Here is a 72089-nt window from a genome sequence, read left to right on the forward strand (position 1 = left end):
GGATCTAGATCAGATAAACCAGCAATTGTCCAGGATCTCACATGTCACAATGCTTGGTTATCATAATGCTGATCCGTCCCCATGTATAATACCCAAGGTCTTGGTATCCCAGGCAACAGCTGAGCCATTGATGCAGGAGAATACTCACCCCAGAGTTCGCAACAACAAAATGTAAAAAAGCTCCTACAGAACCAACATCAAAACTGAAATACACTCAAATAGACAAATAAAAAAAGGGCTGCCCCATCACTTAGAAACTCCATGTCAAACAGAAAACTGAACCCCATATAAATGGCTTGGTCCTGCATCATGATAGATTGTGAGCGGGTAGGGTGCCAACCAAAATAATTAGAGGTGGAGCAACTCCCCTATGTAGAAATGATACACAGTTCGGAGCTTTTTCTTTTCTTTTCTTCTTAAAGATGTGGAAGGTGGAGAAGTAGACAGAATTGTATAAAATTACACAAGGAGTGGGAAAAGCAGAGAGCTAAACTATGGAACTCACTACCACAATATTTCATTGAGGGTAAGACCATCAGTGACTACTACCAGTTGCAACTAGTAGGGTGTGTGTGAGGTTCTGAATTGTACTCCTCTTTCCCCAGCAGTTTCCCCAGTTGCTGTTGGATAGCGAGAGTGGGAGGGGACAGGAAGTCAGGAGCTGGCCCTTGTGTGGGCCCAGTATCAGGAATATCTGATTGGCTCCACTGTTGTGCCTGCACCATGCTGAGCTCTGGGCTGCCTTGATCCTTCCCCTCCCAACTTTGGTAACCAGCAGTGACTCGCAGTGTTGGGAAAAGAGGAGAGCAGCATAGCTCCTCCAGCCAGTGTTTACTGCTACTCGTGATGGCTTTATTGCCTCCAGCATCTGAATACAAGCTGTTGGAAATCATGACTAGGAGAATGGTGTTGACTCAGGGCCTGCTTGTGGGCTTCCCACAGGCATCTTGCTTAGCCATTGTGAGAACAGAACACCGCACTGTGAGGGCTTTCGGGCTATCAGCAGAGTTCCTTTTTATGTCCTTGTTCTGTAAGCGAGCAGTCTCCTTAAAATTTATAATATTTATCACGCCCTGGGCTCGCTTCCTTTTGCCTCCTCTTGCCTCCTAATTCTGAGCCTCCCTGAAGTGAAGAAACCTTCTCCTCAAAGAGGACACGGAGAACTTCCAAACGCAGAAAGCTTAGTGGTGAGTGCTTTGACAGCCATTTATAGTTATTATCCAGTCGCCAGACTTGTTAGTCAGAGAGCTGGATTTAACATGCTTGTGCCTTGGCACCACTCGTCCTCTTATTAGCAAGAAGCAACATCAGCACTGCGGTTCAGAGCTCTATCCAGTACCCAGAAATGCAGTGCTAGTATCTTTGAATCAGAAATATTTATTCAGGTGTGTGGAAGACAGGAGCCTAAAAATTTGCTGCCTCTGGCAGTGGGGGATAGAGCATAGCCCTTGTGGCTAGAAGCTGTGGATCAGGCTCTTCTACCACTCCAGGAATGAGCAGGGTGGCAGGGGCAAGTATAATGATGCTCAACTGGTATCTAAGAATTTCTAATGCAACACCTTACCCTGCTGAGCTTTCACTGCCTCCATTTCTGGACAGCTCCCAAGCTACTTTCATCCCTGATTTACTGGACAGCTCCCTGACGAGATGTGCACACATTACATTTACTCTGGCTCCAGGGCACTCCCACTAGTGGTGTTGGAAGCCGCACACATGATGTTAACAACAATCCATAAGTATCCTCAAGAAATACTGCTGTTTGGTGCATTTTCACTCTAGCCAGCTTCCATCAGCTTGGAAAAAGCTGAGGTGTGTACATTTGAGACAGTCGTTGCACATGCTCAGACAAGAGAGAGCATGCACACATATGACAGCTTCATCTGAATAGGAGTCAGCACGGGGAAACAAGTCAGATCATGCAGATCAGATGAACACATCCCCACTTGGTCTTTGGTTTGTACATCAACATAAAAAAAATCACTGGCCTTGCAGCTGCTAACAAATGTATACTTAGCCTGAGTGATGTTGGTAATGGGACTGCTACAAGGCAGTATGTGTGACCCAAAATTACATGGATGTGATCTCATCTTCCATGTCTTTTCTTCCTGCTCCCTTTGCATTTCTCATGTGCATCCTAAGGCTCATATAAGGTTCAGTCAGGGTGTAAAGATGAGGGAACACAGTCCCACACTTAAAGAGATTTAGCACATCAGAGAGGTAGGTGGGGGGGGGGGTTGTTTTGCAATGACCGGAAAAGGAAACACCAATAGGCAGAAACTGAAATCTTAGGCCTGTAATAAATGTATAACTACTTAGATGAAGCTTGAAAGTTGTGCACAAGTCTCCTTTATCAAAACGTGTACCACTGAAATATATCACCAGGCTTCCAAAAGGTGTTTCTTTCTCCCTTGGACCAAAATAGCAATAACCGCTTGTCTGCCATCATTTACAGGTCAGAGGAGGTTGGATCATATTGAATAAACTACACCGGTGTAAGTGGTTTGCTTCATCTCCTTTTAAATATTCATTATAGGCAAATGTATTGATTTTAAACACTGTTCATTCTTCCCCAAGACACAAAAAATAGGAAAGGGGGAGTGCTCTCTCTCTCTCTCTCTCTCTCTCTCTCTCTCTCTCGTTTTGAAATGAAAACTGTAACAAAGTGTGACATTTTTTGAAATGTTTAATCACTGGTTCAGAGCAAAAAAAAAATGTAGATGTTTCCATTTTGACATGCCTGGTTCAAAGCTCCATTGATGTTTTGGACATTTCACAATTCATTCTGATTTAGAATAGAAAGTAATTAAGAAACATCAATGTTTCCTTTCAAATGAAAACCAATTTCTTGTCAGGATGTGGAATGTCACGTTAAGCCATCATGTTCAGAGATGGGGGGCGGGGGAAATGGTCTGGAATAGCAGGCATGGCAGATGCGGGGAGACCTTTCGCATACTTTTAGGAATACAATACACTTTTTTTGCAAGTGACTATAACCGTGAGTATCACTTATCTCTGAGGAACATTACAGTGGTACCTCAGCTTAAGTACTTAATTCGTTCCGGAGGTCCGTTCTTAACCTGAAACTGTTCTTAACCTGAAGCACCACTTTAGCTAACGGGGCCTCCTGCTGCTGCCACGCCGCCGGAGCACAATTTCTGTTCTCATCCTGAAGCGAAGTTCTTAACCTGAAGCACTATTTCTGGGTTAGCAGAGTCTGTAACCTGAAACGTATGTAACCTGAAGCGTATGTAACACGAGGTACCACTGTATCTGAAAATATGTTGGGTAATCCAAATATTCAGGGCAGGGAGAGGGAACTGTTTTCTCACAAAGGGTTCTGTTTCCACTTGCGTCAACGTTCTGCAGGTCACATGCCCAGTGGTCAAGGCAAAATGGAGAAAGCAATGTAATTAGTGTCACCTTTGTGAAGTAGTCTAGTTTCTACACACACTCAAATACCTTTCTCATCTTCCATCCCAGCAACCAATAGACAATGTCAGAGTTAAAGGACATGTTCAAGCCAGGCAAAAACACTGAAGGAGGGCAGGAACTAGGGCTGATGTGGAGTGTGGCCTGCAGAGAGTGGGTGTGGCTGAGGAGTAGGCGTGGCCTGGGGAGAGTTCCAGGGGCCAGATAAAGAGGTCTGAAGGGTTACATTCCCCCTCCCCCATGGCCTAAGGTTTCCCATCTCTGAGTTGGGGATGATATATGAATAGTATTAGATGTATACCTCTCATAAAACTCTGTTTGACATCTGATGTCATATGACCTCATAGGAAGTCCCACCCCATGATGGTTGCATTCAACTACTAATATGATGGGTGGCCAGACAGGCATGGACTTTCCACATCCTCTAAGACTGCATAAGATTTCAGTACCAAAGGAGTGTTAGATGACATGTAGAAGCATGAATCCAATAACGAGGGGACCTGTAATGGGTGTGTGTGGATCTGAACTTATTTCCATGAACTTATTTATCACTGTAGATCATGTCATTAATAATAAGGTTAGCATAACTCTAATATGACAGGAGCCTCGCATCCTGAAAGGCATTCAGGCATATCCTGAGTTCAGCTACACCAGACCTAAAGATTAACACATGCAAATTTAAGGATATTGTCTCCCAGGTGGGAGACATCCACACAATGGTTCAGTTGACCTCCATAGCTCAGTGGTAGAGCATTTGCTTTATGTGCTAAGGGTCCCAAGTTTGATCCCTGGCATCTCCAGGTAGGCCTGGGAATTCCCCTGTCTAAAACCTTGGAGAGCCACTTCCAGTCAGTGCAGGGTCCATACTGAGCTAGATGGAACTAGGTTTTGACTCACTAGATGGCAAAATCCTATTTCAGGTACAATGCCAAGGGGGCCACATTTGGAGAATAAACGTACAGTGGTACCTCGGGTTACATACGCTTCAGGTTACTGACTCCGCTAACCCAGAAATAGTGCTTCAGGGTAAGTACTTTGCTTCAGGATGAGAACAGAAATTGTGCTCTGGTGGCGCGGTGGCAGCAGGAGGCCCCATTAGCTAAAGTGGTGCTTCAGGTTAAGAACAGTATCAGGTTAAGAACGGACCTCCAGAACAAATTAAGTACTTAACCCAAGATTCCACTGTATTGTGTTTTATCATATTTTGAGGAAAGATAAAACATTTGGGGAGGTTTGCAATGCAGCGTCTGAGTTGAAGACTGAAAGAACACAGAAAAATATAATTAATATACACCTTCAGGACAAAATTCTCCATTTGAATTGCAAACACCCGCTCAACCTACAGATGTTTTCAAAGGGGAGAAAGGGAGGAAATACAAAATAGACCTTAATTTCCAATATGTGTTGGATATTGAAAAAGTTGAATAAAAGCATACCACGAACCATGGTCAGAGATGATGGGAACTGTAGTCCAACAAAATCTGGAGGGCTGCAGGTTCTCTGCCTCTGGTTTAGAGAGTACTGGTAACTGCTTAGTGAGATCTGCAAGATCATTTTTTTCTGCTTTTCTCTTTCCTCTGCACCTGTTAAAGTTCCCTCTTCCCAGTTTTCTTTTGCATCTAGTCATCCCATCTATACCATGAACATCAGAAACTGTGTTTATCAGAGCAATCCTAGCTATGGCAAACCAGTGCAATTTAAGACAGCATAATTTGGGCCAGATTAAGTTGCCCCTATTCCAAACCCCATTCAGTAAGAATTTGTCTTAAACCACCCTTTGAGCTGGCTAAGTTCTGCTGAGTTGCTACGGAGCTGAAAGGGAACTGGAATCAGTGTCTATCCTTGCCTTGCTCTCACCCCAAACACCTTTTTTGGAGTGAAGCTATGCCTGCAAAAGTTCTGCTGCTGTAAATTCTGCTATCTGAGCCAGAAGAGTTCCAACCATAGGAGCCTCCTACTAGGGGCTGACGTGCCTTCACACCCCCCCCCCAATAAAATATTTGAGGGGGCTGCTCCTCCCCCCCCCAAGTTGATGGGCATTGCCATTCAAATGGTGTGTGTGCACATTTTATTCAAGTTGGCACCCCTGGCTCCAAGTGACCTGAGGGATTTACAACAGCCTAAATCCAGCTCATGGGATGCAGGTGGCACTGTGATCTAAATCACTGAGCCTTGAGCTTGCCAATCAAAAGGCCAGCGGTTCGAATCCCCGTGACAGGTTGAGCTCCCGTTGCTCGGTCCCTGCTCCTGCCAACCTAGCAGTTTGAAAGCACGTCAAAGTGCAAGTAGATAAATAGGTACTGCTCCGGCAGGAAGGGTAAACGGCATTTCCGTGCATTTCACTCCGGCAGGAAGGGTAAACAGCATTTCCAAAAACTGTGGAGTGGACAAAGGCCGCCTCCCTTGGCCTATAAAGCGAGATGAGCACCGCAACCCCAGAGTCGTTTGTGACTGGACTTAACTGTCAGGGGTCCCTTTACCTTTACCTTTAAATCCAGCTCAGCTTGTTCCAGCATAGGCACAGTGTAGCCCTGGCTCAGCCAAGAAAGTCAAAGATTCTCCGAACCTAAATTGTCTTAACCTGGCAGATCTTGGGTTTGGATCATACCGTAAATGTCTGAAACGATCGCCTCTCCTTCTTAAGCTCTCCCTTTCATAACATCCCATATCTAACTACAGTACATGTGTTCAAAACACAGAGAGGGAAGAGAGAGTTATGAAAGGAATTCTGGAAATAAAAGAGGAATTGAGAGAAGATAGCTTAGGAGTGAGGGAGGATACATTATCTCCTGGCTGTGGATACTAGAAAGTGTAAAGTATTCATCTCACATGATTAAAAGTGGGTCAGCACAAGATTTAACTCATTTCTTACTTAGCATGCATGTCTATTTTGGCAGCAATAATTAGTCTGAGCAAGCGGAAGAGCAGAAAGCCGTGTGGCAGCTGATTTGGCCCACAGATGCTTCTCAGTGCATGGTGAACGTGAGCCTGCAGGCATCTGAAACCCTGCACTTTCATCACCCTAGGACTAGAAGGTGAGAAACTGCTTAACAATTTGAATTAGAGGTAAAAGAGTCTAATAAAAAAAGCAGTTTACAAGGTATCTGGGCAGCAATCAATAAAGTCACCTACTGCTTAAAGGGAAATTACATTCAATCACTAATCTAAGCCTGTGAAGTCTCTTAACAAAGGAAATTGCGGGGGAAGAATGCAAAGTAAAGGCCACACTTCTGTAAGCATGAAGGAGGGGAGGACTCACGGAGGCAAGTGTTCCCTTCTGAGCATCCACACAGGTCTCTCTTGTGTGATAAGGGCCTAGAGAGGCAGGAAGTTCAACTGCAGAGAACCCCCTCTTAACTGCTGGCTATTTTTTTCGCTTTTTTCTAAAGAGAATTCTGGTACTTGGAGACTTAGGGAAGATAAAGAGGGGGGAAAGAATGTATTTTGAGAAGAAAATGGGTAAAACAAAGAATGTGTCAAGAATTATTTCAGGAAACAGGAAACTGTGTATATGCCAAATTCAGTGTATGGTGGGATTGCCATATTTCAAAAAGTGAAAATCCGGACACAAAAGTTGTTAGGCCCTTTTTTGCTCAAAGTTGTTGAGCTTTTTAAGGATTTAAGGAAAATCACCAAAACCGACACTGCCAACATGGGTTGCCATATGTCTGGGTTTTCCCCAAATATTTTAGCGATTTCCACCCGAACACTGCTTCCAATTGCAGTATTCCGGCTATGTCCAGGAAATTCCAGACGTATGGCAACCCTATGTTACAGACTTCTATACAAGGTGATGAATGCACAGCTTCTTTTCACATCAGTTTCTTAAGCTAATTGTATAGGTGTTACAGATGAGGTCTTAATCCTCAGGTTCTTAAACAAGATGGTAAAGGTAAAGGTACCCCTGACCATTAGGTCCAGTCGTGGACGACTCTGGGGTTGCACGCTCATCTCGCTCTATAGGCCCGAGGGAGCCAGCATTTGTCCGCAGACAGCAGGTCACGTGGCCAGCATGACAAACCCGCTTCTGGTGAACCAAAGCAGCGCACAGAAACGCTGTTTACCTTCCCGCTGGAGCGGTACCTTTTATCTACTTGCACTTTGACGTGCTTTCGAACTGCTAGGTTGGCAGGAGCAGGGACCGAACAACGGGAGCTCACCCCGTTGTGGGGATTTGAACCGCCAACCTTCTGATCGGCAAGCCCTAGGCTCTGTGGTTTAGACCACAGCGCCACCCGTGTCCCTAAGCAAGATGGTACTTTCTGTCAATTACCCAACCTTCTATAAATCACACTCCTCTAGGGGAGGCCCAACATCCAAGAGACTGCGATCTACTATAAAATCACTGGCAGTGAATACCCATTGGATTGACCATAGTTGTTGAGCATTTCTGGGGGAGACAGACCCAAAGGTGTTGAGCTTTTTGGGAGGAGGAACACGCAATTGACTGGGATCGACTAGGAACGCCCCCGCGATTGACCGATAGATCATGATCAACCTGTTGGATATCCCTGGTAGGGGTTTATCACACACCTACAACTGGTTTGGGATTCTTCTCTTTCTCTTTGGCTGTCCCCAAAATGGTGCCCTTCTCCCTGCCAGGGAAGAAGAGGCGAGGCTCTGCATCAGGAACTAGGGGGGAAGAATCGGGATCTACTCCCCTTGTGGATCCTGCCACCTGAGGTGGTTGGTCAAGATGGGCCATTGGCCTGATCCAGCAAGTTCTTCAGGTGTTCTAATAAGTGATAAAATAAATAAACAAGATTTATGGTCATGAACTCTTGCACTCTCCCAGCTCATCCAGCCACATGAAGTTAAATGATACAGCTTTCTTCAGTGAAATTAAATAAATAAGAAACGTTGGGTTGCATCCCATGCAGTGCAAGCATGAAAGGGTGGGGAGAATCCCCTGTTCTTCCTCCTTCTTGCTGCACCTACCCCCAAAAAATCTCTCCTCAGGATCAGCGTCAGGCAGCAGAGGAACCAACCCACACGGCAGGTTGCCAGGAACGGATAAGTCCTTACCACCTGCTTTTTATTCAATATTTGCAGAGAGAGGCTTGAGAATGCAGCCCCTTGGAATAATGGTGTTGTCCCGAGTAAATCTCCATCTCCCTTTTCTTCCACTTCTTCATTCATCAACAGCACCACCACCCTTATGGTTGTTGCTGCTTAGGGCCACCTGTCTCCAGCTCTTTGCTCTCCTACTTTTAAGGTTCACCAGGTTCTGTGAGATGGTGGGTCTGGAATGCTTTCTAGTGATAACATGTCAGCCAGCTGCTCTGCCTCTGCCTCCTCCTCCTCCTCCTCTTCTCCCATTATTTCCCAACTCCACCCCCCCCCCATCTTCCTCTGAGTTGTGACCTCCCTCAAACTCCTGTTGTAATTCTGAACTGTCTTCTTCTCTGGAAGGGTCAGGCTGGAGAGGCGTTCTCCACCATTCCTCCTCTGCCTAGTCCATGACAATCTGCATGCTGTCTCTGCTTGATTCTCCCTCTGCAGCCCCTGACCCCACATTTCAGACATATCCAGGGGCTTGAGAGGGTGCCGTCGGGAGGCAGCGACAGGGGGTTTCTGTTATGTGAGCACTGCACTGGTGCAAGCCTGTAAGTTTCATTATATAGCATATCAAAAACGAATGGCAAACATGCCAGTGTCCATTTTTAAAATGTGCTGGATGGTGCTAAACTAAGGCTTGTTTAGTGAATCTCCAATCCGGACAGGCACCACTAAAAATAATGTATCTGAATAAATGTCTAACGTCTTTAAGAGTTTGGAGTTGTGCTCAGAGTTAATGTGACCTTTACAATATTCCATCAATTGGTCATTTATTTGCCTCTTCACCACCACCACCCTCCTGAGGTTGTAAACAGGGGAGCAGCAAAATAGCCAAAATAAATGCACCAGGTTGCATAAGCCTAAAGCAGAATTTAGAGGGATTTATGAGACATAAGATTCCACCGTCTCATTCTTCTCATAAAAAAATTATAAAGAGAACACAGAATGTGGCATAAAAATCAATTTGCTCTCATGGAAAAGACCGTTCATTAGGACGAGAGAAAAATATATCCTTCACTCCCACTCATTAAAACTTGAAGGTGATCAGTCAATCAATCAATCAATCAATCAATCAATCAATCAATCACCTTTATCACAGTTTACAAAGCTTCAAGTCAAAGGTGCTCCCTGCAGCAAATATATGAAAATGCATGAACGCCAAAACAGAGATAGATTTAATTCACTTTCAGTTAAATGTTTTTTGGCTTCTGCCTTCCTTTGTAACACAGTTGGGGTTCCATATGAATGCTCTGAGTCAAGGCAATGGTTTCAAGAGCAGTCAGGGTGGGGAAAAGTTACAACGAGTTGCCCTGAACTCACCAGAAAGGAGACAAAGCTGGATTTATTTTCTGGTCATTAAAAAGCTGGATTTAATCCAAAATGGTGCTCAGAAACTAATACAAGAAGTGATGTTGAAACAGTGGCCATGCTGCTATCGAATTCAATTTATATGAAAGTTGACATTTGCCAGTCCAACAAAGTCAAAGGAGGAAACTCCTCCCTCCAAAAATAAAAAAATTAAAGAAATGGAATTGGTAAATAAATAAGCAAAAGCTGAAAGAGAAAGTCAAGAGGGGCAAATTTCTCCAGAACACTTGGGAGTTACTCAAAACCACTATGATACACACTCAGCTAGAATGTATAGCACAGGTCAAGAAAAGTACCACCCCATCAAAGATGTCACCAATTTATAAGAATTAGGGAAGCATTTGGACTTCCAAAAATGGAAGGATTGCAGTGTCTGCTCAGAAGTAAGCCCTACTGAGTTCAATGAGGCATTGTCCAAGATAAGCATGTACAGTAGGGATGGGAAACCTCAGGCTGAGGGGCCAGATGTGGACCCCAGCCCTCTCTATTTGGCCCTTGAAACTTTCCCCAAGTGATACCTCTCAATGATCTTCCTTTGCATCCTAAGAGTTCTTGCCTGGCTGGAATGTGCCTGTGAACTCTAGGTAATGCCTCTTGCTTTTTGGAATGAAGGGTAAACAGGGATATGGGTGTGCATATGTGTCTGTGTAGAAACTAACCTACTGTACAAAGGTAAATTTAACATTTCTTGTTCCATCTGCTTTTGTCTCTGGCCCCACCCATCATTATCATGTGACCCTCAGAAAGTTGCCCACAAGGGAAGGTGGCGCACAGGCTGATAAAAGTTCCCCACCACCGCCGTGTAGGATTGCAGCCTTACTTTCTCACCTGCTGTTTGGTTGACACCGTGACTTCAACCTCTACAATTCAAATGAGCAAAGTCTGGCCTTCGTCCCTGATGGCAGCCCACAACAGATCGCTCAGGAAGCGTTTTCAAAATATCCTCTTTTTTCGGAGCACACACACATATATTGTTCATCAAGTCGAGCTGAACAGATGTGGTTCATTTTGGAGATGACATCTGGTGCTGTCAGAACGTGTAACTGGTGCTGATTTGTAATGTGAGCTGAATATGCGGATCTTATTTATGAGAGATGATAGCCCTTACTTATAGCCTACTTGCCTTGATCATTGTACAGCATATGTAATCCAGGAACTTTACAGCTCCGCGTGTGCTCGGAATAGAAAAAGGATGGAAAGGAAACAAAAAGAGAGATATGAGTTTTAGATGACGTAAACTGTGGGCACAGACAAGCAGAAATAAGCACTCCTATATGGCTTATTCAGGGAACTTGGCTTCGCTTCTGAACAGTTTGCATACTGTCTCCATAACTCACTCTTTAGGGACATAGGGACAAGTGCATTCTCTTTTATAAAGCAGAATGGATACTTCTGTTTCCTCCCCACTTTGACTCCTTTCTCAGGGCTGATCCTCAGGAGCAAACTAGACATGACAATAAAGAGGAGATTAAATACATTTAACATGTCTTGTTTTTAGAACTAGCAGCTGCAGAAGGCTTCACTAGGAGCCATGAAGGGGGTTAATCCTTTCTCCCACCACTGTCCTGATGAAGATCATATCCAAAGCCTGTGAGACACAGGAGGAAATACCCATTGACACCAATGGAAGCATCCCAACATGCAAAGGTGATAGGACCAGTACATGGGTGTGATTTCCATTGTGAATACAGCAGATAAAAGTTTAAACCTGCTCCCCCATCCACTGTCATCCCAATCTTGCACACACACACAGTGGGGTATTTATAGCATAGTTACCAAGTCGCATTAAATGCATTCACACATTTGACGGAAAATCTGGTTTGGCCCTGAGCTTTTGTGCTCAGATACAGATACCCAAGCAGAAAATGCATAGGATCCCCTTTTGAAATATGAAGGACACAGATGTGTCAAATCTAAAGCACCTTTCATATGTTTCAAAGCAGGGAGTCAATACTTTCTCAGTCATTATTTTGGAGTATTTTAAAGAGACGTGTGCCAAATTGTTCCTCAAGAAACTAAACTAAACTAAACTAGGCTCTGTCCTGTAAGCATCTGTAAAAAGTAGGTTAAAGTAGGTTATGAAAGGTTAGCTATACAAAGTAGGTTAAAAAGACCAAGCTGCAGCTATTTTTTTACACAAATAGTTCAAAATTCGGCACGTATTTCCATGTCCCAAAGACCACTGTGAAGTTGACACTCCCCTAAATGTGATTGTCAGCATTCATTGGTGTGTGTAGTATCTGACAAATGGGAGCATATTCTATTTTTGGGCATTTGTGAAATTCCTCTGGGATTGGTCAACATTCACTTAATGTTGGACTTTCACCCTGGTTTATGGAATCATTTAATCAGAAGGGCTCTCGTAAGCCATCCAGTTCAACTCCCTGCTTCATAAAAAGACATCCAGAGTGACCACATCACCACCAGAAGGCTCCAGATACATATTCATAACATTCAGAGGAGGGTTGCAGAATCATAAATGTAGAGAAGAAAACTTTAAATAAAGAAGCCATGGGCACGCCTCTCTCCCCACCCCCCACCCCCATGTCTTTTGCACCGAATGAAATCACAAATTCAAACCTTAAAGTCCTTGCAGTTGTTTTGTTCCACAGTTTGTGATCTCGTCTCTTCTAGCACTCACCTGTACTTTAGTCCAATTAAGCTCTAATTAAAAGGAGAAACTATGCTTCTTAATGGGGGCATTGGAGGGTTTTCGGCAGGCGAAGTGCTTTTGCACTCAGCGCCTCCCTGCCGGAGCGAGAGCCAGGTACTGGGATGAACTGTGAGTGAAGCCCGTTTCCCCCCTCCCTGGGAGGAATTTGCAAGGATGATTACCCTCAATCATCCTTGTTTTTCCTTCGCCAATGATCTCCCGCTGTCATGGGTGCTGCCTCCATTAAGGCAGAGAGGAACCGGACGCCCCATCAAGTTCAATACTATTGGCTCTGAATTTTAGCACTGACCTTTCTAAGGCCAGATATGGCAAAAAAATAATAATTAATAAATACTGCCATTTCTCACAGAAATGTGTGTCAAAATATGTACTAGCAACGTGTGTGTGTGTGTGTGTGTGTGTTTAACAAAAGAAGAGGTCTTTTATTTGAAGGAGAAGCAGCAGAGTATAATGCTACTGACCTTTCTTTGGACTTAATAGGATTTTTTCAGAGCAGGATGAGATTTTTGCTGTTGGCACTAATAAAGACAAGGCTATAGGCTGTCTGTTTGCTTTGTTGTTAGAGTGGAGTGGAAACTGGGCAGAATTCGTTTTGGAGAACGAGATTTGCTTTAACAGCAGTTATACAAAAATTTGTAAGGGGCATGTTTTGTTGAACAGTTCCATTTATAGCAACATTCAAGCACAATGTTTGAGAGGCCTCATATCAGAGATTACATCCCAATGCATTTTGCATATGCCCCCCCCCCCCATTTAAGTATGGGTGCTGAAATCCATCAGATGGTTGATGGTCTAATAGAATATTATGGATTGTGTCCAGCTCTATGTTTTACTTAGACCCATTGAAATTAATGGACCTATTTAATCATGCCCATTAATTTCAATGGGTCTACTTGGAGTAGGCCTAAAATGGAATACTAACATGTCATGGACACATGTATCCCAGTTTCATTGTGATATCCTGGAGCTTAAAGCATAATGTTGTGTTTTATATTTTTCCCAGCCTCCATAAAAACGGGTGTGGTTGCCAAGTTGGGATTACACGGCCTCTTTCATCCTGATATTCATTCATATCTCATTGGTACTCCATGTTTTGCATTTTCCTCCTCCCTGTGAAAACAGGTATGGAGATCAAGCTGGTTCTGGAATTTATAAATGGAGAATTGTGTGCCAAAAATGTCAGATAAGATGGGGTGGGCACTGAGTCAGGCCAGGGTTTCAGCACCTAGGAGAGTTCCAGTGCAATAACTCACTCCAACAAAAGCTAGAGGCTGACAGAGCTTACAACTCCCTCAGTCCAGACTGCCCCTCGTGTCTTAGGAGTATGGCTTCTTAAAAGAACAGCCACCCCTGCTTAGCCTCTCATCTGGCTCCCTCTCTAAACCACTGTACAGCTGCTGTGGAGCAGAATCCCAGTACAAACTGATCTGATCCACAATCCTGGCTTTTGTCTTTCCCAAATATTCTGACACAGTTCTTGCCTTAAGGGGGGGAAAGCAATATACATTTAAAATGTGTATTTTAAGATAAAATACATTTAAGAGTGCATAACTGGAAAGTAAAAACATTTTAAAATGCATATCAAATATGTATTTAAATGAAAAAAAAATGTGTGCATTTTTTTAATATAAATAAATAAATCACAGATTGAGGCAGAAATCGAACAGCCTTCTTTGTGAATACATGCAAAAGTAACACGGGCCAGATATATAGACTGATTCAACCATTGCTAAAACCTGTCACAAAGGGAAGTGGATTCAGGACAGCCTAGGGAGAGTAATTTATGTGTGATGAGCCAATCCCAAGCATGGTCCCTCACAACAGCTGATGTGTTAGAAAGGTCCCCAAAAACATGACTGAGGCTTTGAGCAGCCACACTATGGTGTGATAAATGCAGACTCATGGTTACGCAAATCCATCTGGGGCAAGCTGCAATTGGATGATCACTGCTTCCAGCATAGACTTTTATTGCGCTAGCCATAGGCCATGGCATCATTCAGAAAAATAACAAAAGGAAAAATAGCAATAACCATAAAAGTCATCAGGCACCACACATACAATATAAACCACGGTCACAACTACTAAGATTGTTTGTTGCATAAAATAGAATAGCAGAAGATTCTCTAGTAAAATGTTCCAAATTAAATATCTGAATCCCCTTTGCAGTTGACTGCTATTTTATCTAGTTCTTTTCCCCTGATATTCTTAGCTGCCAACGCATAGAGTGCTACTTTATAAGTTACAAAGTCATCAGTATCGCTCAACATGGAAGTGAGAGCTGAACCATAAAGAAGGCTGATCGCTGAAGAATTGATGCTTTTGAATTCTGGTGCTGGAGGAGACTCTTGAGAGTCCCATGGACTGCAAGAAGATCAAACCTTTCCATTCTGAAGGAAATCAGCCCTGAGTGCTCAATGGAAGGACAGATCCTGAAGCTGAGGCTCCAATATTTTGGCCACCTCATGAGAAGAGAAGAGTCCCTGGAAAAGACCCTGATGTTTGGAAAGATTGAGGGCACAAGGAGAAGGGGACGACAAAGGACGAGATGGTTGGACAGTGTTCTCAAAGCTACCAACATGAGTTTGACCAAACTGCGGGAAGCAGTGGAAGACAGGAGGGCCTGGCGTGCTCTGGTCCATGGGGTCACGAAGAGTCGGACACGACTAAACGACTAAACAACAAAACAACAACAACAACATCGCTCAACAGCCATTTCACCCTTTCCACCCTATTCAAGTGAGTTCCATTTGGAAACAGGAATTTTCTGTCTTGGTCTCTTGGGTCTATATATAACGGGCACTGCAATAAATAGTGGCACAGGTCCTCCACATGGGGTTGCCCACACAGTCGAAGTCGCTCTTCATAATGTACTTTGCCATAGTGTCCATCCAACACCGCCGAGGGCATTGATTGGAATCGTAATTCTGTGAAAGTGATTCTAAGCATGGCAATGCTGGCCATATGAAAGGGGCACAACACAGAAAATAGCACTACCAATCCTGTGCATATGTGTGCATTGGTATGAGACATGGCTGGATGTCCAGGGTTAACTCTGATGGTGTGAAGGCATAAGTCTTTATTAGGATTGCCACCTGTAGCACCCTCTTGATCATGTCCAATGCTGCACTGGTAATGGGAATGTTGGAAACAGGAAGCAAAGTAGTAGGTGATGATGATGTTTTCCTGGAAGCCAGAGATACTGGCATTGGGACAATGTGCATCATGCACCCATCCCATGCATAATAATAATTAGTCACTACATCTACAGCAAATGGTTACTAGTTGATTCCAGCAGCAGCAGTTGCAGTAAGTGCATCTAACAGGACAGCGCAGCACAGCATCTATTTAAAAGTTATATACTTCTTCCCGTGCCTATAAATCACCTGTAACAAGGCTGATGGCAGTCACACCATTCAGATGCAATAATTGATATGATTATCATTCTAGCAGCCTTAACTACATTGGAAAGAACTGGTAAATTAAGTAAATTAGACGTTAAAAGCCAAAGGTCATGCTGTGAATTTGAGATAAGAGTTCCTACAGCAAGAAGAAGTACCTTGTGCAGCTCAAGATTGAACTCTAGTGGTTATATTTAAACACTGCACACAGCTTTGGGCACCTTTGCAAAACAAAAGATGTTATTTAGAATCTATTCCAGTTGCTTGGGAAGAAATAAAGCTATTGTCAGTCTCCAGGTAAAATGCACTGAAGTGGTTAGCAGTAGCACATCAAAGAGATACATTAAAAACGTGGCAAAGGGTGTCTGCAAAATAAGAGCTCCAACATAAAAGGGGAGACTTGAAACCCTTGGAAATATTTTTTTTCCCAGAGAGAGAGAAGTTAAAAGTGCATGCCCTTAGAAAGCATAGTCTCCATTTTGTTCAGGTAATCTTGAATTTTCTTATTGTTTCCATGTACTCAAAAACAATATTTTCCCCATGCATCAAATTGCATTAAAAGCATGTTTTGCGTCCTTGAACGTTATTAGTCCAATTCACAGGTTTTTATTGCAGCTGAAGCCTATAGGTGCCTGTTGCAGCCTTGGAACATCCTCTCCTACTCACCAAATATATGATCTGTATTGTCAATGGTGACAGAACTGATCATCTGTTGGAGGAGAGAGAAGGCACCTGAGCTAAGGCTGTGAGCCTATGCACAATTAACTGTGGACCTGTTGGTCATCATAGGATTTATTCCAAGTAAATATGCATAGAAATAGGCTGTAGGTTTACAGACTTCTTTCTATCCCTTCTCTGCTTTGCCAGGTGACTGGCCTTGATGAATTTGGCAAGAAATCATTTGCTTGGTAATATATTAGTGTTCTGGACTATATTGAACTCAGATCCCTTAGCAACATCATTTTATTCAGGCAGTGAAACAGATCTGTCGCCAGAAATGTATTTCCATTTGTGGCCCACTCTCATTTGGGCATCTGCATTGACAAAACACATTCTGGTGATGGTGTTTGTGCTGTAGCTAAGGGGGTACAGCATTTGCCACATCCCATCCCCTTCATTTCCAGGTAGGGTTAAGAAATGACTCCTGTCTGAAGTCCTGGAGAGCCACAGCCACTTGAAAATACTGTGTTGGGTGGACCAGTGGCCCTTCTAGGTATTAAATATACCAAGAAAAAAGCACACCAAGAACTCAGGCCAATGTAAGTTTCAATAGTGGGAGTGGTCCCTACTCGCAAATCAAGAGTCAATAGTAACAAAAACTAATCCATTCAAAAGTATGTATTCTGACAAGGATTAGAAACTCAAATAGAGATTACAAACTTGTCGTGGAGGTCTTAGTTTCAATAATTGTTTCAATCAATGATTGAAACTAAGACCTCCATGACGAATCTGGACTAACATGAACTTATCTCTACTCATAAACTCTTATCTCTAATTCTGTAATGAATTATTGTGTTATACATATTTTTATGAGTTTGAGTTTGTAATCTCTGTCAGAGTTTGTAATCTCTATTTGAGTTTGTAATCCTTGTCAGAATACATACTTTTGAATGGATTAGTTTTTGTTACTATTGACTATTGATTTGTGAGTAGGGACCACTCCCACTATTGAAACTTACATTGGCCTGAGTTCTTGGTGTGCTTCCTTCTAGATATTAGGCAGTTTTCCTATGCCCCTTCCTCCCCACCTCAGATTACCATGGACACAATAGTCAGGAAGGTCATCCATAGGAGTGACAGCTCCATATTGGGGGAAAGGGACTTGGAGAAGATGCTTTCAGAAGACACTTTCCTCCTTTCATCAGTGGCCTACTTGTTCTTCCTCGGCCTCTGGTCCCAGTCCCACTACTTCCCAGAGAAGGAAGGCAGGCAATTGGCAGCTGCTGTTCCTTCACCTAATTCCATTGCTTGTTGGTCCCTCTAGGAGAACTGAGAAAAGCAACACAGAAGGCTGTGTATGTGTGAATCTGTAGTTACAGAAAGCTGCAACTCAAGGGAAAGCAATTTCAGTGTAGCAAACATTTCAGAGTTGTAAAGATCCCTGGGCTGGTCACCTCTCCTAGTTTTTGGATAATAAGATAAATTTTGAAAAGTGTACCTTCCTCTGAGGGTAATCCTTTCAACCCAATGCAGCTGGAGAGGGGAAGTGGGGGCTCACGCTGGAATTAATTTATCAGGCCCAAGTCATTGAGTGAAAATGTATCATCTTTATTAGCTTCTTGGGTGAGTTGCAAAGGCTCATTCATCTTAAGTGTATCAACTTGCTGGCTCCTTTGTCAGATAGAATAATGACAGACATTATAAAGAACACAACCTGTCAAGAAGGAATATATTTGCTCGTAAGCCAGACTGCATAAATATACACATCCTCACTTTTACTGGGATGGAGAAGGTGCTAAGGGAGGGACACAAAGGCTCTTCCTGTCAGGAGAGAGGAAGAAAAATGTGTGCCCACGATCCATGTGTAACATTTGGCAATGAGGCATGGAGCCATTGTAATAAAAATAAAAGATCAGCTGACTGATGAAGGAATTGCATCTGTTTGGGAGGTGGGGCCCACAAATGTAAATGGCTTAGGTAGAGATGGGTGAATCTATCAATTTTAGTTTCTCTCAGTTTCTCTTTTTTTAAAAAAAAAAACAATTTTAAGTTCAACTCTCCACATTTTCATATCAGTTTGTTACTTTTTTAAAAAAAAGTCCCTGTGAAAATTCGTCAGCATTTTAGTACAAATTTCTCCTAAGAGATACATGTCCGTATGGAATCATCCTGTGTGTGAACCCGCAATCTTATACATCAAAAAGGTGTTTGCAAATAAAATAAATGAATGGGGACAGTTCTGGGGAAAACCTGGAAATGCATGTGTGGGTCATGTACATAGAGTATAAGACAAAAGAAAAAGAAACTTCTATGAAAAGACCACTAGTACAGTACTTGTGTTTGCATGAGAGTAGGCGGCACTGAGGGACGCGGGTGGCGCTGTGGGTTAAACCACAGAGCCTAGGACTTGCCGATCAGAGGGTTGGCGGTTCGAATCACCGCGACAGGGTGAGCTCCTGTTGCTCGGTCCCTGCTTCTGCCAACCTAGCAGTTCGAAAGCACGTCAATGTGCAAGTAGATAAATAGGTACTGCTCCGGCGGGAAGGTAAATGGCGTTTCCGTGTGCTGCTCTGGTTTGCCAGAAGTGGGTTAGTCATGCTGGCCACATGACCCAGAAGCTGTACGCCGGTTCCCTCGGCCAATAAAGCGAGATGAGCGCCACAACCCCAGAGTCGGCCACGACTGGACCTAACGGTCAGGGGTCCCTTTACCTTTACCTAGGTGGCACTGAACATGCATCGGATCAGGCCTTGGGCTGCATTTTGTTTGTGCTTATTTGCTACTTAGGAGACATTTTGGCACTTGCTAGAATTGTCCACTTTTTCATTCCTCATGCCAGAGAGGTAAGGATTTAAGAGGCTGTTAGTGTGAAGATGAGTTCAACTTTGTACGCTCTGCTTTTGTGACACTCCGTGTGAGAATTTCTCTTACCTCAGCCCTGTATTAATGATGCTGGATTGTGGTGCTGAATATACTTTACACATCATTATTCTTGCAGCGGGCAAGCAGGCCTGAGTAGCCTTTGAGCAAAGCATATTTCGGACCCCAGTGCAAACTGTTACCCTGTGGCCTTGGTTCAAAGCCCTCTGCATAGTGCTCTCAGCAGCAGAAGAAAAAAGGCTTAATCCCTTAACAAACCTTAATACATGTTGAAGTACAACCCAGGACAACATTATTGACATTCTAAGCGTTGTTAGAAATGATGGCACATCCCATTTTGACACTCTGTTTTAAAGAATGGGGGAGAACTTTGAATGCCCATGTTTCTTATTATCAAGAATGAAAATAGTAAGAAGAAGAAGTAACCTGAGAAGTCGAAAACAGAATGTCACTGTCATATGCTGCATCGAAGTCTGCAAGCTTGCTTCATTATATATTGTAGTTGGGAAACAAAAGCTTTCTGGTTTTGAACCAAATCAATTGCCCCAAATAAGCTTCTACTTATCTTTGTTCAATTTTTCCATTTTACTGTATGGTAGTGCTGCCATAAGTCCAGACATTACCGGTATTTCCAAGGCGGAATTAATGTCCGGGGGGAATTTCCAAAAGGTGGTGCTTTGTCCTGGATCTTAGTCAACTCATTCAAAAGATTGTGAGGGTTTTTTGGCGTTTTTGTAAACAAAAAACAAACAAACAAAAAACCTCAACAACTTTGGGGTTTGCTCAACAACTTTCAAGGTGTCCTGGTTTTCACTTTTTGAAATATGGCAACCCTACTGTATGGTTTAGAGCATGGGTAGGAAAACTAAGGCCTGGGGGCCGGATGCGGCCCAATCACCTTCTAAATCCGGCCCATGGATGGTCTGGGAATCAGCATGTTTTTACATGAGTAGAATGTGTCTTTTTATAATAATAATAATAATAATAATTTATTATTTATACCCCGCCCATCTGGCTGAGTTTCCCCAGCCACTCTGGGCGGCTCCCAATCAGTGTTAAAAACAATACAGCATTACATATTAAAAACTTCCCTGAACAGGGCTGCCTTAAGATGTCTTCTGAATGTCAGGTAATTCTTTATCTCTTTGACATCTGATGGGAGGGCATTCCACAGGTCGGGCGCCACTACCGAGAAGGCCCTCTGCCTGGTTCCCTGTAGCCTCACTTCTCGCAATGAGGGAACCGCCAGAAGGCCCTCGGCGCTGGATCTCAGTGTCCGGGCTGAACGATGGGGGTGGAGATGCTCCTTCAGGTATACAGGACCGAGGCCGTTTAGGGCTTTAAAGGTCAGCACCAACACTTTGAATCGTGCTCGGAAACGTACTGGGAGCCAGTGCAGATCTCTTTTTATTTAAAATGCATCTCTGGGTTACTTGTGGGGCCTGCCTAGGGCATAGGAATTCGTTCATTATTATTTTTTCAAAATATAGTCCGGCCACTCACAAGGTCTGAGGGACAGTGGACCAGCCCCCTACTGAAAAAGTTTGCTGACCCCTGGTTTAGAGAGTTATAGATGTTCAATGGAAAGAAAGCAGAGGGTAAAGAATGAGCTGTGAGTGGAGGAAGGCTCTTTCCCCATCTTTTGGACTCTGCGAGAAACTTAACAAACAGAGCTGTTCCACCAGGCCTTTGGCCAAGGCACAGTCTGACCCCCTTCTTTGGCAATCTTCACAGAACTCTAGCCCAATGGTTGCCATTAATTTGATTTTGAATTGATTTTAAAATGAATTGATTTTAGACCGTTGTGTTACTTTTATTGTTGTTAGCCGCTCTGAGCCCAGGTTTGGCTGGGGAGGGCGGGATATAAATAAAAATTTATTATTATTATTATTATTATTATTATTATTATTATTACTGCCTGCAAAACCATTTTCAGTTTTTCAGATAACCTTCTCTGGGCCACATGCCAATGGTGGGCAGGGCTGGAGAGAAAGTGGGTGGAGCAACAGATGTAAATTTTGTTTTTATACAGAAGGCCACTTTCTAACACACACACACACACACACACACACACACACACTTCTCTATCCTCTGTCCAGACAAGAAGCAGAAAGAAGCACAAAGTTCAACAGCACCTTTCAGAAAGACAAACATACTCAGGGAGAGTGTGCAGCAAGGCTGGGGAAAGGTGTGAACTGGGGAAAGTCAGTGTGGCTGGGGGTGTAGCCTTCAGGGCCAGAGAAAGAAGTCTAACAGACCACATGTGGCCCCCGAGGCTGAGAGACTCTCCACCCTGTTCCAGACCATGCCTGCAGGTAGAATAGTCAGGTGAGAAAAATCCGCGTTCCTTCCCACATCTGCAATTATTTGTATAAACATTTGTATATGTTCCTCTGGCTTTCCATTCTGTCATATACTCTGCTATGGGCAATTGTTCCCGTATCCCTCAATATTTGGAATCAGACTGTTTGGCAGTCCAGAGGACTGCAGTTCGACCGAGAGGGAGCTTGTATGAGGTTCCACCTGCAATCCAGGTCACAAAGTTTTATTTCGCCTCCCAATTTGCTTCTAATGCTGTTTGGGATGTTCCGGGCAAAAGGATCTGGCCTGCCAAAAAGAGGCTTATGTTGAAAGAAGAGTAAGACTGTACTGGTGTGTGCTTTTGTTTGCTTGCTAATCAGTTTTTTTGGTCTCCATCCAGCCACAGGAATGCACCCGGTTGAAAAGAGGAACCTCTGTTGTTTTGAAAACTAGATATGGTGGCTGCCTACATTATCTCAACAGGAAGGCTTTGTTTAAATATCCTGTTCCTTAAGTTATCAGCTGTCCTCATAAGCATAGCTAGCCTTTCAGTCAAGTTTGTCCTAGTGCTGCAGCACATGGGTATAGAAGGGGGCAGGGAAATGTGTGTATCTGAAGATTTATGTGCTGCTGCTTCTTCAGAAGCTGCTCAAGAAAAGAGTAGATGCCAGTATGTTTGGGGTCAGTTAACTGCAGCATTTACACAAATAACTGCATGGATTGGTGACTGAGATCTGTTGTTCTGGTTAGCTGGAAAACACATCTTGCATAAAATGTGAAATCCCACCATAATGTACAAAATGTGCTAGGAAGGGAGTCCCATTTAACTCAATGGGACTGACTTCCTAGTATCTGATGCATGCTAAGAACTTTTCTCTTTTTTATGTAAGCATACCCAATGCATGTACTTCATTGTGTGCACTTGTTTTTGTTGTTTTGTTTTCAATCTGTTGGGTTTTTAAATATGTTGATAATGTCATGATGTCTCTTTTCAAAGTCTATGGTTATTTTTAAAGAATATTTTATGCCATTTTATGAAAACCACTTAGGAAGTGATTTAAAAAAAAGTAAAAAGTGGCATATAAATCTTAATTAATAAACAGGATCGCAGCTTAAAGCTTTCACCAGACTAAAACGTATATACCAATTAATAAAGGGAGATGACAACAGATTCACGGTTTGTCGGCCAGCACTGAGGGGTCTTCAAGAATTGTACTGTATAGGTTACATAAATATATCTGGTCCTTTATTAGCTTATGTTGCCAGTTGTAGAGTGAGGGGCTACCTGGCCATCTTCTGTGCAGTTTTAATCTCTGCTAATTGGCAGGTGAAGCTTCTTGCAGCATTGGGATAAACATTAACACATCCTAACATCAGCAGACTGAGCTTCTGTTCCAAATACAGGCACAGGCACTGACACAAAACTTTATACCCTTTACTTCTTCCCTCATCAAATGGTAAGAATAAGTGTCAGTGGTTGCATGCAAAGCTAGCAAATGATTGCCTTTCAGGTTTGATAAGTCTGTTCATCTTTTGCCAGTGGGCGGTGTTAGGAGATCCGGGGTGTGAATCCTGTCTGAAGTCTGAACGTGGGCTAGGGCCATGTCACAGCCCCTACGGTGACCCCTCGGGGTGTCTCTATTTGATGTAAGTCATAGGGTGCCCCCATTGGCGGTTTACCCTTAAGTGGACTCTCTGCAGATGGGCAGGAGTCAAGATATAGCCTGGCTTCACCCCGATGCCTAAGCCAAACCACTCACATCTGTATCCAATAAAGCCTATTTGAACCCATAAACCAAAATACAACGTGTCCCTGTGCTTTATTGTTCTCCTGGGAATTTTGTTGCTTAGGTGCCTTGGCACGCAACTATTGTCCTTCCAAGAAGAACCTCAGGCAATAAAAACTGAAGGTTTAGTTGAGAAATCAGTGTCAACATGCCTTTTAATGTGCCTGATTCTCTCACAGTACTAATGAAGTTACTTAAAAGTCTTTTTTTTTTACTCTGATGTTATTGAAATTTGATTAAAATAACCATAGTTTTTGCTAATTAATGTGTAGACTATGTCTTCACTTTTTAAAAAAGCCCCCTTCCCTCAGGAACTTCAGGAAGGAATCTTCAGAGAGGAACACCCCCTGGACAGAAAAAAAAACTCTTCACAGTGGAAGCATCTTCTGGGGAAGAAACTCCTGCTGGTTCCTGTGGATTTTGGGATCATGTGGAGTTTGCATTTTTATATTAACATTCTTCAAAGGATTCCTCTCTGAGTGCTTCTCAGAGAAGGAAGCACACTGTGTCAAAACAGGTCCACTTTCTTTCTTTAAAATGTTCAGGTAGTTCTGCCAGATAAAGCAGCGCATGTTCATCTTGGCAACTATATCTGGTATCCATCAGCTTCAGGCAAAGTAAATTTTGCCTGAGGTTTGGAGCTCCTGGATTTTAATTCTCTGCAAAGGACCATCCACGTTCTCTACCCCAAAATTCCCTTGACTCAATCGCTAATGTCCCTAGTTTCGCTCTCGTAGATTTGAGCCTGACTTGGGGTCTAACTCACATGTTATATGTCAGGGAAGCTGAACTATCAGCTTGCTGGCCTCATCAATCTCCACAAGCATTTTGGGGGGTGAGATGCCCTTTAATTTTGGCTGTGGCAGCAAATAAATGTACACATATTACATTGATGTATAAGTTTCAGTACCCAATTCTGCAAAGTGGTCTCTTTATTTCCCCCTGGGGTTAGGTGAGAAAAAGAAAAAACTCAGACAATTTTATCAGAAAAATGTCTTCTTGCGCTCAGCTTCACTGGAAACCTTTATAATAATAAAATTCAGTGGCAGTAAAATAATGCCTTTATTTGTAACAAACCAAGCTCATGATTTTTGACATTACTTGGAAGCCTTCCTGATAATGAATGGCCAGGTTGTTTAAAAAAAGAGAGGAATTGAATCTGTGTTTCTGGGGAAATATCTGGTGTGGAGCTCTGTGTGCAGTTTGTGTCAGTCATAAAATGACAACAGAGGAAATGGTTGCTGAATGATCAGGTTAGGACTATGTCTTGTGCAAAAGTCTTAGGACAGGTTTTAGAGGCATTCTGGGACAATGCATGAATTGGGGTTTGTACAGTCTATCTGGAAGTTGTCTAAATCTAACCAGAATTTACAGGCCAGACAACAACAACAACAACAAAACTTTGGTAAGCTTTATATTAGCAGTGAATTACTGTTTATGTTAGTAAACATGAAACTGAACTGTGTAGTGCAACCTAGTCATTTGAACTGTATGTTGTTCTTATGCACGTTCATAATGTTAAGACCTCATAGGCCTAGATCCAGAAAACTCTCCTGTTGGAAAAAGTGATGAGCAACCATCACATGACTGGGTCCGAATGTCAAATGGGTGTTTCTCAACAAGAGTAGTCAGTGGCAACACTTAGCTCTCTTGGTCTCTCTCTTCACTTCTTTTGTTCTGTGCACCAGATCGCCACCAGAAGAGGCCAGCTGTGTACACCCCCAGCTATACAGCAGGCACTGTGAATTATAAGCTATGAAAGAGTAATGAAAATACGAGCATCCCTTATACCAAGTCAAACCGTGGATCCTTCTAAGAGAGCACTGTCCACTCTGGCTAGCAGTAGCTCTTAGGAAGAGGCCATTTTAAAAGAGGATTAGACAAATTCATGGAGGACAAGGCTACCCCGGTGGGTATTTTCTACCTCCACAGTCAGAGGCAGTATTTTGAACACCAGTTGTTGGAAACGGCAAGAGGGGACAATTCTGTTGCCTTTGGGTTTTCCCATATTGCAACTGATGATGAGCTGGCCTGATCCAGCAGGCTCTTATGTTCTTTCTCAGGCCTGGTACTCAGTACCTTTTTTTCTAGAGATGCTTGGGATATTCTGCACACAAAGCATGTACTTTACTGCTGATCTGTGGCTCTTCTCTGTTAGAGGCCATGGAGAAGGAATGCTGACTCTCCAATGTAGAGGATCCACTGTGGGTGAGCAATTTCCCCAATGCCATGCAACTTTTCCTACAAAATGTTCCCTGGTTCTTCCATTTTGGGGCCATTTTGAGTGAGGGGCACAGGCACGAAGCTACGACATAGGCAGTTGTCTGGGACTAAACAAGGAGGAAAGTATTCGCTGCCTAAGTGGCTGGGAAGGCTCTAAGCTTATACAGATTTGAAATAGTGTAATAATGAGCACTACGTAGCATTTGCTGTGTGCTCGTAGGAAACTGGGCTTGTTATTTGCTTCTAGGCTTTGGGAGTCAGCGGGGGGCAGGGAGGCAATAGTGTGTGAAGGCCATCTATAAATGCTGTACATCTGAAGTCACTTTAAGAAATACGAAAGAGCTATTTCCCATTCAGAAAATCAGGTGATGCAGATTTAGGCTTCACTTGTGATGTTTGCCCCATTTTTTAGTGCTTCCTCTTCACTTCCCAGAGGGACTGCTTCGGGGCCACCGTTCATCTCTTCTGCTCCCGTGGCATTTCCTTCTGCAGTTACTGTCCTTACGGGTCCATCGTCCTTCTTTTGCGCTTCAATCTTTTTCCTTGCTTTCTCCTCTTTTGCAAGCATTCTGTAGTTGTAGTAATTCATAATGAAGAGGAATAGCCCAGCCAGCACCATCACTGCCCCACACTTGATGAACATGTATTTGTAGTCCCCAAACATGTCAATGAGAGTTCCTGCGAAGGGAGAAAGAAAAAGGGCTGTCAATCAACCAAAAAGGAACCTTAACAGGATTAATCATTACTTTCAGCCTATTCAGCTGGATAAATAATCAATCAAGCGTGTATTAAGTAGTAACTCCGGCCCAAAAAAACAAAGAGATCAAAGGTTGACTAACTGTACAGTTTCACAGAGGGGAGCACTAAGCCTTGTAAGTACTACACAACGATGTTTCTATGACCCAACAGGGCTCTGAACCCAGGTTGCCAAAGGTTCAGAACCAAACTGGCCCCTGAGATCATCCTCTGAGGCCCTTCTTCGTGTGCCTCCCCCATTAGAGGTACTGAGGGCGGCAACACAAGAATAGGGCTTTTCTGCAGTGGCCCCCATGTGCAAGTGTGTGGGTTTCCTCCCTCCCTCAACTAAGGGTTTAGTTAAAAGGCAGTGCCAGAGTTTTAAGGGAGGTTAGAGTTTAGTATGGCAGGAGTTAAGGAACAGAGTTACTTAGCAGTGGGTTGGAGAAAGAGTCAAAAAGCAGGATGCCAATGTCTGTTTTGAATCCAATGTTGTGGCTACAGGAGAAACCAGAACTACTTGTAATGCAATGCTGGAGATCCCTTCATTAGATTCAGGTTGTGTTTATGTGTAAATATATCATAAAGACACCACAGCCTCCTCTGTGCTTCATTGTCTAAAACAGTCAACCTTCTTATACCTACGGCCCACCAATGCATCTTTCTTGATGGTAAAATTTCCTTACCGCCCACCAGTGCTTGATGGAAGGAACATTCAGCTTGTGCTGTAGAACCCCCTACCGCCCAGTAGCGGAGCTTCATGCTCCGGCACCGGGGGGTGGAGAGCAGGCAGGGGCAGGGCTGATGCGCGTCCTGGGGGCATGGCGCCCAGCACGGGCGGGGGGGCAGCCATAATGGCACCCCACCGGGACTGCACTGCTGGGAGCGGTGCGCTCCCTCTGCACTCCTCTTCCTCCGCCAGTGCTACCGCCCACCTAGAATCCTGAAACGCCCACTATGGGCAGTAGGGACCAGCTTGACAACCCCTGGTCTAAAAGGAAACACAGGCCCTGGGTTAAAGCGCACCTGCAACCCCTGGAATTTTGCACCTCTCGGACATCAGGGTAGCGTGTAACAATACTTTCTTTTGCCTGTCCTAAATTTTCCATTCCGGCTTCACTGGATGACCATGGGTTTCAGTATTACGAGAGAGTGAGGAAAATGTCTCTCTATCCACTTTCTCCACAACTTGCATAATTTTATATACTTCTATCATGTCCCCTCTTGTTTGCTGTCTGCCCCCCACCTAGCCGGAGGCTAATTGCAGTAATTCTCACTTTCTGCTAATCAGAATGACCTAGAGGTCTGCTAAATACATTTCACCAAGCGCTTTAATGAGGAGAGTACTGGAGAATTCAGCAGTAGAAGAGTCTCACCCTGTTCCCCCCTTTGAGAGTAAGGCAATGTCATAAAGCACACTAGGAACAATTTACTTAGTTCATTAAAGCAAAACGCAGTGGTAGGTTATTAAATGCCAAAGAACTAATCAATGTGCTGCTTATTAAAATGGAGGAAACAATGCTGCAAAACTCATATTGCAAACTATTACACAGCAGTTTCTGGCCTCATTACCAAGGTTTAGCAATTAGCTTAATCTGCTTCATAAAATTGTATATAACTTGGGAAATGGCTGCTTTAAAACGAAATCCAAGTTATCCTGAATGGAATAAAGTTTCCCCTCAAAAGGAAGGTAATGTGCAGGTGTTCTTCCATGCAAAGGACAAAAAGGGAAGAAGTGAATTGCTCATCAAGGTAATAAAACAAAACAAAAAAGGGGCCTGCATTTTTGTAAATCTTTTGAATTACACTATCGGAGGTCCATTTGCCTGGCAATGCTTTTGGGGTAGCATAAGTTACAATATTACCCACTAAGCAGTTGCATTTTAATGGTTATATCTTCTAACCCACCAACCATCTAGGTAGGAAATGGTCCAAAGCCATTTCAGTCCCACTGTAATCCATAGGGATAAAGTAAATTTAAATGCAAGTGGAGCTGTTCTGTTAATTTGTGAATGCAAACCACAGAATCCAACACAAACCCTGTGCAGTGAGAGGATGGCACTGATCCTATATATTACTGAGCCTACCATATTTGGTCATTTATGTCCTTGTTGAAATACTCTCTTTAGTCCAGCACTGAGACAAAAAAAAAGTTTAGAGGCAACTTTTATCCTATAACTATGCAAAGATTTATATCTAGCTAAATTATCCCAAGGTCTGCAAAAGACTGCTGCTCTCATAAGTGTGTAGAATACTGTAGCAGTTCCCCAAAACATTTACTAAGATCAACCACTTGCAATTTACTACCACCCTGGTACATCACATCCATTTCTCTTCCATCTTAGTTCAATTCCATTCTCTTTTCATCTTAGCGCAACTTGCACTGGTGCTGCAGTAAGTACCCAGTGGGAAAGTGCTGGGTTAGATCAGCCCCTCCCTCTTGCCAGGCCTTGGTAATGCATACCAGACCAGCCCCCTCATTGATTAGAATGGATTTATTATGGGCTGACTTTGCATCTTACAGCAATGGAACCAAGCAGGAGAGCTGGCTGTTGCAACAACTCAAATTTCATTCATGAGAAGCGGCACCATTTATGTCAGGGTGTAATTAAACAGTAGAGCTGAATGCCACCTAGATGCAGTCCTATGAGGCAGATAAATAAATCTTAGCACTAATCAATGTGCTGCAGTTAAAATGCCAGCAAATACTACGTACTTGGTGTGCACGTGCCAAGTTAATATCACAAGTAACCACCAAAAGCTTATCCACAAGGCTGTTCCCTAGGGGTACCACCATTTTGGAATTATAGCTCTAGCAAGTTATCTGGGAACATGGCCTCATACAATAGTTGCAGAACACAACAAGTGTTAGCAGGAATGGCACCTACTAATGAAATGATGCTCGCATTGTAATAAAACTGAAACCCACTGTCACTGCATCTGTGGATGGTTAAAGGGATTTTATTCTGAAAGTTACATGAATATTGCATCTAATTTCCCCCTTTCAAAAGTTTTGTCATATTGACACAACTCCTGCAGAGCTTTCTCGTAGAGAGCAGATTTTGCTATCAGAGGGTTTCTGTTGTTGTTTGAAGTTAATAAGCTTTTGATTGAACAGTTATACCTCTGAAGAACAAAAAGCAAGGATTATACAATAAAAACATGTGTGGATTCCAGCACTTGCAACCAGCTCCTCCACCCACCCACCCCCAGCTCTGGAAGGTTTCGTATTTGTTTAGAACTGTTTACTGAAGAGAGGCCTGTGTAGCTTCCTGTGTAATTGACCATATAAACCCCTGTTGCCCAACCTGAATTCTTGGTATGGCAGAGGGAGGGAAACGTGGCTAGAATTCACATGTCTGCTCAGAAAGAAGTGCTACTAAATTTAAAAGGTCTTAATTCCTAAAAGCAAACATATAAAGATGACAACCATGTGTCACTCTTCAAATTCTAATCTAAGTATTATCCACTTAGTTTGCCAGCAGAGGAACCTAAGGTCTTGCAAGGTTACATCTCAGCAGTGGAGTTACATCTTAGCTTGCAAATACCTTACATTTAAGCAGCAGAGATTTCACTATGTTCATCTGAATTTGTTTGAAGAAGAAACTTTGATTTGGCACTTCAGCTCCGCAAGACCCATTTCAATTAGTTTGTAGGGGAACTGAACTTTCTAGCTGTGCTGCGTTTTCAACCAGGGGACAGAGCTCGTGGTGGCCAGCCATCTTATATCTGTTGCCATTCAAGCTGCAATCTTACCTGGGAGCATGTCCCATTGAAACTGCATTGCTGGAAAACTCAAGGAAAGAGGGTTTGGTCCAGCAAAAGGAAGAAATGGTGGGTCAACATTCGAAGTGGTGGAGCACACCTTAAAACATGATTTCCCCTACTCAAAGTCAAAACAGAACAATGAGCGGAAGTATAGAAATATCCTTACCCCCAATAGGTGGCCCAAGTAAGATGGTGCAGCATTCCACTATAGTGACGAGTCCAACAGCACTTGTGAATCGGCTGGCACCAACCAGGTCCATGAGAGTTTCAAACAGCATTGCACAAACCATACCGAAGGCCAGCCCGTAGAAGATGGAATACACTACCAGGCCTGTATAGCCTGTTGCTAATGGGCACAGCAGATGGCATGTGCCATTAAAAGCAATGGAGAAGCTGAAGAAATACTGAATCTTTGGCCTGACCCACTTGCTGTTGGCAATGAGCCCCGTAGCTGGCCTAGCTATCATATCGACTATTGCCAGAATTGAAAGGAGGAAAGCTGCTGAATATTCATCAATCCCAAGGTGCTTTGCGTAAGGAGCCAAAAAAACAATAGGGGCAAAAAAGCCCAGAAACATCAGCACATTCCCTACCAAATAGATCAGGAAGCCCCTGTGCTTGAAAAGAGATAAATCAAGGAATTTGTTAAAGTTTTCGCAACAGTCTTTCTCCTCCTTCTCTTCGTCTCCAGGGTCAGCCATTTCAGCTATGCCCATATCAAGCTGTTCTTTAGCTAAAGTCTCTTTTGCTTGTTTATTTGTTTGCCTCTCAGAGGGGCCAGCTGGTGCGCCAATGGGCCTGAAGAGGGCTCCAGCCACACAGCAGTTCAGTAGTATCGCCCCAAGAATGAAAAAGCTCCCCCTCCACCCAAAGTTGTCGAAAAGGAGCTGGTTCAAGGGAGCAAGCGTACAAAGCATGACAGGGCTTCCTGCCATGGCGAGGCCGTTGGCTATTGGACGTCTCTTCAGGAAGTACTTTCCAATGATGATCACAGAAGGCTGGAGGTTGAGGGCAAGGCCAAGTCCTGTAACAGAGACAGAGATAGAATTAATTCAGAAGGCAAAATGTACTCCAGCACAGCAGGGACTGACCATGTGCCTCATAGGGGTAGCCATGTTGTCCTTTCAGCATCAAAGACAACAAAGGAGCCTCATGCCCCCTTGCGACTAGATTTATTGTAGCATGATGAATGAGGTATTGTTCTCAGTGGGGAAGTGTATACCTACACACACAAGCTAGAGAGGGAAATGATAAACTCTGGGGTCAAATGGTAATGAAATGCAAAAAGAGCTGTCTGTGACAATTCGATTAAAGCTTAAATGTATGCAGAAGAAGCACAAATGATCATTCACACCAGCAGTAATTACTGATAATACAATCAAGCTAGAGCAGCCATGTTAATTAACATCTGTAATAGGATAGGAAATCGTACTTCTGGATATGTTCTAATCCAGCAGTCCTGTGCTGGAATCTAGCTTTTTAATTCCTTGGTTGCAGAAGAAGAGCTTAAGGTGATATGAGCTTTTGCAGACAACCGTCTTCTTCATCAAAAGATGAAGTGAAATGAGAAAGAAAAGCTAGGAAACCTTTAAAATTTCAGCTCCTGAGGAGACTGTGGTCACTAGACCAGCCATTCTCAGCCTTGGGTCCTCAGATGTTGTTGGACTACAACTCCCATCATCCCTGACCACTGGTTCTGCTAGCTAGGGCTGATGAGAGTTGTAGTCCAACCACATCTGTGGACCCAAGACTGAAAAAGTTGCACAAGATTGTGTATCTTTCTTAGTTTTATATAAGTTGAACTCTCTTGCCATCCCCCAAAGAATCCTGGAAATGGTAGTTCGCTGTGCATGCTGAAACTTCTTTCTCAGAAACAAAACAAACAATTGTCCACTCAGCATGAGATCTGAAATCTGGATTCTAAGCTTTTTCTTTGTTTTTTAAAAAAGCTTGGTAGGAGTAAAAAGATTTCCTGTATGCCAATGAATTCTCCAACTACTCTCAAGATTCCATCCACAAACTAGATTCAGAGCAAGCCTATGCACAGAATAATGTTGAAGGAAAATCTCTTCAAGAAAACTCGTAATTGTGCAATCATGGCAGCAGCAAAAGATACCACATATGCCATATATGCAGATGGAAATTTTACAGTGGAATGTTTGTGTTTTATAAGTACACAAAGTACAGTGGTGCCTCGCAAGACAAAAAGAATCCGTTCCGTGAGTCTCTTCGTCTTGCGGTTTTTTCATCTTGCGAAGCAAGCCCATTAGCGGCTTAGCAGATTAGTGCTATTAGCGGCTTAGCGGATCAGCTGATAAGCGGCTTAGCGGATCAGCTGATAAGCGGCTTAGCGGATCAGATGATAAGCGGCTTAGCGGCTTAGCGGATCAGCTGATAAGCGGCTTAGCGGCTTAGCGGATCAGCTGATAAGCGGCTTAGCGGATCAACTGATTAGCGGCTTAGCGGATCAACTGATTAGCGGCTTAGCGGCTTAGAAAAAGGGGGGGAAAGGGGAAAAAACCCGCAGGAACTCACAAGACATTTTCGTCTTGCGAAGCAGGCCCATAGGAAATTCGTTTTGCGAAGCACCTCCAAAACGGAAAACCCTTTCGTCTAGCGGGTTTTCCGTTTTGCGAGGCATTTGTCTTGCGGGGCACCACTGTATTTCCTTGCGCTGTTAGAAACTATGACTCATGTGTGAGTTGAAGGGGATCAACAGCCATCTTTGTTTCCTTCAACCTGTCCATAATTTTTTTTTATTTTAAAATTAAAGCCAGGCTGATAAGTTGAGTATAGGAAAGAAAAAAGACCCTCAAAATTCAGATGCAGTAAAAGAATTTAGTATACCAAGTAATGTAATGTGTTATGTTTAAACTCTAAAGAGCCAGTGTAGTGGTTAAGAACAGTGGACTCGTAATCTGGTGAACCAGGTTCACGTCCCCGCTCCTCCACATGCAGCTGCTGGGTGACCTTGGGCCAGTCACACTTCTCTGAAGTCTCTCAGCCTCATTCACCTCACAGAGTGTTTGTTGTGGGGGAGGAAGGGAAAGGAGATTGTTAGCTGCTTTGAGACTCCTTAGGGTAGTGATAAAGCGGGGCATCAAATCCAGACTCCTCTTCCTCCTCCTCCTCCTCTAAACAGATAATTTTCCTCTTGGTCAGTCGGAAGGCAGAACAAGGAATAGGGATTCAGCCTGTGTTGAATAGGGTAGCACTATCCATGAAGACACACCCTAGCAGTTTGGCTGTGCTCCTGGACTCAGCCCCAAGCATGGATGTCTGCAGCAGCCAGAAGTGCATTTTCAGGGTTAAAACCAGTGTGCCAGCTGCACCCATTCCTTCAGATGTCCGATTTAGCAATAGTGGCACACGCCTTAATTACATCCCATTTGGATTGCTGTAACGAGCTCTTTGAAAAGTGCTCAGAAACTGCAACTGGTTCAAAGAGCTGCAGCCAGGTTGCCAACTAGGGCTGGCTATAGCGAGCATATGTTACAGCAGTTCCATTGGCTACCAGTCTATTCGAAGCGCTGGTGATGACCTATAAAGCCTATAAGGCCCAAGGTATCTAAAAGACCGTATTCCCTCATACAAACCTGCCCAGGTTCTGAGATCCACAGGAGAGGCTCTTCTCTCGGTCCCACCACGCTCACATTTGTTTATTTGGAGTACAATTCCCATTACCCCATTCCAGCATGGCTATGCTGGCTGAGGGTGGCAGGAGCTGTAGTCCCAAAACGTCCAGAGAAGGAGGAGGAGGAGGAGGAGTTTGGATTTGATATCCCACTTTATCACTACCCAAAGGAGTCTCAAAGCAGCTAACAATCTCCTTTCCCTTCCTCCCCCACAACAAACACTCTGTGAGGTGAGTGGGGCTGAGAGATTTCAGAGAAGTGTGACTTCTCACCCAGCAGCTGCATGTGGAGGAGCGGAGACGCGAACCCGGTTCACCAGATTATGAGTCTACCACTTTTCACCACTACACCACACAGCTGTTCCTTCAAGCAGATTATAACCCTTCTCATAACAAGTACATTCCACTCATGCAGACAGGGGAACCAAACCCGGTTCACCAGATTACGAGTCTACCCCTCTTAACCACTCCACCCCACTGGCTCTCAGAGGGCACCACATTGGTGAGGGCTGATTTAAATATCCTCATTAGACATCTGCAGTGTGCATTATTCTAAGGAAAGTAAAGAAAGGTTTTGTTATTACCTGTGATAAGCCCAGCGCATAAGTACAGTTGAAAAATGCTTGTGCAGAAGGATGCAGAAACCATCCCTATGCCACATAGCAAGCCTCCCAATATGACCACCGGTCGGCTACCATAGCGGTTCACCAAAATGCTGCTGATGGGACCTAAAAAATAAATAAAATCAAAGTAGGAAAATGAATCCCCAAATCAAACATTTATGGGGGGGAATACACTTTCAAAGGTAAACTGGTTAAAATCGTTCAAAGTATTCAATAATGCTCAGGTTATTAGCAAGAGCATGGCTGCATGGTGCTTTTTGGCAGGGGCATAGTATGATCATTCATGACATTCAACCGCTATACATCAGATGCCTCGTGGTCTCCCCCCATATGTAAACCAGAAGGACAAGCTATGTGGGTGAAAATATGCTATCAGTGCAAGGTTCTTCCATGTCATGTTGCACTCATATATCCTAGCCCTTTCGTTGTTGCCCCTCCATGAAGAACAAACCATACCTGAAAAAACTCTATAGTCATGCCCAGGTTCTTCCATAGGTTCCTGACAGAAAGCACGATGTCCCCCCCCCCCCCAGTTTTTGGGTAACACCATATCACCCGGGAATTTAATGCAAGGCATTTTTTAAAAAAGCATCCTTCAGTGAACATGATCTCGCAACAACTGTAGCAAAGTGACATGAGAGCTACCACAACGAAATAGGAAGGCAAAGTTGTTTTGTGAAAATGAAAACATGATTTCGAACACGGCTGTGTTAACCTGCTGCAACGAAAAACAGGGACGATCCTTGTGGAACTTACAAGGTCTAACGAAAGGAGTCTGGCATAAGATCAGAACCTACTTCACCAAATGCTCACAGCCTATTATCGCAGTTGGCAGATTACCTATAGCTATGGAGAAAGAGAGAAAATAGAAAGAGAGAAGCCAAAGGGCCATGGAATGCAGGAGGTCCCGTAGGTCTGTGACTTTCCATGCAAGGTTCAAGTGTAAATTAGTGAGATACAGTGGCCATGCACAACAGCAATAATTGGCACAGCTAGGAATATCACCAATTGCAGAAGTTGCAAACACTTACTCAGCTTACACTGTATACATTTCAGCTTTGAACAGAAATGTCATTTCACATAATCTGCCAACTGAAATAGCGCATTTCATTCATTTGATGAAGCATGGCTCAAGTTGCTGGAAGATTATTCCACAAGTGCATCTATTAATCTCAAAAAGTGTCACAAGACGCTTTGCTGTTTATGATGCCTAACTGCCACTTTAGATAGCAGAGAGAGAGAGATCAAAAGAGTGGTTCATATCATCATAGCTGTGTGCAGGTTTAGGCCCTGATTCCATACTCCTTAATCAAAAAAAAAAAATTGGGAGCGGCGGTCGTCCTTCATGCTAAGTGTCTTCTTTTCTTACTGTTAAACGGAAAGGGGGGGATTCATATATTTCTGTTTCTTAATTAGGAGAGTTAGGTGAAAATGAAGCTAGGAGAAACAGCTGGCAAGGATCTGGCACACTCATAAAGCTGCCATGTGCTTGTCTTGACCTTGCCGCAGAAGTGGCAGAAGCGTTGACAGATTCCCCTGAAAAGTTTTAGAGTTGAGGAAGTAGCCTCTGAGGTCTAGTCAACAGCTGCTGAAGGTTTTATCAATACGGCCTACAGCTTTCAAAAACTGGGCGGGGGGGCAGAGGGAGAAATGCCATCTGAGAACAATCAGTGGCATCAAGCAGCCTGCTGTCTGGTTCTTTCTAATTGTGGGGGGCAAAGGGAATACTCTGGCTCCTCATCACACCCCAAATCCACTAAGAACACTTGTTTGCATGCCTTCAACTGGGTGTGGGGTTTTTAGTGCTGGGTATTCTGCAGACAGAAATAACCAAATGCACTGGCCTTCTTTTCAGGTCCCAGACTAAGTCAGCGAGACAACCGACTACTACACTCCTTCCTCTCAATGACCTTTTGAATTCTATGTATTCTATTAATCATCTGTCACAGGAGAAAAGGAATGAAAAAGTGAAGGGAAGCAAGGAAGCAAGAACAAACAAAAACCCTGGCATGTTTTTTTCCCTCTTCTTCTTCTAGTGCTGGAATTAAATGCAGGACTCAGTTTGATCCAGGGATTACCTGGAAGAGCCATAGCTCAGTTGCAAAGCACATGATCTGTATGCAAAAGGTCCCAGATTTAGTCCTTAGCATATCCAAGGAGAGGGCCAGGGAAATACTCCTGTCAGGAGCCTGGAAGGGAGGAGGGAGGACTGATGCTTGTTGGTGTAAAAAGTATTGTGCTAAAATAACCGATGATGTGATTTGGGAAAAGACAGCTTCATACGTTCATAGCATCTGAAGCAATAATAATGGGAAGTCATTCTGTGCACAAGAATACATTTCCCACGCCACTGAGTAAACACAATCCATCTTCCAACACTTGAGATTAGCATTTCTTAGCATGGGTGTATGGCTTCCAGGCAGGTACTGTATATGCTTGGCACAGAAACTATTCCTTGCTCAGGTGCAATAATGTCAGCTGTTCAGTCCTGTATTGTGATCCTTTGTTCACTCACCTGAATCTATGCAGTTTCCCCTGCTGAAAATGCAACAGCAGCACCAACCTGTACAGGGTATATAGGCAAAGTGCTACTGAGGCTTTGGGAGGAATCTATTCTACCTATTATTAAAAGGTTCCTTCTTGTGACTTCTACCATGGGACACAGAAACATGCTAATTACTAAATTACTTATTAAAGTTACAGATAGGTAGCCGTGTTGGTCTGCCATAGTCAAAACAAAATAAAAAAATTCCTTCCAGTAGTCCGACTTCTGTTTCAGTGTATCTGAAGAAGTGTGCATGCACACGAAAGCTCATACCAAGAACTAACTTAGTTGGTCTTTAAGGTGCTACTGGAAGGAATTTTTTTATTTTGTTTTTACTTATTAAAACCACTTTGAGGGTTGTGGTTGTTGTTTTTGTAAAATCAACTGGTACAGTGGTACCTCGGGTTACACACACTTCCGGTTACAGACTTCGCTAACCCAGAAATAGTACCTCGGGTTGAGAACTTTGCTTCAAGAGGAGAACAGAAATTGCACTCTGGTGGTGTGGCGGCAGCGGGAGGCCCCATTAGCTAAAGTGGTACCTCAGATTAAGAACAGTTTCAGGTTAAGAACAGGCCTCCTGAACAAATTAAGTTCTTAACCTGAGGTATCACTGTATATAACTTTTATGAAAGAAAATAAATAAAATAATTAAGGGGCAATGGTGAGATCAATTTGTCAGTAACGCATCAGCCATGATGAAAACTGAGTTAATATTGCCAGAAATCACTAAGAATACATTGTGAGGGGTCATTGTCAAATGAGATTTACTGCTGAGTAGGTGCTGAAGAAGGATCCTGGTTGTGGATCGTTGCTAGATTATTAAAGGATTTTTTTAAGGATGATTTATAGGATGAATTTTATATAGATAACTATGTACAGATATGATAGATTATTTTGTCCCTGGTGATGGGCATTTCCCTCTGTTCCACTTCATGGTGGGAAAGAAATGCCTCTGTACTAAAAGAGCCCTACTATGGATGCAAGCTACAACTCAGTGGAATTAGTGCTGATTTGACCTACTGAGAAAGGTTTACAGCTGTATTCTGCAAACAAGTGAGCATGAAGAGCCTGGACTTAAAACAGTATAACCCTGTTTACCGATTGGGGAATTGTAGCTATAGCCTTCCTGCTTCAACCGCTGCATCATTAATGGACATTCATTTAGCACTGGAACCTAGCAAAGTGCTTTTTTTGGTGCAATACTCCTTTATTCATCATTGGAAGAGTCTGGTTAAGGCTTCTTTGCAGGATCAGACATACGGGAGTAGCAACCTCTTAATTCGACATGACCTCTCATTTGTTTACACATTGAAGGGTGAGTTAACGTCTTAAAAGAAAGAGAATCCTTTTCAAGAGCCCTTCAAAATGCTCTTGGCTCAACTCTGCTGGACCCCAGCATGAGTGATTATATAAATAATACCAGTGCATCATTTCTGGTAGACAAGAGGCAGAAAGAGTGCAGATTTGCCTGCAAAGGCAACTGACCTATGAACAACTCATGAGTGGTTGGAAAGGCTTGTTTCTATTGACAAACGTTGCTGATTCAGAATAGTAGGTTTTGTAAAGAATCGCTAAGGTAGGTGACTATTATTCCCATCTAACAGATAATGAGCAGAGGCTAAGAAGTAGGGCATCGCCCAGTGCATTGTGTGTTATGCAAAACCCATGATTCTGTGGTCAAGGCAGCCCGCAGATCATCTGCACACCTTTTGCAGTAAGTCACTACAATTATTTTTGGTGTATTTTCAAATGAATGAATAGCACCAGCATTGACAAGTTAATGAGATACTGCCATTTCTTTGTCACTGACATGGAGTTTGCTAATAACTGTGCCAGAAATAAAAGCTCTGGCGGGGGGGGGGGTGTCCTCCCCAAAATGTGAAAGGAAATGTTCCATGTTTTGAGTTTAGCAACTAGTTTGGGGTGCAAATTTCTCTGGATGGGTGACTGAGATGACTAAAGGTTCTTTTACTTACTATAATGCCAACTCCAGCCTGCCACCACCACCCCTTTAATATAGAGGAAGGGGTGGGAATTGAAGCAGATGAACAACCTTGTTATCAACTGGAAAATATGAGCTCGTCTTTCAATGTCCAGAATTTGTTCTGGAACATATGAAGCGGCCTTAGATCATGTCAGACTAATTGTCTGCTTGTCCAAAATGTCAAGCAGCCTGCTGTCTGCTAGCCACCACTTGCTAACTGGGCCCTTTAAACTGCCAAAAATTGGACTTGAGTTCTTCTGCATGCAAAATATACACTCCCGCTAACATTTGTTTATAAGGGCGTTTATAAACCACCAACTCATAATGAAAATATTGTGGCAGCGTACACCAGAAATACAATAAAAACATCATGGAATGATAAAACACAGGCATGAATGGCTTGTACAACTAGTATAAGGTCTGGAAGGTGCAATCTCATTATAGCACTTCTATGAGATCACTCAGGTTCCTGCATTTTTACACCACTTGTTTTAAATAGTGCCCATGATGTTAAAAGCAGTCCACCTCCAGACATGAGTGCAGCCAAGGGGGAGGCAGGGGGCAGCTGCCCCCCTAAAAATCAACACATATCAATACCAATCTGAGGTTCTGCCCCCCTAAAAAAAATCCTGGCTATGCCCATGCCTCCAGATTGTTTCTGTCAGTCTCCACCCTTAACTGAACAGATGTGTCTTGCCTTAAAGAAATCAGGATCTCCTCTGAATCCAGTAACAGCATGCTAGGTAAAAATTAGTGGGATAAAGTTAATTAATAGTGAGAGGTGCAAGCTCTGATGGAGCTTGCACATTTGTGCACAAACTGATCTCCTGCTTCAAATGCAAGAGCACATGAGCAGTCTTCAATAAATTCTTAACTCCAAAATTGTCACCACTGTTCTCATTCTCTGAGCTTAACCTCAGAAGCTCTGCTTAACTCACTGCCTGAAGGCAACGAAAAGATCCCATGGGGAGGTGGGCTGGTTCAGGTGCAGGGGACTGGAGGCGGGGTTTAAATAATAATGTAGAATATCAAGTGCTATTTATTTGTGGAGGCAGAATTAACAGCCTCAAAGCAGCTGCGTATCTTACTATAGAATAGAGAATATTGTTGTTGTTGTTTAGTCGTTTAGTCGTGTCCGACTCTTCGTGACCCCATGGACCAGAGAACGCCAGGCACTCCTGTCCTCCACTGCCCCCCGCAGCTTGGTCAGACTCATGCTGGTAACCTCGAAAACACTATCCAACCATCTCGTCCTCTGTCGCCCCCTTCTCCTTGTGCCCTCTATCTTTCCCAACATCAGGGTCTTCTCCAGGGAGTCTTCTCTTCTCATGAGGTGGCCAAAGTACTGGAGCCTCAGCTTCACAATCTGTCCTTCCAGTGAGCACTCAGGGCTGATTTCCTTCAGAATGGAGAGGTTTGATCTTCTTGCAGGTTTGATCTTCTTGCAGTCCATGGGACTCTCAAGAGTCTCCTCCAGCACCATAGAGAATATACAATATTAAAAAAAGTTTTAAAAACACACATTCTCCTATGTTGTGTGTCTTGGGGCCAGATGATTTCCAGTGGAGTCAAAATCAGTCACAATATTTTTGTGCTAGACCTCAACAGGCTAAAGTTCAACAGCAGTCAAGTTCATGGTCTATACACCTGCTATGGGCCAAGCCCATACTACTAAAGCAGACCAAGTATTAGCACAACCCAAACCAGCATGATGAGAACCACAAGCACTAAGCAAGCAGGGACACAGCAGTGAACACCATCCCTAGTGCCAACCCTACTTAGAAGACAGTTGTGTGATCTGGTCTATGAGCGGCTCAGGTGTGGGGAGCAAGAAGCCTGAGAGGAAGGAAGGGTTTCGAGGAAGAAGGTGCAGAACTGTGGAAAGAAGGGAAAAAGTACATGAACAGAGTCAGACTCCACATGCTTGGGTCAGTTCCTGTTTTTTGCTGTGCTCCTTAATAATAAAGAGATACAATTTGGAGCTTTTCCCACTGGGCTTCTTAAAGAGAGTGTGGGAAACACCCCCTAGCTACGGCCCTGCCTTGTTGCAAAGAGTTAACCTTCTTCTCCATTGCTAGTTCATATTATATTTTAAGTCTATCACAGCTCTGTTATATTCCTGTCCAGCGACCTTCATAGCCACAGTGAAAGGCAAAATTATGGTTTGTAGTGCAGCGTCAAAACACAGGAACATTTCACCTGAATTGATAGTGCTATTGTTAATCATAACGGTGTTAAGTAAGAAACTTACCTAAATCTGTGTGACTTAATTTTTTAAAAAAAGGATTCCAGACACTACTGTCGCAAACCAAAACTTGGATTTGCATACAAAAGCAAAGGAAATGCAGTATTATAATAAAGCAAAAACAAAGAAACAACTATTATGTTTAAACATTTGTCTTTTAAAATTAAGGGTGCAATCCAACTTTTGCTTACAAAATTTCCTGTTAAAATCCCTAGACTTTTCAAGTACTTGACTTGGGATTGAATTGTGTACTTAATGTGTGTTTGTATGTGTGTTTTAAAAATATGTTTTCAGCTTTCAAATACGAATAAATGTACATATCAATTATAAGGGAATTAGGAATGCCCATATAATATTTTTTTTGTACAGCAGCAGAAATGTATACCTGGAGTGGTAAAATTCCAAATATGCATTAAAGAAAACAAATGTGTCAATTTGATCTGCAAATATTCACTGTTTTACCTTTAATGTCAGTGGAACTTGAAGCAGATCTCTGAATGCTAAGCTGAATCCTCAGACACATCTTTCAATGGGCTAAAGAATGAGGTGCATTATTTTAATGCTTTATTTATGCCCCAGTTAGAATGGGCTTTCTGTACCTGCCACTGTAATTTATAGTAGCAGCTGAATAATAAAGCATAGTTATGAAGTTTTGGATGAAAATGCTCAAGGTCAACTGTCAGCTTCCAGCTTCCTAGGTGGAGCAGAGTGACCTACAGCCCAGTGTCTAAGAATATGTTCCTTGCTTGAGACTGAAAACTCCAAAATTAAGTTTGCTTGGTTGACAGTGAAATCCTGAAAATGTCTGCTCAAAAGTAAACCTGATTTAGTTCATACAATCATAGAATTGTGAAGTTGGAAGGGACTATAAGGTTCATCTGGTCCAGGTAAGTATGTGCAGGATTGCAACTAGTAAGTATGTACAGGATTACAGAAGCTAGTTGTTTTTCCTTTACAGAACATTGTTCGCAAAGACGTTCCTTTGTTAGGGCAGAAGTATATGTTACAAGAAACACAGCAGCCCTGTGACTGAGCTTTATTAAGCCTGCAGGGGAATCTTTGTGAATCTGGAAGAAGAATTCATTTTTTACCATAGAGATTTGATACAGACTTAAGGAGAGCCTGTTGGATCAGGCCAGAGGCCCATCTAGTCCAGCATCCTGTTCTCACATGCAGGAGCCAAGCACAAGAGCACTCTACCTCTCTATGGTTTCCAGAAATTAGTATTCAGAAGGTAACTGACTACAACAATGGAGGCAAAGTATAGCCATCAGTAGGCACTGGTAGCCTTATCCTCCATGAATGTCTCCAATGCTCTTCTAGATCCATCAAGTTCATGGTCATCCTGTGGGAGCAAATTCTGTAGCTTATGCACAGCATGAAGAAGTATTTTTGTACGTTTCTTGAACCTTTCAACATTTAGCTTCATTGGATGTCCATGAATTCTAGTGTTATGTGATACAGGGAAAAACTTTTCTCTATACATTTTCTCTACACCATTCATAATTTATAAACTTCTATCATGCCGCCTTTTACCTTTTAACTATACTAAAAAGTCCCAAACTTCCTCATAGCGTGTCAGGGACTCAGCGGGAGCGCAGGGAGGAGAGGAGATGGAAAGCGAGGGGGAGCAATCCGAGGGCAGCGTAGGAGAATATGACAGCAGCTCGATAGATTCCATGAGCCTCTCCAGCGAATCGGAAGATTCACAGAAGGGGGCGCCGATGGGCAGGACAAGGGGCGACCCAAGGGGGACACCCCAGAAGCAAGGGGCCAGCGGGGACTCCCAGAGCAGCAGTTGCAAATCAGGACCAGCTTCCCCACCAGAGCGTAGTGGGGGGGAGGAGTTCCAGGTGTCAGAGCCCACACATGCACCACCAGCGAGAGAAGATGAGTCAGGGTGGACCACGCCTCCATCAGAGAGCGAGTTAACGGTTAAGAGGAAAGTTGCAGGCTGGGCACGCGCGCCAAGTTCAAAGGTACAGGCGAGCGGCACAGAAGGTAGCCCGGATAGGGAACCAGGTCCTAAAGCCCGCCGGAAGGAGGGGCAAGAATCGTCAGGGTCAGCGTCAGAGGAGTCCAGGAAGGATGAGACCCTAGCGGGCAGGAGGACCCAGAGGAGAAAGGAATTTAGGAAGAGGTGGAGCAAAGCGAGAGTCTTAAACTGGTGTGGAGGGGGAGGAGACTCAGACAGGACTTCGCCGGTCTAAGGTCGGGACGTAGAGCTGCACGCTGCGGCTTTAAAATGGAGACTGAATCTCAATAAAGACTTTTGTACATAACTACAACCTAGCGTTGGTCCTCTGTGAGCTGGGACCTGGAGGCAGCTCTGACAGTAAGTCCTGTCTCAAATTTCAAAGAACCTCGCAATGTGAGAGGACGCAGCGAGGGGCGAAGATTGGTGCTTCGCGAGCTCACAAAAGCAGCACAAGATGACTACAGAAGAACGACTGGCAGCTTTGCAAGAAGCAGTGGTACAACTTAACGCAGAAATACGAGCGGCAAGGAGGAGAGAAGAGGAATCAGATGCTGTCTGCAAGGATCTGCAAAACAGGTTGGAAATGTTGACTAAACAGGGGCCACCGGCAGCCAAATCCGAAGGGATCGGGCTCGGGAAGAGAGGGGGGAGCCTGGTGTCGCATTTCGATGGGAGTCTGCAGCAATATCCTAACTTCAGAGCAGACGTAGTTTTTGCGCTAAAGTTGCTGGAGAAGGACTTTAGAGATGAGCAGGAGAAAGTAGGCTTCATACTAACGCATCTCCATGGAGAAGCTAAAGCGTGGTTGCGCAATCTGTGGAGAGATAATGATCCAGCCCTCCAAAACGCAAAAGCCTTCATTAAGGCGATGGACGCTTGTTTTTTATCAGAGATAGATGTGGATGTCGCTAGAAGAGAGATTCACGGTCTGAAACAAGGCAGAGCCACTGTAAGGCAATATCATTCCCGCTTTTTTGCATTGGTCAACGCGCTGGGATGGGAAAAGGACTCAGCGTCCGTCAGGGACCTGTTCTGGGAGGGGCTCAACGGGGCTGTGAAAGACGAAATCGCAAGGGGGGAGAGGCCAAGGAGCACTCAAGAAGTGGTCCCGAAGGCGCTGACGATTGGGGTGCGGCTGGAAGAACGTCCCTGGAGCAAAGATGAAGGGCGTTGGGGACGCACGCCAGCAAGGGCACCTCCTTTCTTTCCCAGAGACTCAGCGCGCGCTCAATCCACGCCTCCACTGGGAGGGGGAGAGGAGCCGATGGAGATAGGTGGTGCCAAGGCTCAGTCAGCGACCAGAGCCCTCACACCAGGAGCAGCCAAGGTGAAGCCTCCTAGAGGGAACAGGAAGTGTTACATCTGCGAAAGTGCTCAGCATATGGCAAAAGAGTGCCCCCAGAGGCTCCACAAGCACAATGCAGCCTCAGCAAAAGTAACAGAAGCAGTTCAGCAGAGGGAACCGCAGCAGGGAAACGACGAAGTCTGGCTGGAAGCAGAGCCGCTGGGGCCCAGCCAGACGAATCAGTAAAGCAGTCCCCAGGAATCTTACAGCCCACAGACCCCCTCCCGCCCAAACCAGTGGTGCAGCTCACCGCAACACTCCAGCTTCCCAATGGGCTCACCATGGAAGTGCCTATTACCATTGACTCTGGTAGCAATGCAGACTTTATGGGGGTGGATTTCATCAAGCAACATAGCATAGCGCTCCTGCCTGCCACGATGCCCCTGAAAGTAGTGACAGTCGATGGAAGAGAATTGCTGGGGGGACAGGTGGTACAGCAAACGCCGCCAATGGTGATGCGCATTGGAAATCACCGCGAAGTCATCAGCTTCAACGTCACCCAACTGTCAGACACGCCCATAGTGTTGGGCATGAGCTGGTTGGACAGGCACAGCCCGGCATTGGCATGGTACCAGCGTAAATTGACCTTCTGCTCCTCCTACTGCGCAGAACATTGCATCATGACTAACCAGGAGGACGAGGGGCAAGAGGATGACCCACAGCTACAACTGGGCATGCTGCAAGCTGTACCCGACAAGTACAAGGCGTTTTTGGAGGTCTTCTGCGAGAAGGAAGCGGACAAGCTGCCTCCCCACAGACCCTACGACTGCAAGATTGACCTCCTGCCGGGGGCAACGCTGCCGACCGGAAAACTGTACTCCATGTCTGAAGACGAACTGCAAGAGCTCAGGGAGTTCATAGATCACAATTTGAAGCGGGGATTCATCCGAGAATCCAAAGCAGTGGGGGGCAGTCCTGTGTTCTTTGTGAAGAAGAAGGACACGCCCCAGAAGAGGCTTGTAGTTGATTTCAGAATTTTAAATTCGAAAACCAAGCCCACGGCTTTCCCGATGCCCAAGATCGACGACTTGCTCGCGACGGTGAGGAAGGGACGCATCTTCACCAAGCTGGATCTACGAGGGGCGTACAATCTTATACGCATGCGGGAGGGCGACGAGTGGAAGACGGCCATGTTCACGCCCTTGGGCACCTATGAGTATAGGGTTATGCCCTTCGGTTTACAAAATGGCTCCCACTGCTTCCAAGCATTCATGCATCACGTGTTAGCGGGGCTCCTCTACAAGAAGTGTGTCTGCTTCCTGGACGACATTCTGATCTTCTCGGAATCGCAGGAGGCTCACGAGGGAGATGTCAAGGAAGTCCTGCAAAGACTACGGGAGCACAGGCTTTACGCCAAGCTGGAGAAATGCCAGTTCGACATGACGGAGGTGGATTTCCTGGGCTACAAGCTGTCCGACAAGGGAATCGCCATGGACAGTGCCAAGGTACGATCAGTACTGGACTGGAAGAGCCCGCGCAATCGGAAGGAGGTCCAGAGGTTTGTCGGCTTTGCTAACTTTTATCGCAAGTTCATCAAGGGTTTCGCTATGCAGACGGCGGCCATCACGGACACCCTCAGCTCCAAGAAGAAGAAGTTCATCTGGACGGAGCAGGCGGAGCAGTCCTTTCAGAAACTCAAGCGTCTTTTTGCTTCCGAGGAACAACTGCTGCATGTGAACCCCAGCAAGCCCATGAGGGTGGAGACGGATGCCTCCGACAGAGCCGTGGGGGCAGTCCTGTTGCAGCGAGACCCGCAAGGGGATTGGAGGCCGTGTGCTTTCTACTCCAGGAAACTCAGCAAGTCGGAGCAGAACTACACCATCTGGGACAGAGAGTTGCTGGCCATTCATGCAGCATTCAAGGCGTGGCGGCACTTCCTCATCGGAGCCAAACACACGGTGCAAGTTCGCACGGACCATAAGAACCTGGAGTACTGGCGCACGGCGCGGTTCCTGAACCAGAGACACATCCGCTGGGCGGAGTTCTTTGCGGATTTCGACTTCAGGATAGAATATATCCCCGGAGACAACAACGTCATGGCTGATGCGCTATCCAGGAAGCCGCAGTATCTGGAGGAAGCAGCACCGGTAGCGGCCAAACACATTTTCGCACCCAAGGCGTGGGCATGCGCTTCTGCCACAGTAGACCTGGAAGCGATACGGCGCGAGCTGCTAACAGATTCCTTCGCGCGCTCCAAGATGGAGGAGGTGCGCAGCGGCACGGCAAAGGACGACGAGTTCCAGATACGCGACGGACTGCTCCTCCGCAAGGGGGCCATCTACGTACCGGGAGATGAACTCCGCGCGACAGTACTGCAACAGCTACACGACGCACCCAGCGCCGGACATTTCGGCAAGGAAAAGACAGTGGAATTAGTAGCCAGAGACTTTTGGTGGCCCAAGATGCGGGGAGAAGTCGCGGATTACGTCACGAGGTGCGACACCTGCCAAAGGGCCAAGCCAGTACACAGACCGCCGGCGGGACTGTTAGAACCGCTACAGACCCCGTCCGAACCGTGGGAGAGGGTAGCCTTGGACTTTGTCACTGACCTGCCCAGCTCGAGGGGCAAAACAGCAGTACTCGTGGTAGTCGACATGTTCACCAAGATGGCGCACTTCATTCCTTGCGCGAAGGTGGCCACAGCGGAACAGACAGCCAAGCTGTTCATAGACCACGTGTTCAAGGTGCACGGCCTGCCACGGTCTATCCTGTCCGACAGGGGGCGCCAGTTCATCTCGAGTTTCTGGCGGAAGCTGATGGGAATCCTGAACGTCAAGGTCAACCTAGCGTCGGCAAGACACCCGCAGACCAACGGACAAGCGGAGAGGGTCAACGCCGTCATGCAGCAGTACCTGAGATGTTACGCCAACCAGCAGCCCTCGACCTGGGTGGACTATCTGCCCCTGGCCGAGTTTGCCTACAACAACACACAACACGTGTCCACGGGGGTGACACCGTTTTTTGCCAACCACGGGCGACATCCCAGGACCTTCCCGGGCTTAGAGAAAGAGGGGGAGGGGGAGCCACAGGGAGCAGAGGCATTGGCAGAGGAGTTACAGGAGGTCCATGAACAGCTCCGTAGACAGTTAGACCTAGCAAAACACGTATACAAGATGCAAGCAGACAAACACAGAAGAGTGGGGGAGGACATACGGGTAGGGGACTGGGTCTGGTTAGCGGCCCAGGCAGTGCCGGCCAGATCCTTAGCTAAGAAGAAGCTAGGACACAAGCAGTTGGGCCCTTACCTAGTCGAGGCACAGATCAACCCAGTGGCTTTCCGTTTGACACTACCGGAGGGTTCCAGAATGCACCCGGTCTTTCATAGATCGGTGCTAACGCCCTACAAGGCACCTCACAGGTTTCAGGAGCCAGGAACAGCTCCCAGTCCGCTTAGAGATGCACCCATGACAGGGGGGTCGCCGAGGGCGGGGCCACTCAACGAGGTGACGGAGATTTTGGACTCGAGATGGGGGGAAGGGGGCGTCGAATATCTCATCGCAAGGGAAGGTGCCCCGGCCAGCGCCAACAGCTGGGTGCCGTACTATGCGGTGGAGGAGCACTACCTCAAAGACGAGTTCCACGCACTCTTCCCACACAGGCCCATGCCGGAGGATTATTTTGATGAATATCTTTTCACCCCCACACTCTCAGCCAGTACGTTTCAGGGGTTCTCCTCGGCTGAGGAGACGGTTCCAGAGACTACCTCGCCGGAGGGGTCGGTCTCAGACTTGGGTGCGGAGCGCTCTTATTGGTGGGACACGCAACCCGAGGAGGAGTGGCGCAGGAGACTGCTCAGAGGGCCCTGGCACGCAGACTACCCAGAGGAAATGGGGGAACAAGGGGGCATGGACGGGTTGGGGGAGGATCCTGGTTTCGAGCACGCCGGCAACGAGATGGAAGCGGAGGAGAGCGACGTCGATGTACCCGTCACGGACTGGCAGCATGCCAGGGGGGAAGACCGGTATCCGGCAGGCACCCCCATAGCATTGGAGCACCCGGAACCCACGCCAGACGAGGGGGAGGGGGGAAGGGGGGGCTTCGAGGGGGGGATGGATGTCAGGGACTCAGCGGGAGCGCAGGGAGGAGAGGAGATGGAAAGCGAGGGGGAGCAATCCGAGGGCAGCGTAGGAGAATATGACAGCAGCTCGATAGATTCCATGAGCCTCTCCAGCGAATCGGAAGATTCACAGAAGGGGGCGCCGATGGGCAGGACAAGGGGCGACCCAAGGGGGACACCCCAGAAGCAAGGGGCCAGCGGGGACTCCCAGAGCAGCAGTTGCAAATCAGGACCAGCTTCCCCACCAGAGCGTAGTGGGGGGGAGGAGTTCCAGGTGTCAGAGCCCACACATGCACCACCAGCGAGAGAAGATGAGTCAGGGTGGACCACGCCTCCATCAGAGAGCGAGTTAACGGTTAAGAGGAAAGTTGCAGGCTGGGCGCGCGCGCCAAGTTCAAAGGTACAGGCGAGCGGCACAGAAGGTAGCCCGGATAGGGAACCAGGTCCTAAAGCCCGCCGGAAGGAGGGGCAAGAATCGTCAGGGTCAGCGTCAGAGGAGTCCAGGAAGGATGAGACCCTAGCGGGCAGGAGGACCCAGAGGAGAAAGGAATTTAGGAAGAGGTGGAGCAAAGCGAGAGTCTTAAACTGGTGTGGAGGGGGAGGAGACTCAGACAGGACTTCGCCGGTCTAAGGTCGGGACGTAGAGCTGCACGCTGCGGCTTTAAAATGGAGACTGAATCTCAATAAAGACTTTTGTACATAACTACAACCTAGCGTTGGTCCTCTGTGAGCTGGGACCTGGAGGCAGCTCTGACATAGCGGAATTGCCCCATTCCCTTGATCATTCTGCTCACTCTTTTCTGAACTTTTCCCAATGCCATCATCTCCTTTTTGAGGTGAAATGACCCAGATGGGAGACACTATTCCAAATGTGGTTGCACCATAGAGTTCTAAAAATTATGATATTAATATTTTTTATTTTCAATTGCTTTCCTAACGATCCCTAGTACAGGATCTGCTACATGCTAGATCGACATCTTCCTCATCAAACCATCCACTATGACCCCAAAGTCTTGTTCCTCATCAGTCCCTGCCAGTTCAGACCCCATGAACTGGGATAGATCGGTACGAAAAGAAACTGAAAACCACTAGTTCCGTAAATTTCACTTTCTGGCGCTTAGAAGGTAACTCTGGTCCCCTTTAATATGCCACCACTTTAGCCAACAATGCCACATGTTTGCAAATTGTTTTCTGAGACCATGAAGGCTAGGAACATAGCATTTAAAAGGGGGAAGAGACAAGCTGAAGAAAAACCCCTAGAGTGGGAACAGTGGTGAACAGACTTTGTTTGTTTTTAATGCTCAACTTGTGATTAGTCCCATGATTTCAATGGAATTGTTCATGTGATGAAAGTTAAATGAATCTGAGAACTTTCTGAAACTTTTAGAGGTTCAACACAAGACTTGATATTGTTTAACAATTTTAATGACACTAGTGAATGGCTTCGATATAAAGTGCCCCACGTGCGAATGGAAAGCACTGCTGCTTACACCTGGGGAGGCTGCTGACTCCTCTCCAGTTCCCCACACAGCATCACAACCATTGTGTGGAGTCCCAACAGACTTCAAAATGGCTTTTCATCAGAGTGAAGATCCCAGGCAGCATACAGAACACAATGCTTTTTTGTTTTAAGCTCCAGTGCCCTTAAATTCCTCCCTGATCTTACAGGTGAGCCCAATGAAGATGTTAACATTGCAAACTCTGGCTTGCAAACTGGGAGCCAGCCTTCCTCCTCCCCAAACAGATACAAATTTCTCAGCTTTCATCAAATGTAGCCACGGCTTAGGACTATATATCCTCAACAAAGCTGGCAATGGTTAACATTAGGTCCCCATATGATTTGCACATCACTTCAAATGCTGCTTGTGAAAATAGCTTCAGGCAAATAGATCTGTTCTGCCTTGTTCGCAAAACAAAGGCGGAGCAGATAGCACGCCATGCAAACAGTGACGTCCAACGACAGAGTGCCTCTGTAATGAGGATCATGAGGAAGAAATGAAGGCAAGCACATCTATGCTATCTGCAAATGAAAGCTATTATTATCAGACCGAAAATCAGTTTCTCCTCCACCCAGCACAGCGCTCAAAGACAAACCAGCATCAGCTGGCATAAATCAGCGCAAAATTGCACCACTCGTGTTATGGCAATTGATATATAGCACTTATTCACCATGGTTGTTTTTCTCCTGTATTATCTTACAGCGATACATACAAATTCTTTTCTTAAAAAAAATTGAGGAGCCTTGCTGAGAAAATATACCATAGCTGTGCATATTCATTTGTTTGCAGGTAGATATATAATGCCACATTTATGATGTTGAGTGGGGGAAACACAAGGCCAAAAGCCGGAAGTCAGGCAGAAACTGTTGAACATTTCATGTGTATTTCAGGGAGCCAAGGAGAGGCAAACAGCAATTCTCCATTTGCTCTGAATGAAGTATCGAATCAAATGTTTAATTTTCAAAAATAGTCATTAGACTCTTGGTTGTTTTGGGGCCTGTATTTGGTTATCATACCTAGATTAGTGAATTAGGCCTTGAAACCCCTGCACTGTGACTGGTTATTACTCAATGGCTTCAATATTTCCACGCTATAAGTAGGGGCAGACTTCTGTAATATTTCATAATACGGCGCACTGTGCAAAGCCAAAATTTGGTGCCCCCAAACGGATCTTCTCAATTTTGGGCCGCTCGGCTCAGCACCCTGTGGAGGGAAACCGCCCGCACCGCCCGAAATACAGTGTTGCTATAAGAAGTGTCTATAATTTGTGAAAGCTCTTTCTCTACAGTGAAGTGCTGTGTTGAATTTTTGTTGTGAAGGTTGTCATTTCAGGCATCTCAACAATGGTCATATGCCTACTTGCAGACATTGCTTCACTTCTTTGCTGTCCCTTCTTCAGGAAATGTATCCTGAATGGGGACACCATTGCTCCGCATTGCATTACTTTCAATGGGCTGAGCATTCAGAAGTGCATCCCAAAGTAAGGGAGAATGGGCCCAGTTGTTTTGATAAAGCGTATGGGAACATCCTATTACCCATTCATCGCCTGTTCACCTTTTCTCTTAGAGAATAACAAATGAACAGAGTATGGGGTAATGACAATTTTCCTGCTTCTTTGTTTGTTTGTGCGCTCTCCCCCCCCCCTTTTTTATCTTGTCCCCTCCCCAGGTGTTTCACCTCATTGGCCCCAAATGGCAAACACACTTAGAAAATGCCAGCAACAGCTTTTGTCCCCTAATCCTAATTGTCATGCAGGGGCAGGGCAATTTCTTTTGGCATCGCAGCTACCACCCCATCAAAAACCTCCCCCACGTGACAACTGGTCTTTGAAAAAGCTTCCTCGTGGTCATTTTGGGGGGAAGTCACTGATTAAATGTTGTGCAAAATGTTGGAGCCTAAAGAGATGTAAGGAAGGGCCCACGTGATCTTGATTCCATAGCACACTAGCATAAACACTGACAACTGGGAAACGCTGGCCTGCGAGTGCTCCAGTTGGAGAACAGCCTTTACCAAAGGTGTCATGGGCTCTGAAGACACTCAAACTCAGGACGCAAGGGAGAAATGTGCTAAGACGCTTGGCAAATCCACACCGTGATCAACTCCCGCCCGGAAACCAATGTCCCCACTGTGGAAGGATGTGTGGATCCAGAATTGGCCTCCACAGTCACTTACGGACTCACTGTTAAAACCGTGTTTATGGAAGACAATCTTACTCAGATACAAGTGATTGCCAAAGAAGAAGAAGAAGAAGAAGAAGCACGGTGCTCTGGAGGAAGCGAGTTGTGACTCCAGCTACTCTATTCAACATCATCAATCAAATTCAGGAAACTTTTGCACATACCAAGAAGCCTCTACCAGTGCACTCGCTGATTCCCTCTGCCTATCCTGCCCTTTCCTGCTTAAAATGTGATCAGACCTAGGCAACAGGGGCAGGATTGTGGGTGGGGGAAGGACTGACAAAGAGAGGCACGCACACAGAAATGTTGGTGCCCCTGGCCCAGCTACTCTTTGCACTCTTGCTACAGCAGCATATCCGCACAGGGAAGCCTATTTTCAAGTGCAGATTCTGGTCACGGGTTCAGGGTCAATGTATTCAGGGTAAGAGGAAACACAAATAATCCATCCCCACTTTATATGTTCTACACATGCAATAACCCTCTGTGGATATAACTGCATCATCCTGGATTTCTGGCTTCAGCACAGATTGCTGCATAGAATTGGAACAATCTCTTTAATCAAACATTAACTCCACGGTGCCCTGTTGCATTACCAAGGTCTCTTAAATCTATATTAAAAAAAATAATGCTTAGACCAGCTGTTTTTAGGTTCCCTGTACTTCGTATCATATTGTCCTTAAACAGAACTATAACAATTTCTGTTTATCTTGCAGTTTATTGTTGGATACTAGATAGCACCTTTAAGAGGCCCGAAAGGGTGGCAGAAATCATGAATGTCGCAATAAAAATATTAAAAGGGGAAAAGTCACAAGAAAGTGAACTGAATTTGTTGCAACCCTGAAGAAAACATACTTTGAACAAGATGAAATGAGCTTTGTAGACACAGTCTTGCAATGACATACCAGTACACGCAGCACTACAGAAAAACATAACACAGGGATTTGGAAAAAACTCATTCTTGCTGGTGCAAGCAATTAAATACAATCATAAACACACCCTGTGCTCCAAGGTAATATCATTTTGTGGTAAGAGCCACATGGCAAATGAACAATCCCATTTTCTTTAGGTTTTCCAAAGGCCTAAAGAAGAAAAGTAAAATTTGAAATCTGGATTTTTCTAAACATGCTGAAAACCACCTTGCGCAAGAGAGAAAATGGCTGCAGGTATTGCGATTCTTGAAATAAATTCAGAGCTTTATTAGCCGAAAATAATACTTTTCAAAAGAATACCTAACCCTTTCAATATTTTCAAAGGTAGGCAAGATGACATAGTAGTTAATTCGTGTAAGATTTTAGTGGTACAAAATATTTTTTACAAAGCCTTCTCACTGTGTTTCTATGAAGTGGCATAGTATCAGTCCCATTTTTCAGATGAAGAATAGAGGCTGAAATGTAACTTGTGTACACTGTCCTATGAGACAACACCCTGGCCCTTGACACATATCAATGACATCAACTAACTAATTATATTGCAAATTGAGAATTTTGCAGTTTTGCACAAGTGCAAATCAATCAATCAAATATTTATTCGGCTTTACGCCCATCATGAAACACAACACAACAAAACAAATCAAATAAAACAGCGGACTCATACAAGCCACAAGTAGTATAACACAGTTCACAACTCACAAGGACAATATTAGCCAATTCATAAGAAAAGATTAAGATTAAGATTAAGATTAAGATTAAAAAAAAAATGCACTACACTAAAATCAATATCTGATGTCGTTATAGAAAATTCTTATAACTATCAATAATCAGCTAACATTCCATTCCGTCTCTTGTACGAGAGGACGGCTGTTAGGAATTTAGCAACCTGTAGAGTAATATAAGGATCCACATCTTGAAGAACCCAGGCAAGCTGTAGGTCTACTGGTTTGTCAGCCATAGGTTGGATTATGGAGTTTAGTATGCTAGCACAGGCTGAACTGTACAAAGGGCAGATAAACATAACATGATGTAGAGATTCAGATGTTTTCATTTCACAAGCACACATTGAAGGGACTTGGGGCCCTTAGTGAGTCTATGTCACAGCACGTTTGTTGGAAAGACATTAAACCTAGCTCTAATGAAGGCATATCGGTGAGACGCGGCCATAAGCGATGTTAAGTAGGACGGAGTGCAGTAGATAGGGGTTATGCCGAAATTTAACGGCGAGCAGACTCCACCACCAGCTACGAAATTTTGGTATAGCTCCGCATCATCCAGTCTTTGATTTATACACCTTTTTGCCACATTTAAATCCAGTTTAAGCAATTCAGTGGGCAAGATCTCATAAGACAGCAATTTGGCATGGATTTTTCCTGACCACAAATTTGTGAAGTCATCTCGCCACATGCATTGAATGAGATAGTGGTTCGGGAGTTTATGCCATAGGGATATCCAATATATCAAAACTCTCCTCCATATAACTAACTCCACTGACGGGATCTTCATTTCTAAGCGAATAGCCGCATTACTTACGCATGTTGGTAATTTTAAAAGTCGGCGTAAGAATTGGCTTTGAAGTGACTCTAATGGTGAGAGGTTTGCAAAGGCAGCCCATAAAGGTGCAGCATAGGCCATTGTGGCCATCACTTTGATGCTATACACTTTGATGCTATACACATCAACTAACTAATTATATTGCAAATTGAGAATTTTGCAGTTTTGCACAAGTGCAAAATCTATGCCCAAAAGTACAGTGATTCTTTTGAGAGCACTATTGAAAAGGAACTCAATTAGGTACCAGTCCCGGACATCCTTGGTTATTGCTCAGAACGAAGAACGGGGATTCAGCCTGGGCTGGATGGGGTAACACTCCCCCTGTATACACAGGTTTGCAGTTTGGGCATGCTCCTGAACTCAGCCCTGAGCATGGATGGATGGCCAGGTCTCTGCAATGGCCAGGAGTGCATTTGCACAGTTAAAGTGTGCTAGCTGCATTCTTGGAGATGTCTGATTTGGCCACAGTGACATGCGCATTTGTTCCATTCCCCTATTAATGTAACGGACTCTACACTTTGAAAAGCATTCAGAAACTTCAGCTGGCTCAAAGAGCAGCAGCCAGATTGCTGACCAGGGCTGGTTATAGGGAGCACATGACTCCCGCATTAGAACAGGCTACTGGTCTGTTTCCAGGCACAATTCAAAGTGCCTGGAACTTTGACCTATAAAGCCCTACACAGCTAAGGTCCATGCTATCTGAAAGACTGCACTCTCTTATTTGAACCTGCCCAGGTTTTGAGGTCTTCAGGGGACGCCCTTCTCTTGGTCCCACCACCCTCACAGTCAAGCTTGGTAGGGGTGTCAGAAAGGGCCTTCGGACTTTGCAATTCCCTCCCTAGAGAACCCAGACTGGCTCCCTCCTTGTTCTCCATCCACCAGCAAGTGAAGACTTTCTTGTTCCAGCAGGCTTTGTGGGATTGGCTGCTTTTAGTTAAAGGGGTGATGCCATGCTGTTTTTATTGTAATTATTTGTATGTTTTAAACAGATTTTATATACTGTACGTAGTTTCAATTCTATCAGTGTTTACTTGTTTTTAAATTATTGATTTGTCTGTGTTTTTAGCTGTGTTCTTTTTTATCTGTTAGCCACCTTGAGTCCCATCAGGGAAAAAAGTGAGGTATAAATAAATATATATAATAATAATAATAATAATAATTGCTCCTCCCCCCCTTTTTAACAGATAATTTTAACTTCATTGAATTTCTGCGTTATTTCATATTGTGAATCACTTTGTTATTGCTGCAATGAGAATCGGTACGTATTTTAAAATAAACTGAAATAATTAATACAAAGCACATTTGACCTCAGTAGTGCCTTGCAAACAATTCCTCCTCTTGCATTTATATGAAACTGCTCTTCAGTACCTATTGTGTTATATTGCTCAACAACTAAATTTCCCCGGTTTTCATTACTGCATGGCCTTCAGTAAAGTTCAAAAACTTATCACCCCTACCAACACAGAATCCCATCTGATTATTTAAGGACAGCTCTGAATAATTTGACTATGATTATGTGGTTGTTTTCTCTGTTTCTCAAAATATGTCCCAATGTGAAGAGTAACACAGATTGATCACGAGTACTAGTATATTCACACACCAATTACGAGCATTTCCCCCCCTGAAGTAATTTCAACAGCCCCTTGTTCTCAAGTTAATGTGGAGTTGATAAACCTTCCATTCCCAAGTCAAAGCAAAGCATTTTGTTCTGGTTTTACTCACCTCCGCCGTAGGTAGCAGCCAGCATAATTGAAGACACCCATGCAATCTCACTGTATGATGTGCCAAAGAAATCTTGGATTTCTTTGAAGAAGATTGCTATGCCTTTGGGGAAAGCATATGAAAATCCAATGGATATGAATGCTCCAAAGACCACTACCCATCCCCACCCTCCATCCGGAGGGGTATAGGCTTGGCTTGTGTCTGCTGGAAGTGGCATGTCAAGGTTAAGTTAATTCCCTGTAATTCCCTTTTTTTCTGGAAGCCCTGAAAAACAAAGTGCACACTCACAGTCTTTTATCAGATTCCCACATATAGTTAACTCAACTCTCACACACATTATTACCCATTCTCCCTTTCTCATTCATCTTGGTATTATTATTATTATTATTATTATTATTATTATTATTTATTAAATAAATCCTGTAGCTCCTTCAAGAGGCACAACAGGTATTTCTGGAAATCTTATCTTAGGAAACGTTTACCTGCCTATGCTTGTCAGGCTTCTTTCACTGGAGTTTGTTGTCAAATATGGATGGGATGGGATCGCACTGTTACCTCTTTCCATGATACAGCCAACACCCACATAATCAAACTGATGGTTATGTTTTCTAAGAAAATGAATTATTTATATGTGGGTTGATGTGTTACAATCTTGGTAATGTTATTGCTTTTTTAATGTTATTTACTCCCAAAGGAGCCCTGGGTGGCAAACACAAACAATAAATTTTTTAAAAAAAAATCTGCAATAGTTAGACTGGGAAAGAAGCTTCTACAGTTGTACCTCAGATCTCAAACGCCTTGGCTCCCAAACAAATCAGCTCCTGTACGATCAAATCCCAGAAGTGAATATTCTTACGAATATTTTCAGAAGCCAAATGTCCGGCATGGCTTCTGATTGGCTTCTGGGCTGCACTTTGGTTTTAAATGGTTCCGGGAGTTGAACAGACTCCCAGAACGCATTCTGTTAGAGAACCAAGGTACGGCTGTATTTTAAAAGCTTGTTGGAAGAAGGTCTTCAGTACATGCTGGGGGGGGACTTAGATGGTGCATGTCTAATATTTAATGGGAGGGAATCCCAAAGAGTAGATGCCACAACACTAAAGGCCTAATTTATATATAGTGCAAAACAGAACTCCCGCTCTTGTTCTTATTATGTATTTGGTGTTCTATTTTGTACCTTTATGCTGTGATCCACCCTGAGCCATAAATGGGCTGAGTATCTTAAGGACTGCCTACCCTACTTTGAGGCTGTCCAACCATTAAGGACCTCATTGGGTTCTGGGTGCTTCCAACTGGGTAGCTAATGGAGAGAGGCACCTTTTCTATGATGGCACCTCATCTGTGGAAATCCATCTCTGTAAAATTTACTTGGCACCAGGTTTTTTTTTTAAAGAAAATGTTATATACCTAGGGCTTTAATTGTGTTTTTTAAAATGAAGTTTCCTCTTCTTTTTAATCTGCTGAAGACTATTGTATTGGATGATTTAGAACTGGTTTTTTATGCTGTTATTGATTTTAAAAGAAACAGTAGCAAGCCACCTCAGTAGCAAGAACTGTAGCAAAGAAACAGTAGCAAGCTACCTACTGTTGGTAGGCAAGATATAAATATTTAAAGCAAATTTCAAGCTCTACTTTGAACTTAAGCTAATGGCAAAATCGTAGTTGATTTGAGTGCCTTCGGATTTATTTTCCTTTTTTTTGTACCCATAAAGCCCATAGAAGTTAATTCTAGATTCCTGCAGGCAACTTACTAGCTGGCTTGCCTTTTCTATATGAGCATCAAGGTTGTTGTTGTTTTTTTAAAAAAAATCCCTTTACAGTAATTAACTTCAGAGGCGGTTATTACTTAAGACCAGAAGCCATGTTAAAACCAGTTCTTTGTCTCTAGGAACTCTTCTTGAACAAAGGTAGCCGACTAAAGCTGTAAACTGAGGCAGGAATCTGATACAATTTATTCAGCTTTTCCCAAGCGTTGCTTCCACTGTTTTTTGTTTTCTCACACACTCATGGCATATGTCGACCAAAGGAAGGCCTCATATGATTTTATTCTACTAAATACATTAAGCCAACCATGTTATTTTTGGCCCTGTGTCCTGAGATGCCATTGTTTGGGAAGAGACCAATACACAAATCTTCTCCGCAAGGAATGCAGATGCATACAGAAAATACCTTGCACAGCACATTTACGTAGAACATGGTCCCTTCACATGTGAATTAATATGTACAAAATGCATGTGTGCGTTTTCTCTGTATTTTAGACTTGTATGAAGCAGCGTGCAGATTGCGCAGTTAAAGCACACACATATTACCGTGCTGCATCTCACAGAATAGGCAAGCTGCGCATCACTGTGCTTTCATACCTCAGAAAAACTGCCCCAAATGGCCTAATATGTCCTTTTGTGGTGTTGATGTAGAATATACACAAAGAGAGGATATACACAATTCAGGCAGGGGAAGCGAGTGACCTTTAACATGTGACTGCCCTTAACATGATGTGAGCATACTCTCAATTTAAGCTCAAAGTTATCTATATCTTGCAGGAATGCTGGGCAGTAAATGAGTCACACAGCTGGCCACCCAAATTTTCAAATTCACGCTGCAAGAGGGGGGCTGGAGGGCCTTGTAAGCGTCTGCGCAGGATTCCTGCTTCTACACGCACCGGGCCAGCAAAAGCTGCTACGTATACGCGTATACGTATACGCAAGAATTTCTCAAGCTTCCCCGATATCCGAGGAGGATAAATAGCGCGCGAGAGAGAGACGCCCTCCCCACCAGGCACACGAAAACAGACACGCTGGCATAGGGCGCGCACGCAGCACCGTCCACGATGCACACGAGCGCACGCCTGGAAGTTTCTCTCTTTGCTACCCAAACTCCCGAAGAAGTTTGGCGCGCTTTCTCCGTCCGGGGCTCAGCGCCTTCGCCTGCGAGCGCGCGTAGCCCCCGGAGCCTGGGGCGGCGCTGCTCTTCTTACCTTCTGCTCCCTCCGGGTCGCCCGGTGTCAGCGCCCGAGTGCACGCGGCGCCTCGGAGCAGCCTGGCGGGAGGGAAGCGAGGAGGAGCCAGGGCGGGAAGCCACGGGGAGGCGTGGTGCCCGTGTTCCCCCTCCGCCGGGCTGGAAAGGCGCCTCGGAGCGAAAGCCTGGCTTCGGGGTCGCTCGCAACCTGGGCCCCTTTTCCTCGCTCGCTCGCTCGCTCGGGCGGGATTCCTGTCAGAGCATAATGCCCCCCACCTGCCTGTGGAAGTGGCTCGCCGTGGCTTCCAGCGCTGCCCTTTCGCCTCGAGAGGAAAAGTACAGAAAGGGAGGTGCTTCGTGGTAGCTTCATTCGCAGCTTTCTCCCGCGCAGGCATTCCCTAGAAATGATCCCTGATAGTTAACTGGCGCTATTTTGTGAGGCTTTGGCAGGTTCTAACTAAAGGGGCAGGAGCCCTGTCCTCCCTTGAATCTGGCCTCCCTATTGGGGGAGGGGGGCTATTGGGTTGTTTTTGTTTTTATTATGTATTTTGTGGATTTTATATTGATTTCATTCTGTGAACCGCCCTGAGCATAGCTGTCAACGTTTCCCTTTTTCTAAGGATTCCAAATAGGATTCCTCGCAAGAAAAGGGAAAAGTTGACAGCTATGGCCCTGAGACCCCTGGGTATAGGGCGGTATATAAATTCAATTAATGATGGTGATGATGTAAGCTTAGTGAAATGCCACCTGCTCTACCCATCATCGTCACATTTCTATCTAATTTTATTTATTACATTTATATGCTGCCTGTTCTTCCAGGGAGCTTAAGGTGGTTCTCCTCCCCATTTCATCCTAATAACAACCTTGTGAGGTAGGTTGGGTCTGAGCAATGGTGACTGGCCCAAGCTCATCCGGCCAGCTTCATGGCTGAGTTGGGAATTTGAAGCCTGGTCTCCCAGGTCATAGACCAATACCCCAGCCATTACACTACACTGGCTCTCTGTCCCAAAGGCATGCAGAAGGTCCCAGGTTCATTCCCTGGCATCTCTACCTGTGGCTGAGAAAGTCTCCTGCCTGAGACCCTGGAGAGCTACTGCCAGTCAGTGTAAACCAGGGGTAGTCAATGTGGTGTGTCGTCCCCCTGCCCAGATGTGATTGGGCTATAACTCCCATCACTCCTGACCATTTGACCTGCTGGTTAGAAATGATGGGAGTTGGCATCCAGCAATCTCTGGAGGGCACCATGTTGGCTACCTCTGCTCAATGCCCTAACTCAGTGTGAGACAGTTCCCCATGAATATTCTCTCTCTCTCTCTCTCAGGCTACAACCCCCACCCCATGTGGAATGATAATGCTGCCTTACCTTACAGGGGTGTTTATTTATTAAATTTCTGTCTCACCCTTGCTCCCAGACCATCTTCAAGGGCAGCCCCACATGGAGCACATTGCAGTAGTCCAGGTGGGAGGTTGCTAGGCCTTGTGCTGCAGAGGTCAGGCTACCCAAGTCAAGGGAACTGCCATAGCCTGTGAACCCATCTAAGCCAGGCACAAGTACTGCTTGCCACAGAGGCCACTCAGGACTCCATGGAAATCCAGAAGTACCTGTTCCTTCAGAGGGCTGTAAGGCGTCCAAGAACAAGTTGTCAGCACATCCGGGTTAGCGCGATCGGCTAATGGCGGATTCCCTCCGAGCTCCGGAGGGAATCGGCTCTGCTGAAGACGGGTCTTACCGCGCCAGCGACGCGGGGACCCTTAGAAACCACAGGCGCGGAAGCCTGTGGACTTGGTGACTCGGCGGGCACCTTTAAGCGCCTTCCCCGACCCACGAAGAGCCTTTTTAAAGGCTACGGAGAGGGTACGGGGAGTGGCGTGGTGCTGTGAGTAGACCACTACTTCAGTGGAGCAAAGCCGCGCAGCCATGGCCGGAGAGCGCTGACTTTTTTCCCAAAATTCGGACTGGAAAAAGAACAACCCGTGAGTAGAATGGAATCTGGACTTTAAAATTTATACCTTTGAATTCGGTACAACCGGGGGATGTGCTAAAGGGAAGTCCGCACCCCCCCCCTACCTACAAACGATTTAAAGCAAGGATCGGAGAACTAAGGTGGAGAGTACTGTTTTTGGTGTCAGATAAAAGATACTTCCAAGAATTTGACAGAAGAAGTCTTGTGCTGGAGAGAAAGTGAGGAATTTTGGAAGTTTTTGTGTAAAACCCCCCCCCCCCGAACCCGGGAGCGTCCTGTGTGTGAGCCGGAGGAAAAAGAATAAGGAGTTTGACAGCTGTCAAAGGAGCTGTCAAACGGGCGGCTAAAGTTAAGAACTTTGTTATTTAATGACTCTCTGAATTAAAAGTGTTGCATTTGAATTGAGGTGGTTGGAAACAACGTAGTAAACAACAAGTAACGGACTGTTGGAAAAAGGACTATCAAGTAATTGGAATCCCCCTAGGGGGAACTAGAGACATTACAATGGCTGCAGAGGGAAAATTACTGGCAGAGATAGAAAAAATGTTTTTTCTCGTGGGAATCCTGCAAGAGCAGAGTACGGCTATGAATAAAGAACTTATGACCTTGAACCCTAAAACAAACAACTCTGCTGAATGCATAAAGGATTTGACTGATAAGGAATCTGCAGCTGAACCAGAAGAGGCGTTTTTGGAATTGGTGGAGAGGAAAGAAGGAGTGAAAAAATTACAGGAAAATACCAATCAGAAGCCTATATTGTCAGGAAATAAAGAAGAAGATCTTTGGACTACAAATCTGCGAAAGATGAGAAAGATGAAGGAAGAAGTCCCTGGAGTCCCTGGAATACTGGAATTTAAAAGAATAAAGAAATATGATTGGGACTTCCTCTTTGAATATGGGAGATCAGCTGACCTTTTGCAGCAACTGCTTTTAAGTATTTTGGATGGAAGAAAATTTGATGTGACTGTGACAGAACTCCTTCGAGACCTGAGGACCAACAAAAAGGGTTATCAACAAAATCGGCAGAGAGAGACTGACAGAGACTTGAAGGCCTCGGATGTGAGGAATCCGGGCTAGGAACTGTTTTTGGGGACATCTGCTTGGGAAGGGATGGAAACTGGGGTAGGGAGGGAGGGGAGAATAGAATTTCAAAATTTTATGATTTTTGTATTTGGCCATTATGACATATAACTAATTAATATATGAAGGGAGAAATTCTTGGAAGGGAAATTAGGTCGACCTTAGAAAAAGGACTTAATGTTTATAATAGAATTGGATAAGTTAAATGTGGATAAGTAAAAAGAGCTAAGTTCCAAAATAACAATAATATGTTAAAGATGGGAGATAAGAACTTGCTGAATTAATTATTGGAATTGGGATGTATGAAGAGGGGGTGGGGGGAAGTCAGGGAAAGGGGGTAAAGAAAGTAAGAATATGAAATTATACATGTTTTGTTTTTGTTTTTGTTTTTGTTTTGTGTGTGTGTGTAAAATGTGAAAATCTAATAAAAATTTTATTAAAAAAAAAAAGAACAAGTTGTCAGGCTAGTATTTCTTCACAAGAATTTTGTAAAGGTTATAGCTAGATCATGCAAAGTGCTTTGAACACTTGAAAACATCATAAAAACTTTAAAGTACAGTATTATTATTTATAGGAATGGTTTTCAGAATTAATAACGATGGTTAACATTTAAATAGCACATTTCAAGAGTGCAAAGTGTGTTTTTTTAACATGCATTAACTGAGTAATTTCAACAATGACTGCCCAATCAGATTGCTTTTGATTGCTGCTTTTCACCCTCCGTTACCTGTTTTAGTCTCTGCTGAGTAACTCGCTAAAATGCATGTTGCGGTGTTATTGTTCCTGTCTATTATGGTTTGATGCTTTATTGTAATACTGTATATGCTTTCAACTGATTTTTTAATCAGATATTGCATGCCTCATTTTTATTTAAAATATTTCATTTTTTAAAAAAACCACACAGCTGACAAATTTATTAAATTAAAACAGGTCACTATAGTTGTTCCCAAATTTCAGGTGGGGTGGGGGAAGGGACTAAGGCCAAGAGAGAGGGGCTTGCCTATGCCTAAGATAGTAAAGAATAACTCTCAAAAAATGTTAAAATCTGTAAAATTCACATCAGAGCAGAGTAAAATGGCCATTTTGCTTCCTTGCCTTTTTGTGGCATTCCTGAAGATTGTGTATATTCACCCCAAACTGCACTGCCCATATTGAAAATGTCCCAGTAAGGTGATTGCTACGGGAAATTCATTATTGTGTACCGTGTCATGTAATGAAGTTGGTATGACCTCATTTTCTTGGTGGTGGTGAGCTCATTGTTTTAAGTTATAATGAAGCGATTTCATGGAGCCAGAGATGATGGGGTCCAAAACGTCTAATCGAGGTGCCGGTACTCACCATGAAGTTGTTACAGTGTCACATTTTTAACCAGTGCTCTTCTAGAAATCCTTCTATATTCATGTTACAAGAAGAAATATTCTGCCTAAACATCAGGAAGAACTTTCTGATGGTAAGAGCTGTTCAACCGTGGAACGGACTCCCTTGGAAGGTGGTGGACTCTCCTTTCTTGGGGGTTTTTAGACAGAGGTTGCATGGCCAGATTCCCCATGTTACAAGAAGTTGGAACAGATGACCCTCTGGGTTCCATCCAACTCTACAATTCTAAGAGTCTAGGATTGTCTTCTTCACTGATAAGCAGTGACTGTCAAAGCACTCATGCTACCCAAAATCAGCCTTCGTCAACCTGGTCCATCCCCATTCATAATGTTTCAACTCTCATCACCCCAGCCAAGCCAAGCGCTGTCTGCGCTAACTGTAGTTTCTGAACCATATTCAAAGACGGCCTCATATAAAATGCATTGCGTTCTAACCTGGAGGCTATCAGAGCACAGACAGTGGAAGCCAGGCTATCCCTGTCCATATAAGATCAGACATGGGCTACCAGCTGAAGCTGGTAGAAGACACAATATTGGATTCAAAAGTACCCTCAGGAAGAAGAAGAGTTTGGATTTGATATCCCGCTTTATCACTACCCGAAGGAGTCTCAAAGTGGCTAACATTCTCCTTTCGCTTCCTCCCCCACAACAAACACTCTGTGAGGTGAGTGGGGCTGAGAGACTTCAGAGAAGTGTGACTAGCCCAAGGTCACCCAGCAGCTGCATGTGGAGGAGCGGAGACGCGAACCCGGTTCACCAGATTACGAGTCCACCGCTCTTCATCACTACACCACACAGCTGTTCCTTCAAGCAGATTATAACCCCTCCCAGAACAAGTACAGTACATTGCACTCATGAAGACAGGGGAACCACTCGGAAATAGTATCTCAGTCTTATCCAACTTGACCATTAGTTCCTGTCCATTACTGAGCATAGACACTGATACAATAGGGAAAATAAATAATGAGCTGAGACTGATATAATAATTCACACTTTAAGAACAAGCTTAGTTTAAGCCCAGGCGTCTGTTTTTGGAGGCTGCACCCCACTAACTTGCTTATTTAGTGTCACTATATTGTTGCAGTTACACTCGACATGTAACCCTTAGGGTTTGTTTCTAATTCTAGTAACTTGCTTGCTCATTACCGGTATATTATTATTATTATTATTATTTATTATTATTTACATTTTATACTGCTCTTTATCCAAGGATCACATGGCAGTTTACAAAAAGAGATAGTAGGAAACAAAAACAAAAACTGCCGCCCCCTATACACACAGAATAGGGCCCATCTCTGTCTGTATTTCTAAAATCAGCTGCAAAGGGGCTACAATTTTTATCTGAATCACATGCACCTCAGGCTGGGTGCCAGCATTTTTAGCCTAATGGTAGAACAGCAGTGTGGGTTGGAACCGAGCATTTCCTTTCTCCCAGTGCTGTTGCACCAATCCATACCCGAGCCCTCCATGGCTACATTGAAATAACCAGCACATTTATTTTGACCCAAGGCTCTCTTTTTATTAGGGACCTTCTTGTCTGAAATTGTCATTTCCATCATTTTCAGGCCAAAGTCCACAGCTTGACTTTGTGTTTCATTTTTCCTCTCCTGCAATCATTGCCTTCACAAAATTAATAAATAAATGTAATAAATAATCATTTGCTGATGGAATTTACCATAAGTAAGTATTTGAAATAGTAGTCAGATCATCCAACCTTTATGGGCCAGTGGCAGTGGTAAAATAACCAATGTCCTCTGTTAGGCCATCATGCGAGGCTTGGTTCAACAATATACGGGACATAGCTCTGCCAAAGCATCTCACCCAACATCAACAGGTAATTGGGGGTGTATGGTTGTGGCGTTAGCCCTCCTAGGTGTGTGACATCATACTGGGTTCATAAAGAAAGGGTTAACTAATTGTAAAATGACTAACCAATGGGAACCCAAGGGGAGGAGTTAGAGTTAGGGGGGTTGAGAAGTTAGTCTGGAGTTAGAGAAGAGAGAGGGAGGATAAGTCTGTGGGTTGGGCTAGTCTGATGTGAGAGAGTGCGAGAATCTGTTAAGAAGAGTCAGTCAAACAGTTGAGATAATCAGAATCAGTCAGAAGGTATTAGGAAGGTATAGGTCGGTAAAGAAACTAAAGTTAAGAAACTGACAAGAATATTATCTGAGAAACCATAAACTTGTTAATGCTTATAAAATAAACTTGTTTATTTGGTTCAATTTTAACAACTGTCTGGACTCAGTGTTTTACCCGAGAGTAACGGGTTGGTGGCAGTGGGGAAGCAAGCACAGTGGTGGCACAGGGATCAATAGACCGTTAAACGACCGGGGACCCTGTGTGATGACCACAATGGTGAAGAAGGATCTGTTTGACAAGGGTTTGTTTCTGTTTTTATCTTTCATTAACAAAAGTAAGGAGAAGCATCACCCTCCAACAACGCCTTCATCTATGTGAAGGGCCTATACAGTGGTACCTCCGGTTGTGGACAGGATCCATCCCGGAGCTCCAGTCGGATCCCAAGGTTTTTGTAACTGGAGGTACCTGTTCTGCGCATGTGTGTGGCATGGTAGAACACTTCTGCACATGCGCACGGTGCAGTAGAGTGTTTCTGTGCATGTGCGCACAGTGAAACCCAGAAAAATACTTCCAGGTTTGCCATGTGCGTATCTCAAAGGATACATATCTAGAGGTGCACGCAACTAGAGGTACCACTGTATTGATGTGGGATAATAGAATGAGATCAAAAGAGTGGAATTAAATGCCACACTAATACAAATGTCTCATCTGCTCAAACATATGAGCTTGCCAGACAGATGGACCCCCCCACATACTCTTCTGGGGGTTCTCCTGAGCCGAAAGTTTGGGGGATACAGGGGGAGAAGAGAGAGAAAGTCCCATTGCACATGCAGAAGTCCTTGCAAAAAAACTCCATGAATCCTACCCAAAGCAATTTAAAGTCTGTCTTATTGATAAGTTGCACAGAAATAAAAAATCTTTACAACATGATCTATAAAGACTGAAAAATAAAGTTAATACAATCATTAAAAAAACCCCAACTCAGTTCCTCAACAGAATGTTTCCAGTCCACAAAATGGTGGCAGTTCCACCATTTTTAACAACAGTTGAAACCATAGGAGCCAACTCCTAGGGGCCAAGGTCCCTTCGGTCCCCCCCAGTAAAATATTTGAGGGAGCTGCCCCACAAGGTTAATGAGAATTGCCATTCAAATGGTGTGCATGTGCCATGTCTTGTGATTTATTATGGAAGGTGGGGTTTATCTCTCCCCCCCCCATATATTTTATTCAAGTTTGCATCATTGGTTGAAACTTCAGCGAGAGATTGCATGAAATATAAAATTCTGCAAAGAGAATGTTTTATTTCCACGAAAGCCTATCCTATTTCCTGGATTCTGTTTAGCTGGATGATATGTACAGTTTGGCTTAATATGCTCAAGAACCTTCTAGAATAAGGTTTTGAGGTATGGAGGATTCTTCTTTTCCGCTTTATGGGGCGAAAGAAACATTTTCAATTCACTTACCTCCTCCATAGGTTGTTGCGCACATAATTGAAGACACCCATGCAATCTGGCCATAGGAGATATTATAAACAGCCTGGAGTTCTTTGTAGTAGATTGTGAAAGCCTTAGGGAAGGAGTACGCAAATCCAACAGATATAGATGCTCCAAAGACAACTACCCATCCCCATCCCCCATCAGGAGGGGTGTAGCCCAAGTTTGTGTTAAGTGGGGGAGACATGGCTGAATTTCACAATCAGATGCAACAAGGATGACCTAAACAGGAATAAATAAAAATAAATTGAAAACCCACATAGGTGCAGCACTCTCAGGGCGCTTACTTTTATACAGTTTATGTTATATAAAATTGGTATTTTGTATACAGTAGGAAGATCTTCAGTGAGCACCAAAAAGTCATTAAAGATAGTACCTGTCTGATATTTAATGGGGAGGGAATTACACCCAACTAAAGACTGACTCTCTAAATAGAGGCAAAATACAGACCATAGAATCCTCAAATTGTGGGAATCTCAACTAAAGCACCCATGACAGATGGTCATATATATAGGACAGCACAGAAATGAAATTTCAACAACAAAAGTACATTTTTACTCCAATGTGTGTCTTTCGCACAGAGAGCTGCAACCACTTGGAAGACCAGAATGCATTAAAACAGCATTCGTATATTTAGTGTATATATTTTTGTGTGTGCATTTAGTTACATTTAGATTCCTGCATTGCAAGGGATTGGACTAGATGACCCTCGAAGGTACCTTTGAACTCTACAGTTCTATGATTCCACGAGTTCTTGTTTTCCATAGGATAACTGGGCACTGTCATTGACAGGGGACTGTAATTACAGTGGTGCACCGCAAGACGAATGCCTCGCAAGACGGAAAACTCGCTAGACGAAAGAGTTTTCCGTTTTGGAGGTGCTTCGCAAAACGAATTTCCTATGGGCTTGCTTCGCAAGACGAAAATGTCTTGCGAGTTCCTGCGGGGTTTTTTTGCTCGCCACCCCCCTTTTTCTAAGCCGCTAAGCCGCTTATCCAATAAGCCGATAAGCTGCTAAAAGCCGCTAAAAGCCACTAAGCCGCTAATAGCGCTAAGCCGCTAAGCCGTCAATGGGCTTGCTTCGCAAGACGAAAAAACCGCTAGACGAAGAGAATCGTGGAACGGATTCTTTTCGTCTTGCGAGGCACCACTGTAGGAGCATTTGTGAAAAAAGCAAAACAACATGCTGCCCTTTCTTGACACTCCAAACTAGCTGCTTTAGGTGGCCACCTGACTCTGCCCAATGAAAAGGCCAGTACTGTCAGACACTGGTAATCTCTGCAACTCATAGTTGCTGTGCATGAACTAACAGAACAGTGTTCAACTTCCTCTGACCTAGAACCCAATTTCAACCCAAAGCTACAACATCAACCCCTCTGTTCGTTGTTAAATATACCAAATATAGATATATTTATTACCAGATATTACTAGATATAGATATAGGGTTGTATCCAATGTTAGTCCTACTCAGAGTAGACCTGTTGAAATTTATGAACCCGAGATAGCCATGCCCATTAACTTCAATGGGCCTACTCTAGGGAGAACTAACATGGGCTACAACCCATAGATACGAAGGAGGGAATTTTGGCAGCTACGATTTGTCATGCAGGGGTGAACCGGCTGAAATTTCTTTTTCTGCACTGTGATTCAGAGTAAACAACTCTGCCCTCCTCTCATCCAGCCCTCCTCCTTTCTCTCTCTCTGGGTTTTTCACCTTCCCGTTTTTGTCTCATTAATTAACCACTACTAGGGTAGTCTAACCTATGGGCCCTAACCAATAAGAATGCAATTGTTATTAGTGATGGTGGTGGTACTAGCATTCACATTCGTATCTCAATATCTTGGTGGCACAAGCAGGTGAGGGTTATCCCACTCTACCCTCAAATCAACCTTGGCAGGTTAGGCTTAGACAGAACAACTGGCTGAAGATCACCCAATGATCTCCATGGCTGAGCGATCTCGCAAGACAAAGAAAGGTAATCTACTGCCATACTGCACTAGCTTCCTGTACCAATGCCCTAAAACACATGGGGGGGGGGTGAGAGAGAGAGAAAGACTCAGACAAACTCACTACAGAACTTTAAGAATTATAAACTACTTCCGTGCTACATATTAAAAAGAAATAGTACCTACCTTGCAGCAGCGGCACGCCCCCCCCCCCTTTTCAGGCTAGAAAAGAGGGGCTCCTTGGGATTTAATGGCTTGAAGGTTATGGAGCTCAGAGCCCAAGTGATAAGCATATGGAATCGCATCTCGTTGTTCTTACACAAACTTCACCAACTTTCTCTTACCTTTGAATCCTGTTCCAAACAGTTGTCCTGGTGATGGCTGTTTCTTTGTCCTTAAGAGAGATTAAACTTGACCCCCTTTTTAGGACTAATGCTTCGTCATCATACTATTTTCTGAAAGGCTGGTTAAAAACTGAACAAATCTCTGGTTCCCATATGATCCCTGCTTACAAGCATAAGCCCATTGCATAAGCAGCAGGTGACTTCTTGTTCAGCGCCTTGATCGCAGAAGTGTGGGCTATTAAAATTTTACGGCAAAGGAAAGTGGAGGATTCCAGAAACAACCAGCTCAAAGCCCCCAAAACGTTTATGAGAAGCTAATTCAAGAGTTCCTCTAAGGTTTGGAAGCAGTCTGTGTATCCTTGTACCAGCTCCTCATATTTGATCCAGAAGCAGCAGGGGCTATTGCATCACTAGCATTCTTACAATTTTCTTGAAACGTTAAAGGCAAGAACACGGGCCAATAAAAAATTACCTTCTTAGGAGCAAGGCCAAGTCCCTCCTCTCTCAAGATGAAAAATCAAATTCATGGCAAAGTCTGTTTCCAAAGGAGGGGGTTGCCGGGAGGAGAGAAGCAAGCGAAGAGTGACTAGCAATTCACACACTGTAAAAGAACACTGTTTCTCTGCATGACTACACAAAGATACCATGACATGGGCAAAGGATGTTCAAACACCTGTGCAAAAACCTTCAAGCAAGCCCTTACCACATAGTGGGCAGGGGAAAGATGGTGCAGTGGAGAAGGTAGGGAAGGAACAGGGAGAGCCAAGATTTTGGCTCATACCTTTGGCTGTGTGCGCATGAAGTTTACCCATTATGGAGTTACAATTCCTAGTTCCCTTAGCAAACTACAGCTCCAATGATTCTTGTGAGAAGTCATGTGCTTTAACTATGTGGTATATACACAGCATTTGTTGGCCTTTTCACTAGTCCAGTTCTGTGTTTTCAGCAGCAGCCTGACACAGGTAAACTGTTCCCCAGAATACGGGTGTGCAGAAGGAGGAGTTTTGCTGTTTAATTTATGAACCTTCCTTTGAAAATATTATACCTGGCATATCTAAGTACAAAATGTGGTGCTAGGAGAGGTGTTTGTGTGTTTCTGGGATTGATTTCTCCCCACCTTTTGATACACTAGCCCCCACCTCCACCCCACAAGGCAGCTTACAAAAATACAATGACAAGGGGGCTGGTTCCATCCCCTCCAGCACATAGCATTATTTTGGAAAGCTTCCCTTCCAGTGTTAAGGGATGTTTATCTGCTTTCATCTCCTATCTGCTCAGGACTCAGGAGTTCAAGTTTCTTCCTTTATCCATGATCCAACAGCCTTCCCAGTAGTGATGTATGGGAAGTGAGAGCTGGACCATAAAGAAGGCTGATCACCAAAGAATTGATGCTTTTGAATTACGGTGTTGGAGGAGACACTTGAGAGTCCCATGGACTGCAAGAAGATCAAACCTTTCCATTCTTAAGCAAATCAGCCCTGAGAGCTCACTGGAAGGACAGATCGTGAAGCTGAGGCTCCAGTACTTTGGCCACCTCATGAGAAGAGAAGACTCCCTGGAAAAGACCCTGATGTTGGGAAAGATGGAGGGCACAAGGAGAAGGGGACGACAGAGGACGAGATGGTTGGACAGTGTTCTCGAAGCTACCAGCATGCGTTTGACCGAACTGCGGGAGGCAGTGGAAGACAGGAGTGCCTGGTGTGCTCTGGTCCACGGGGTCACGAAGAGTCGGACACAACTAAACGACTAAACAACAACAGCCTTCTGAGATGAGAAATGGCCCCAATTGTGGTTTGTAAATTGTCTTCAAATTCAGACAAAAGAGCAAACCACCAATTGTAGCTTCAGATCCTGGTTTATCAGGCCCTTAAATACCACAGGTTGTACACAGTCCAGATGCAAAAACAAACCATGGTTTTATGGTTTGAGTTGACAATAACAGAAGGGAAAATTCCCGAGGGGAAATGGGTGGTAGGTTGAGGGATTATTTTGTTGAGAACCAGTGGTGTGCTTAAATAGTTCTGTTTACGAAGTAGTTCCAGCCAATCTCTCTTCCCCACGCATACCCTGAGCCCTTCCCAAATTTGATCCAGAGGGTTGGGGGGGACCCAGAATAGATTGGGAATGTGGGGGATACAAGAGAGGCAGGGGAAGTTCCATTGCTCAGCCAGGAGGCCTTGCGCTTATAGAACTGCTTCATTGGATACCGCCCAAATATTTTGGCTCTATTTACTAAACACAAGTGAAGTAAGCATGATAAATTTGACCACTCTTTT

At 44.4% G+C, this 72089-nt stretch overlaps 1 protein-coding gene across 1 annotated transcript; it reads right to left on the minus strand.

Annotated features, from left to right (window-relative positions):
- Window positions 1-24598: 24598 nt before the first annotated feature.
- Window positions 24599-59651, minus strand: LOC307208665 (monocarboxylate transporter 2-like). The gene is made up of 5 exons (XM_079963516.1): window positions 59551-59651; window positions 56577-56840; window positions 34500-34643; window positions 30448-31305; window positions 24599-26456 (listed from the first exon to the last, which is right to left on the minus strand). Exons 2-5 carry the CDS (start codon window positions 56791-56793, stop codon window positions 26155-26157), a joined length of 1521 nt encoding a protein of 506 aa, XP_079819642.1. The 5' UTR covers window positions 56794-56840; window positions 59551-59651; the 3' UTR covers window positions 24599-26154.
- Between the last annotated feature and the right edge of the window lie 12438 nt (window positions 59652-72089).

This window comes from Podarcis cretensis (genome assembly GCF_951804945.1).
Source record: "Podarcis cretensis genome assembly, chromosome: 2".
NCBI classification, from domain to species: Eukaryota; Metazoa; Chordata; class Lepidosauria; order Squamata; family Lacertidae; genus Podarcis; species Podarcis cretensis.

What these genes read in the sequence shown, in the direction of transcription:
- LOC307208665 (XM_079963516.1), bottom strand. Translation starts at nt 56,793, where the DNA reads ATGCCACTTCCAGCAGACACAAGCCAAGCCTATACCCCTCCGGATGGA. An exon ending in ATGCGCTGGGCTTATCACAG is followed by an intron (nt 31,306 to 34,499) that starts GTAATAACAAAA and finishes TCTCTGTTACAG; the next exon opens with GACTTGGCCTTGCCCTCAAC. An exon ending in ACTTGGGCCACCTATTGGGG is followed by an intron (nt 26,457 to 30,447) that starts GTAAGGATATTT and finishes CTCCCTTCGCAG; the next exon opens with GAACTCTCATTGACATGTTT.